The 72,089-nt window shown below is 40.3% G+C and overlaps 3 protein-coding genes across 5 annotated transcripts; 2 read left to right on the plus strand and 1 right to left on the minus strand.

The window, feature by feature from the left end:
* Positions 1–298: 298 nt before the first annotated feature.
* lgi3 (leucine-rich repeat LGI family, member 3) lies at positions 299–8,791 on the plus strand. The gene is made up of 9 exons (XM_068704134.1): positions 299–904; positions 1,733–1,804; positions 2,459–2,530; positions 5,436–5,507; positions 5,675–5,746; positions 6,219–6,388; positions 6,480–6,644; positions 6,738–6,828; positions 7,118–8,791. The coding sequence occupies exons 1-9, from the start codon at positions 702–704 to the stop codon at positions 7,845–7,847; spliced, it is 1,647 nt and encodes a 548-aa protein (XP_068560235.1). The 5' UTR covers positions 299–701; the 3' UTR covers positions 7,848–8,791.
* A 507-nt stretch (positions 8,792–9,298) lies between these two features.
* chmp7 (charged multivesicular body protein 7) lies at positions 9,299–12,914 on the plus strand. The gene is made up of 10 exons (XM_068704143.1): positions 9,299–9,841; positions 9,929–10,100; positions 10,457–10,642; positions 10,775–10,908; positions 11,187–11,235; positions 11,344–11,463; positions 11,561–11,659; positions 11,757–11,814; positions 11,907–12,140; positions 12,225–12,914. The coding sequence occupies exons 1-10, from the start codon at positions 9,579–9,581 to the stop codon at positions 12,278–12,280; spliced, it is 1,371 nt and encodes a 456-aa protein (XP_068560244.1). The 5' UTR covers positions 9,299–9,578; the 3' UTR covers positions 12,281–12,914.
* A 4,306-nt stretch (positions 12,915–17,220) lies between these two features.
* On the minus strand, positions 17,221–24,205 carry ccdc92 (coiled-coil domain containing 92). Of its 3 annotated transcripts, none has more exons than XM_068704299.1 (4): positions 24,025–24,205; positions 21,030–21,201; positions 20,397–20,438; positions 17,221–19,116 (listed from the first exon to the last, which is right to left on the minus strand). In XM_068704299.1, exons 1-4 carry the CDS (start codon positions 24,058–24,060, stop codon positions 18,308–18,310), a joined length of 1,059 nt encoding a protein of 352 aa, XP_068560400.1. In that variant the 5' UTR covers positions 24,061–24,205; the 3' UTR covers positions 17,221–18,307. The 3 variants fall into 3 exon arrangements, with proteins under 3 accessions (XP_068560400.1, XP_068560399.1, XP_068560401.1); XM_068704298.1 differs by lacking the exon at positions 24,025–24,205 and adding an exon at positions 23,297–23,379; XM_068704300.1 differs by lacking the exon at positions 24,025–24,205 and adding an exon at positions 23,071–23,154.
* Positions 24,206–72,089: the final 47,884 nt, after the last annotated feature.

Consider the following 72,089-nt stretch of genomic DNA (forward strand, 5'->3'; position numbering starts at 1 on the left):
ATTAGATAATACTTCATCACAGGAGCAACCCTGTGAGGCCCACAGTTGCAAAAATACATACGTCACTTTAAGCTTAAAGTGTAAACAATATGTAAAAGTTTTTCTTTTGAAAAAGAAACAGTTCCCCCTGCATCCTTGATGCCTCCTTGTCTGCTCTCATGACTGCAGCAACTCCACACGACTTCACACCTGATAAGAGCTTCACAGTACATGGCAGTCTAATGTGCCATCAGCACTGACCCAACCTCCTCACCCTTCTCTCTCCCTCCCAAACTCACCCTCTCTGTCCCTCCCTGCTGCTGTTGTTCTAAGGTTTTCTGAGTGTGCAGTAGTAAATAATTCATTGTCAGCGACGCTTCTTACAGGTCCTAGTGCGGAGAAAGCAGCCTTGCTCGTCATTCCTGCAGTGTGCACTCTGGCAGCAGCTCCTGAGAGAGAAAGATTACATAGATCCAAGGAAGCTGCAGCACACACGCCGCCACCCCCCCTCCCACTGAGGATACACAGGACTACGCTTACTTTCCCTCCTCCCTCCCTTCCTTTCTCTCTTACCCATCCTCTTACTCTCATGCTCAACTCTGTGCTGAGCATTATTATAGTGGCTGGGGTTGTAGGCAGGCTGACCATCGCCTCTCAACAAGCCACTGAGGAGAAACTTCAAGAAGCTCATCCACACAGCTTCCCTTTCTTCCTGCCCAAGGATGCTGGAGCTCGGACAGAGATGGACGAGGCTGATCTGCTTGTCGCTTCTGTGTCTGTGTCTCTGTCTGCCGAGGGAATCAAACGCCAGGAGAGCCCCAAAGATTCCCAGATGTCCTGCGACCTGCTCCTGCACCAAAGACAGTGCCTTCTGCGTGGATACCAAGGCCATCCCCAAGAGCTTCCCACCTGGAATCATCTCTCTGTGAGTCCAACATCTGTGTGTGTCTGTGATTTTCACTCTTCAAAAGCATATTTTGTATAACTGTATGAAGTGTGAACATTATGCAGGCTGGTAGAGATGGGTACATCACTGATGTCACCCTCCATTATGTAATGATGCGGGAACCCCTACTTGTCTTTTAATAAACTAAAAGTGAATACAGCTGCTGTTTTCTTTATGCAATGTGTCTTTGCATTAACAGAGAGATATATACCAGACAGCATTAAATAATAATAATGTCCCTTTACTGTACCTTATTTCTGAACTTAGCTGGGGCAGCACAGCTGTAAAATGCGGGCGAGCTCCAGAGAGTAATACTAACAATAGATTCCCTATTTCTCTGCAGGACACCTGCTTCTCCTCTGAGAGATCTAATCTTGAAGAGAGTTCAGAGATATGCTCAATGAATGGAGCACATGTAATGATTTGGAAAGCTTAACACTTGATGTGGGAATTTGATGTTAGAAGGTTACAAGTTGCCCCTTTTAATGGGACACTGACTCCCATCGCCAGAAGATTGAATACTGAGTCAAGGGAATTCCAGAGCACAGGCTGGTGGAGGTGTCCTCCTTTTACAATAGAGAAGATGTGAACAAGGAACTTATGTGTCCTAGTTTTAAAAATATATATATTTAGCCCTTCTTCATATTTAAACTGCAAGGAAGGCCATGTCCCGAGAGAAGAAACAAATAAATACAATCTATGTTGGAATAAGATGAAACACATGAAGTGACTCTTCTACACATCTGATGATGAGGATGATGATGATGATGATGATGATGATGATGATAATGTTGTTTGTCTGAACAGGACGATGGTAAACGCAGCCTTTACTACAGTCCCAGAGGGAGCTTTCTCGCACCTTCATCTACTGCAGTTCCTGTAAGTGTTCCGACTCACAACAGAGCACTTTCACAACCTTTAAACACCATAAACTCTTAATTCATATCTCTTCCACTATACCAGGGAGCTTCACATTTGTCCCTGTTTCAAAATAAAGTCACTACAATTAATGTCACACACATGTTTTAACACAGTCGATATTGTAGCACTCGCAGACAGCTTTTGTTTTGCAGTAACAATGGGAGTGACTTCAGCTACTAGAAATGAATGCTTATTGAAAACAGTGGTGACATAGCAGTAATAAGAGTAAAGTGGCTCTGTATCAGTGTCATTGCTAATCACTGACTCCCTTCAGTTCTGCTCTGCCGGACAAAGGGACATTTATCTACTCAGATGCAATCATGAGTGTGTGGTCACGTCCGTGTTTGTCTTGGTCTGTGTGTGTTTGTGTGACTATTTATGTGTTTATATTATATTAGCTTTATATGCTGTGAATGTTTGATGTGATAGAGAACTGTTTTGTGTATGCATTGTACTCTCTTCTTTAAAAAGTATCTCTGAATTAGCCCGAAGACAAATAGAAATATTTTTTTTGGATATAAATGTGTCAGTTGGTTGTTTTGCCCTCTCACTTCAGTTAAACATGTACCACACTATCTACATGACTTGATCATTATTGTCTCCTTTTTGCAGGCTCTTGAACTCCAACACATTCACCATGATTGCTGATGATGCCTTTGCTGGCCTGTCTCACCTGCAGTACCTGTAAGTGTCTCACTTACATGGTTCTTTGCTGTGTTTTGGTGCATCAATCTTTTTTTATATATTGATAAAATGTACTTATATTACTGTGTGTACAGACAAAAATGTTTGCTAAAGAAACAGTTTTAAGGTGAAACCATGTAACATTTGAAAAAATAAATACTTTAGGACATATTTTCTATCATAAATGAAAAAATACAAAATTCATAAGCTGTAAAACAGACTGTTGATCAGTTCAATACTCGATACACACACTTTAAATAGATACTGCTGTGTAACTGTTACTGAGTCAGCTTGCTGACTTTGACTTCCACATTACTTCTACTAGTTTTACATTATGTGTTGCATTTACCATTATGCTGTAAATGTCTAACAAAAGCTACGCAGTTTTCAACGGATTTTTAGTATTGCACTCCTTGCTTTCTGTCATGCATTGTTTACTTTTGTGAATGATTAATTACAATAGGTCTAGGTAACTTTATTTCCCTCCAAAGTGAATAGAATTGACCTCAATGCAGCACTGTAAGATTTCAGGATTCGACTGCAGTATTGCAAAGGATGCCAAAAGTAAAACTGAAAATAAATCCTCCTACGAAAGGGAGCACACTGCCTCTATAGTGTGATAAAGCTGAATATGCCATTCTGTGAATTGATGGGCTTTAGAAAGTAGTTAGCTGATGGCTTGGAGCATGCAGCTCTCAGTGATGGCCCTGCCTCCGGCTGTTTGCTGTGTGTGACTTTGGCTGCAGCCCAGCCATCAGGCCTCTCTGCATCACTGCCAATACCGTCACTACCTGCTATGAATACTAATAAAGTCACACTTTCATATCCAGCCACCTCTGCACATGCTGTACGTCCTCGTCTAACAATAGAAAAAACGTAGACAGGATGGGATCAAATGATGCTGACACACAGACCTTTTTAACACTGGCTGCACTTATTTTTATCACATTAATCAAAGGCATGAAATTAGCTTTTGCCATCAACAGTCTTTTTTTTCAAGTTTTTTTCTTTGCAGTTTATACACTGATTGCATTAGTCAGTGGAATAAAAAAATAATAAAATATCTATATTGTCACATCTTCATTTGTTTTCAACCCAGTCTTACTCCTTAGGCCATTATCTTTTGATAGTAAATCAATCATATGATGACATACAGGTGAAACTCAAAAAATTTGAATATCGTGCAAAAGTTCATTTATTTCAATAACTCAACTTTAAAGGTGAAACTAATATATTACATAGACAAATTACATGCAAAGCAAGATATTTCAAGCCTTTATTTGTTATAATTTTGATGATTATGGCTTACAGCTTATGAAAACCTCAAATTCAAAATCTCAGAAAATTAGAATATTACATGAAATCAATCAAAAAAGGATTTTAAATACAGAAATGTCGGCCCTCTGAAAAGTATAATCATGCATATGTACTCAGTACTTGGTTTGGGCCCCTTTTGCATGAATTACTGCCTCAATGCGGCGTGGCATGGATGCGATCAGCCTGTGGCACTGCTAAGGTGTTATGGAAGGCCAGGATGCTTAAATAGCAGCCTTCAGCTCTTCTGCATTGTTCGGTCTCATGTCTCTCATCTTTCTCTTGGCGATGCCCCTTAGATTCTCTATGGGTTTCAGGTCAGGTGAGTTTGCTGGCCAATCAAGCACAGTAATCCCATGGTCATTGAACCAGGTTTTGGTACTTTTGGCAGTGTGGGCAGGTGCTAAGTCCTGCTGGAAAATAAAGTCAGCGTCTCCATAAAGCTTGTCTGCTGAAGGAACCATGAAGTGCTCTAAAATTTCCTGGTAGACGGTTGCGTTGACCCTGGACTTAATAAAGCACAGTGGACCAACACCAGCAGATGACATGGCTCCCCAAATCAACACTGACTGTGGAAACTTCACACTGGACTTTAAGCATCTTGGATTGTGTGCCTCTCCATTCTTCCTCCAGACTCTGGGACCTTGGTTTCCAAATGAGATGCAAAATTTGCTCTCATCAGAGAAGAGGACTTTGGACCACTGAGCAACAGACCAGTTCTTTTTTTCTTTAGCCCAGGTAAGACGCTTCTGGCGTTGTTTGTTATTCAGGAGCGGCTTCACAAGAGGAATACGACATGTGAAGCCCATGTCCAGGATCCGTCTGTGTGTGGTGGCTCTTGATGCAGCAACTCCAGCCCCAGTCCACTCCTTGTGAAGCTCTCCCACACTTTTGAATGGCCTTTTCCTGACAATCCAAAAAAAGTGCACAAGCAGCAGGGATGACCGCATCATCCCTGCTGCTTGTGCACCTTTTTCTTCCACACTTTTTCCTTCCACTTAACTTTCTATTAATGTGCTTTGATATAGCACTTTGAGAACATCCAACTTCTCTTGCAATTACCTTTTGAGGCTTTCCCTCCTTGAGGAGGGTGTCGGTTTTCTGCACAACAGTCAGGTCAGCAGTCTTCCCCATGATTGTGAATTCTACTGAATCATACTGAGAGACAATTTAAAGGCTCAGGAACCCTTTGCAGGTGTTTTGGATTAATTAGCTGATTAGAGTGTGACACTTTGAGCCTACAATATTGAACCTTTCCACAATATTCTAATTTTTTGAGATTTTGAATTTGGGGTTTTCATAAGCTTTAAGCCATAATCATCAAAAATATAAGAAATAAAGGCTTGGAATATCTCACTTTGCATGTAATGAGTCTATATGATATATTAGTTTCACCTTTTTAGTTGAATTACTGAAATAAATGAACTTTTGCATGATATTCTAATAATTGCTGGTTACAGTCAAATTCCTATTGTATGCTGCACTGACAACACAACTTTGTTTCCAAACAAGCATGACATCCTATGATATAGGCTGAATTTCAGAGTTTGTCATCACTGTGTGACATGTGAGTGGTTTGTTCTCTCCTCAGGTTCATTGAGAATAACGACATCCAGGCTCTCTCAAAGTACACCCTCAGAGGACTCAAGTCCCTGACTCATCTGTAAGTATTGTGTTGAGCTAAAATGATACGAAAACCAATAGACTATCGGATGAAGCTAAAATACATTTAGAAACCAGAACATTTGAAAAGAAACTTGAAAAGCAGGTACACCGTTTCATTAGCAATTATATACAATGAGGACAGCTATGTTTTCTCTTATTTTTCAGATCGCTCTCAAACAACAACCTGCAGCAGCTGCCAAGAGATCTATTCAAACATCTAGACATCCTCACAGATTTGTAAGTGTGCCTACACTGAAATAACAAGTGTCTTGACAACCCAAGAGCTTTGACCCTACAGTCTGTCTCTACAAAACACTGGTTTGCTGGGGTTCCCTGAGGGTTTAGTGGACTACCACAATTGGCTGTAAAACTGTCTGGCTCCAGTGTGTGGTATCTGTCTGAGTCAAACCATGCTTGTGCACTAAAATACCTTTGTCGGTTGTTTCCTTCCTGTTAGGTTAGGAAGATTTTTTTCTGTACATAACAGTCATGTCTATTCTTTACCTTTATTTGTCCAGCTTTGTTGTCTTTGTCCCTAGCTGTTATTAGCAGTTATTAACACTGTGTTAGTACATCGAGAGATGAAAAAGAAAAAAACAGATTTATATTCCTTGTATGTGCATACTTGGCCAATAAAGCTGATTCTGATTTACATTTGAGTATTTGAGATATAAACTGATATTGTCCCTCTTCCTTACCTTTTACTCAGAGACCTGCGGGGGAACTCTTTCCGCTGCGACTGTAAGATCAAATGGCTGGTCGACTGGATGGAGAAAACCAACACTTCTGTTCCTGCTATCTACTGTGCCAGCCCTTTTGAATTCCAGGGACGCCGAATCCACGACCTCACACCACGAGACTTCAACTGCATCAGTGCAGGTTTCACCTTATCTCTGTCAAACATTCTGGTGGTGTCATGGCATAACTTCTTGTTTTATAAGTATTGTAATTCCACATTATCTTCCCATAGATTTTGCTGTTTATGAAACCTTCCCTTTCCACTCTGTGTCAGTGGAGTCCTATGAGTTCAATGAGGATCAGTTTGTGGCCTTTGCTCAGCCTGACTCAGGGTTCTGCACCTTGTATGTATGGGATCACGTGGAGATGGTCTTCAGGATGTTTCATAACATTACCTGTAAGTTGCCAGCTATGAAAGCACAAATATTGTGCCATTCCATGTTTTAAAAAATCCTACCATCTTTTCTGCTCATGTGTATCTCTCATGCAGCTCGCTCTGCTGTGTACTGCAAACCAGTGGTGATAAACAACAGTCTTTACATGGTTGTCGCTCAACTCTTTGGTGGATCTCATATCTACAAGTAAGGGTTGCAATCTAATCTTGCCGGTCTAGTGCCCTGTTGAATTTCTCCAGCATATAAAAAAACATAACCTTAAGGGGGAAAATTCGCCACCTTTTATGCAGATGTCCAATCAGTGTTGATGGCAAATGTACTCAGTTGAGGCAATACATTCCTCAATGTGTGCTGAGAGTGGTATCAATCTTCTCATCTAACTCTCAGCAAGAAAGCAAATAAGTGTGTTTCCCAAAAGATTATTTTATCTGTGAAAAGCTGTAGGAATACTATGACAACCCCTTTGTTATCGCAGATGGGAAGAGGACCCGCAGCGCTTTGTAAAGATCCAAGACATTGACACCACTCGAGTGAGGAAGCCCAACTTTGTGGAGACCTTCCAGCTGGATGAAGAGTGGTACTTTGTAGTAGCAGACAGCTCCAAGGCAGGCTCCACCAGCATTTATCGCTGGAACAGCAATGGTTTCTATACCCACCAGTCCCTTCATCCCTGGCATCGGGACACACATGTGGAGTTCCTTGATGTTGGGGGAAAGCCTCACCTCATCCTCTCCAGCGCCTCTCAGGCGCCGGTGGTTTACCAGTGGAACCGAGGCCAGAAGCAGTTTGCTTTCTTCTCCCAAATCACAGAGCTAGCAGATGTACAGATGGTTAAGCACTTTTGGGTGAGGAAAGTTCTTTACCTTTGCCTCACACGCTTCATAGGTGACTCCAAGATCCTCCGCTGGGAAGGGCAGCGGTTCATAGAGATCCAGACTCTTCCCTCTCGAGGCTCAATGGCAGTGTATCCTTTCACAGTGGGCCTCCGCCAGTACCTAATTCTTGGAAGTGATTTCTCCTTCTCCAGAGTATACCTGTGGGATGACCTCACTCAACGGTTTCAGCCCTTCCAGGAGCTCAACATGAGAGCCCCGCGAGCGTTCAGCTTGGTATCTGTAGACAACAAGGACATAATGCTGGCTGCTAGCTTCAAAGGCAACACCCTGGCCTATCAGCACCTGGTGCTGGATCTAAGTGCCAAGTAGACATGTTACAGCCAGAGCGAAAGGAGGTGTTTCTCAGCATTTATCAACATGTGCCAAATAAAGGAAAGACTGCAAAATGTTAAAGCCATGTAACTTAAGGTCTGCTGTTTCACCTGATGTTTTAAGCAAGGCAACTGATTAAATGATTAATCTATTTTTATGCACTATCCCTTAACATCTGAATGCAATAATGTGATAATACACAGCATCTGTAACATGCCAACGTAAGTGTTGTGTCACTGCCGCATATTTGCTTCTGTTCTGCCAAAAATGAATCTAGGCAATGTTTGGCAGGACTAAACTATTATATTGTATGCTGCATTTTACCAATGTGAAAATGATATGCATGTGCATCGACAGAATTATTCACTGGATGAGACTGGATATTGTAAATAACTGTAAAACAATGAAGGTTTTGTAAATTACATAGTGTAGTTTATCTGTGTAGCATTTTGCATGACACAGTACAACAGATATTATAGAACTATGTAAAACAAGCAATACTTACTATTACAATACTTAAAATCCTTGATTATATCTTTATATATGAGATACAATTGAATTTGTTTTGGATTTAATGTTCATTCCGCAATAATAACATAGGATCAGAGCCAGTCTGAGGCATGAGCAAACTAATCATGGGGCGCAAAAATTAACTGAAAATGGGAACCTTCTATTGCTCTATAGAATGTAATGTTTTTAAAGCTATTATCAAAATGTCTCGCCAGTTCATAACAGTGGGATTTTTTGGGGACGTGGGAAATGAGAGAACATTTGGGGGCACTATTGCAAACTTGGGGATTATAACAAATAAACAATATGAGAGGCATTATACATCATGTTGGAGAATGTATATTAAAGTTCTAAAAAAGTTCAAATAATTTCCTGTTTTTATTGTGCAGTTACAAACTGGATTTAATTGTTGCGGTGTACGTTTACACATGGAAGGGGTTACATGATTAAATTCAGTTTAAAGCCCATACAAGATTTTCTGTCATGTCTTATGTGGTTAGAATTTGCTTCTCGAAACCCTTGATAACCCCAAAACACAACTCCTGCAGCCATCAGTAGTTTATTTTGTATTGCAGTACAAATGAGTCCTGAAGAATTGTTACCATAAATATAAGTGTTAGCTGTTAAATCTGGATAATGGCGTATGAGGCCCTTTGAGTTGTAGACTACAGGCTATAACCAATAAAAGGAATAATGAAAATACGCCATTCAGTAGTCTGTACTCACTGCAAACTTAAATTAAAAATACTTAAACCACGCATGTATCCTGGGAGTTAGATATATCATGTGTCGCAGGGATATGCGCGTACAATGCGCAAAATGAATGTTCGCGAGCAGAGTTATGGGTGCGCTTGCTTTGTTGCTCCGGCTGTCTGCGTGGGTGGAGTAATAGCATGTCTTACTTGCACACGTTATCACCGCCTTTTCGCATGGTTCTGAATTTTAAAACGCGAGCGAGCATATGTTGTTGACATGTGAAACGTTGTTTCGATAGCTGGCAGCTGTATGCGAGCTAATGCTCTAAGTTTACCTTTAACAGAGGAAACTGTAACTCAGATAACGTTAAAGTGTTTGTTTCTGCTAAGAAAGAGAGCCGTTAGTGGCTGTTGTTAGCTAACCTAACGTTAACTTGTCTCTAAGATAAATATTAGCTAACGCGTTAGCTGTCTGCTTGACAACATAAGCAAGTCGATAAAGGTTAAAGTTTAGGTAATTCAAATGCCTAACGCCACAGAAATTAACTTGGGAGCTGAATGGGACGACGACGAGCGGATGAATTTTATGTTCTCGGACTTCAATGAGAACCGAGATGTCAACACGACGGACTGGGACAGTAAGATGGACTTCTGGACGGCTCTGGTCATTAAAAGCTGCAGGGACCGAGGCACAGTGTGCGTCAGTCTGCAGGAGCTGAACAAGACCTTCAGAAGGAAAGAGAGATCCCCACTGGGCTTAGCGACTGTCATCGAGTCCATGGCCAGGTAACTGTTACTGCGTCAGTCAGTGCTGACTGTTACTGTCTCTGTGGGTCAGTGTGGTTACATCGTCTGTTTTTTAACTTCTGCCAGATGTGGCAAGATCCAGAGGGAGTCCGAGTTTGCTGCCAATGTGGACTGTGGCTGGCTGTCCTGGGGTGTTGGCCTGCTGCTGGTAAAACCTCTGAAATGGACCTTCTCAACTCTTCTGGGAAGCAACCAGGTGCCTTTGGAGGAGTCCTTTGTTGTCATTGAACTAGTGAAGGTTTGTGTTTCCTGATGAGGCTCTACAATACAATATTGTCACGTAAAACACCATGTTTTTTTTGGTGGTTTTTTTGCAGGAATATGTTGTGCATTACCTTTATTAGCCCCCCTTCAGTTTTTTTTTTTTTACAACATATTAGACACTTTGACACAAATAATTATCTTAATTAAATATAGTATGCATCTGAATAAAAATGGAAACATGCAAACAAGTGTATGGAGTACTGTACCGCCAAAGATAACGTTTCTTTGAAGACGGATCAACTTGCAACCATGCTGAATGGTTTCTCTTTCCAAATCTCTGATATTCAGGCCTGACAATAAACATTAGTGTGGTTTTCTTTTGTTTTCCAGGAGAAAGCAGCAGAATTACTCAAGGTGTACAGGAGCAGTGGATCTGCAAGCCGCTCCATCCTGTCATTTCCAGAGCTCTGTACTCTCTCTTCTGATGTCTGTGCCGATGAGAGCACCCTGTGCATGGCGCTTCTGCAGCTGCAGAGGGACAAGCAAGTGACGGTTTCATTGCACGAGGGTGAGAAGGTAAACACATTGTCATTCAAAAGACGCACCGTTTGCCAGTTATCTTTTGCGACAAAGCCTGATAAGAGATATACTCTGATTGCTGATTAAATGTTTTAATTTTCAACTGTCTTCAATGTGTCTTCTTTACAGATTGTCAAGTTTTGTCAGGCTGGGCAAGATAATGTTTCCCCAGTCAGCGATGTGGATATGGGCATCTACCAGCTGCAGCGCAGTGAGAAGCTGCTGGGAGAGCGGGTGGAGAAACTGGGCCTTGAGGCTGACAAGTACATCAACTCAAATATGAACTTAAAGCAGAAACAGAATGAGTATTGATAGTGATCGGTTGTACTTTATTTTAGAAATAAACATTTACCGTCTGTGATGTAGTCATTAACTTGTTCCAGTTGTGAAATAACCAGCACTAAATGTGCGACTTGATGCTTCAGCCATATTTTTTTCTCCAGGTATTGGACTAATTAGTCAGAAGGACTGCATTACATTTAAATGGTTCTGAAAGTCATGCATTCTTGTGATTATTGCTTCCTCTTTGCATTATCTGCAGGTGCAAAGAGGAAGCAAGGACACTTCTCCGGGAAGGGAAGAAATCCCAGGTACATAATAACATTGAACTAAAACAAAAAAAACATCATACATCTTATGATACAAACCAAACATCATAGCACTGGTTTCAGTGGTAATATTCACTGTCTATCCCACAGGCGCTGAGGTGTTTAAGGGGCTGCAAGAGGGTGGAAAAGAGAGCAGACAGCTTGTTTGCCAAACTGGAGTCCATCAGAGGAATCCTGGACAGAATAGCCCAGTCGCAGACTGATAAGATGGTAAGAGGGCAGAGAGAACATCAGCGCTCTTTCTGTGTATTTATCTATAACCGAGTGTGTTGTCATTATTGTAAGTGTGTGCTGATCATGTTTGTAGGTTATGCAAGCATATCAGGCCGGAGTGTCCGCCCTGAGACTCTCTCTGAAGGATGTGACTGTGGAACGTGCTGAGAGTCTTGTGGATCAAATACAGGAGGTACAGTAGATGTACATTTACAGATTGTAAATTTTATAATTTTAATTAAATCTTGCACTTAAAACATCTTAATGTATCTTTCCTATGATTCAACCAGTTATGTGACACTCAAGATGAGGTGAACCAAACTATATCCAGTGGCATGACCAGCGCAGGTATGACAATACTGTTGGATCTTAAATTCATTGTGTATTTGAATATCAAGGAGGGTCTAAGTTTGTCTTGTGATTTATTTATTTTTTTGTAGATGAAGACATGGATGAGTTGGAGGAGGAACTGAAATCTTTGTTGGACGAGTCAAAGCCGGATTCCATCTCAAGTTATCCTGAAGTTCCAACAAACGGTCTGCGAATCCCTGGGGAGCCGAGCCTCCCAGGTACTGACCTGCTCAGTTCTCTGCCTGCGGTACCTTACAGACATTTGGATATTACCGATGAGCAGCTGGAGGAAGAGTTAAATCAGTTAACCCTTACAGATTCAGGTTTGCACTTTTTAGATTGTCACTTTTTCACTATTGGACTGTAATATAAATGTTTTGGTAACAAATGATCACCTCTCTGTCCAGGCTTTCAACGGAAGAAAATTACATCACCAGCCAAGAGATTAGAGCCTGCACAGTGACGGCACAGGTTTAAAGCTCTACATCAACATATCAGACCGTATCTCTTAAACATCCAAACGAGCCAGAATTCATAGAAGTACGATAAAGTACTGAAGAACTACATTAGCAATTGCTAATTTATTATTGTAAGAGATGTAAAATCAATGTTATAATAAAAACAAGGCACTTTCTTTCATTAATAAGAAATAAGCATGGAGGCATGCCAAAAATGATTTTTTTAAATATATTTTTTTTCTTTTCTAAATTAAAATGCTTTTCAACTTGAAAGTCTTTAGATCTGCTCTGCCATCAGGATCTGAAGGATCTCAAGTGAAAAGTGAACATATTTACGGTTTAAATTATGCTCTTAAACTACGAGACTAGTAATGCATTTATTTTTTCTTGTATTTTTGACAAGTGTGAGAACAAGTATATTTGTGTGTTTGATATCTTTAAATGTCCTTTACTGACTGTCCTGTGAAGTGCATTAAGTGGCCTTTTGAACTGTAAATTTGAAAGTAAAGAGAATATTATGCCAAATGATTTAACAATAAGTTTATTTAGTCTCACTGCAACATACCTGTGAGGACTGAGACGCCTACCTTAAGTGAGTTTAACCCAATATGTTTCCCAAAATAAAATGTATTTTAATCACTTGTCTGTCGTGGTATTTATTCCAGGAGTGGCACTACACCTAGTGAGGATTCACAAGGAGACTTGTGGATCTATGCAATTTTCAACTTGCAGTGAAGATTCACATCGATGTACAAGCACTAGAGACTGTAGTGAGAAGGCACTTATTATCGTGAGATATTATACTATTAACGGAGATACAACAAAACACAAGGTCTTTAATTTTCTCTAAGGAAAAGAGAAATGTTCTCCCACATATGAAATGGATTCTTCTATAAAACATTTTACTGCAAAAGTGGTTAAACTGACAGATATTATGACACACCTCATAAATAGGACAAAAAAAGCCAGGCCAACTGGGAGATGATGCACCCTGAATTCCATAATGCACACTCTGATTGATTCAGATTTGTGCCCTGATCTTCGCCCATCATCCAAACCTATTTGGATCCAATCCAATCCTATTCAGGGTCACAGGGTGCTGAAGCCGATCCCAGCTGACATTGGGCGAAGGCAGGGTACACACCCTGGACAGGTCGCCAGTTTATCGCACATATAGATACAGACAAACATTCACCACTCTCACAAACTCCACACAGCGCTAGCCACTACACCACCGTGCAGCAGTCATACAGTCATAGTATAGTACATCATAAATAATCATATTGTAGTATGTCAAAAATTGTATTTAAAAAAAAAGGAATAGTATAGTTTGTCCAAAAAAAGTAATTTCATGAAAAAAGTCCCATACAGCATGACAAGAAAATGTAAAGAAATATATTAGAAGTACATTAAAAAATCTTATTATAGTATGTTTGAAAATTCCATGTAAAAAGTCATTGTATAATATGTCGAAAAAGTTCATGAAATAAGTCATAGTATAGAATGTCAAAGAAGTCATAGTATGTCAACAATGATCATTTAAAAAGTGAAAAAGTCAAATTATAACATCTAATGAAAAATGTCATGTTATAGTATATTGAGAAATTTCATTAAAAGTCATAGTATAGTATGTCAAAAGATTTCATGAGTAAAAGATATAGTGTAGTATGTCCATAAAAAGTAATAGTATGTCCAAAAATTTAATTGAAAAAAGTCATACTATATAGTATGTCATGAATAGTCATATTATGGTATGTCCAGAATTTTATGAAAAAAGTCATAGTATACGTAGTATGTTGAATTGAAGAAAGCATAGAATAGTTTGTCCAAAAAAAGTAATTTCATGTAAAAAAGTCACATTATATTATGTCAAAAAAATCATAGTATAGTACGTCAAAACAATTCTTGAAAAAAGTAATAGAATAGTATGTCAAATAAAGTCATAGTATAATAAAAAAAAATTATTATACAGATGTCAAACAATTTCACGTGTTAAAATGTTTAAAAAAAAGTGATAGTATAGTATGGCAAAAAAATGTATGAAAAGATTGTATTATGTATAAAAAGTTTTTTAAAAGTTTAGTTTATAATGTTGAAACAAGTCATACAATGTAACATAGTGTAGTATTTCAAAATAAAAGTCTTAAATTATTCATAGAATAGCATGTAAAAAAATATCTCAAAAAGTCACAGTATAGCATATTGAAAAAGTCATAGTACAGTATGTCGAAAAAGAGTCACAAAAAATCATGGTAGAGAATATCGAAAAAAATGTCACCTCTTTACAAAGAACTGGATTCCTGCTGCACTTGAGAGGTGGATCGCAGTACTGAGCGTAGGACTCTGATGGGACGAGAGGAGGCGGACTCTGTGTTTGTATCAATAATTCATGTCTATTCATAGTTGGATGGACACTGTTTCCTTGAAGTTGGATTTTTAATGCTAAGATGTCGGCAATATTATCAGCCCAGAGAATAGTTTTGTTGGTGCCGTTTTAATTTCTCCCGATGCAAACTCAAAAATTAAATATTGGAATGCCCTACTATTATTGTTTTGTCTCCTCATGTTTGTCATGTGTATGATCAATGGACTAGGATACAACTGTATTTTGTTGTGCAACATTGTGTTGCAGAATGGCAATAAATTAACCTTGAACCATGACTCTTGTATGGTATGCCATAAATAACGTCATAACAAACTATAGTATGTTGAAAAAAAGGCATAGATTAGTATGTCTTAAAAACGTCAAAGAAAGTTTTGACTTTCTATAGTATAGTATATCGGGGAAAAAAACATAGTATAGAATGTCATAGAAAATGTTATTGAAGATCATAAAATAATATGTAAAAGTCAAAAAAACGTCTTACTTTATTATGTCGAAAAGAAATTTAAAAAAGGCATAAAAAGTCATAAAAGTACTAGTAATAGTACAGTATAATGAAAAAATAATAGTGTAGTATGTCGAAAAAAGTTATAAAATGTCATAGTATGTCAATAAAATTCATAATATAGTATGTCGAAAAAAGTGATTAAAATATGTCATAGTATAGCATGTTGAAAAAAAGAAAAAACAACTCATAGTATATTAGGTGCAAAAAAGTCATAAAAATAAATAGCAGGTCAGAAAAAGTCAGTGTAGCATGTCGGAAAATGTGTTAACGTATAAAAAGTTACGGTATAGTATGTAGAAAAATCATAAAAAGCAATAGTATAGTAAGTAAAACTCATAATAAGCATGTCGCAAAAAAAGTCATAGTATGGTATGTTGACAAAAAAAGTCATAAAAAAGTCATAGTATAGTTTGTCATCTCTCTAGCCTATAGTCAGTTATACTTATGAAAATAATTGTAAACATTGTTTTAATTCTAACATGAAACCTGGACCAACCTTTTTGAGTATCGTAGCATTATGATACAAAAACTTGCTTATCAAACCTCACAAATGATTCAGATAATCTCATAGGCACACACACACATCTTTTCATAACCAGTCACCATCCATGGTTTATAAAAGTAATATTTGGTAACATTGTGAACTGTTTAACCGTTTTGGAGATATATCTGACAAAATAACCATTTCTTTATTCAAAATAACTGAAAATATAGCTGTGCAAATGCATGTTTTACTTAAGTATGTACAGCAATTTGGCCACCAGGGTTCACTGTCATTCACACTGATAATTTTGACTGGCCCAGATAATTAACTGCATGCTGTCGAAGCTCGAGACTGGTCGTTTTAAGCACCGCCTCTTTAGCATTTAACCTGCAACGTCTGGTCCCACATATAATAAAGCCAGTAGGGAAAAATAATCAGCTCTGTGTCGATTGTGTCAATCTTTGAGCAAAATATCTTTGACTTAAGACTGTTGATTAGAACAAAATGAACACAAACATAAAAAAGCTAAGTTCTATATTACTTGGAGTAATATAAAAGTGTATTTGGATACATACTTAGAGCAGTGGCAGAACAGAAGAGTGGATTTAAACATAGAGGCCAGATTCTTGTTAAGTGAAAACATGTAGGATGGTTGAGAGGCAGAGGCCACTGAGGATTACTCGAATCAAAACGTGCTTTGGAATAATGAAGGTAAGTCATTCTGATTTATTGATGCATGAAGAAGGGGAGCCCTCCTCAGTTTCTCTCCTTGAGGTTTCCTCCTTTATTCCGTTAAAGGTTTTTTTGGGGGTATTTTCCTAACCAGATGCGGGGGTCCAAGGACAGAGGATGTCGTATGTTATGAGACCAAATTATTCCAAAATAAATGTATTATCAATGGATATTTCAGCAGCTTCTAGTTTATCTTCAGTTCAGGAAAAGATATTCAAAGGTTTTAATAGTGTAGCACTCTAAAATAAGTGTTGTAGTGTTGGTATGTCCACCGATAGCGTGTCCTATTTTCCACTAAGCTTTTACTGTAAATAAAGGACACCTAGTGGCCAAATGGTTGAAGTACATACACATTTGTAGAAACAGACTTCTGTTTTTTCAGTAACAGCAGACTCTTCAGCGCCAGAGTGACATTAAGTTGATGTTGCTGTGGCAGACAGTCATGTTTAATGTGATACTGAATGTTTTTTTGTTTTATACAGATACTTTTCCCTTTGTTGACTTTCTCAAGACATCTTACTTTAAACTCATCAGCTCAGTGATTTGGCTTGTACACATATCGTTCCTGTTCTTACACCCTGGTACCAGCAACTAATTACAGTTTCATGGCACATTGAATGGTTCACTGAGTATGAACATGATGTGAATCATATGCTATGACATTTACCACAACTTGATTTTGAACAAACATGTTAGAAAGTGCTCTCCGCAACCACCATCAAAACATAAAATGGAAGAATTGTGTTCATTTGTAGTTGTTCTGGAGGCTCTTAATGGCCCCAACACCTTACTAAGACACAAGTATTATTCTTAAATATCTGTACAAACGGAAACCAAGTAACCAAAGAAAAAAAAGCATTGCTTTATTGTATAGATTCATTCGTATACTTCAAGGACAAGTGATATTAATGTGAAAAGCAGGTTTTTAAGTGATTATAATTACCGCCATGTTGGTGGTGCAGTGACTAATGTCAACATCTGAGGTGTTTTTGTCTTCTCTATTAAACAATAAATAAAAAAAGAATTCATTACAAATGTATAGCCTTTATAAAGTACAGTTAATAATATCACAAAATTCTATTACAGCAGTGTTGCAAAAAAATGCCCTCGTATCACAAATAGCATCAGTGGATATTGTTTAAGCCAAAACGTATTCTCACAATGGCCTTCATTGTCTCTCTCAGAGACACACTCTCTCGCTCACACACACAAATATACGTTCACCATCCGTTCATACTGCATTTACACATGTGCACCACTGCTGATTTTGCAAGTCAACAGAGGAAAGGTGAAATTACAGCTCGTTCACCCTTCACCAGTAAATCTCAATTGCACATTATGCAGCTCGTACATACAGTAATGTTATTATACTGATATCACAAGAAGATAAAAGACATTCGGGGAGTATTAGTTTAATAATTTCAGTTCTATCCTATGCAGCAGTTTGTTGATATGTCCAGACTGTTGTTGAGAAGACGGAGCAGATAGAGAGATATGTAAAGGTAACTATGAGCCATGAATACACGACACAGCTTGTGTATGGTTGATCCGGTCGAGCAGGCACTGATGCAGATATTTGGCTGAGAATTCGTTGTGTGCATCACATGAGACAGAATGAAGAGAAAGTCTAAGCAAAAGTCAAGATGTGTATTATACAAGATCTCATTGGTTGCAAAATAAGAAACATTTGGCATGCTTTATAGTAGTCATTTTCTAATGTATATTAAGAAAAACAAAAGTCTTTATGGAATACCATGAACAAAATTATAATCTTTTACTTTTTTCATATTGCAGTGTTGCGTAAAAAGCAGGCTACACAGTGGATCAGGCTCCTTCCTGCTCTTGCAGTGTGTTTAGAGTAGATGTGTGTGTGTGTGTGTGTGTGTGTGTGTGTGTGTGTGTGTGTGCATGTTAGCATTGCAGTGTTAAACTGTTCTGTCGGCTCCCGAGCGCTTCCGCACAACCTTCTCCTCCTTGACCTGGTCCACTGCCAGTGTCTCCAGGTCTGCCTGCGGTGGGGCCAGAGGAGGGGTGCCATGTGGGATGCGGTGCGCCACGCCCACATGAGCCCTGTACTGACGGTCCCGAGCAGGGCTGTGTCGGGGGCTGGCCGTAGCACCCAGGGGAGCGATAGGGGAACGCTCTGAGGCAATAGGAGGGATGACGGCAGGCCGTTCTCGAACTACCTGCGGTTCGGGAGACTCTCTCCCGGCCTGCAGGAAGGGCGTGGGGTCGGGCATGGCGTCTACCGTCTCCCGCAGAACTAACCGCCGGCCGTCTGGGCCAAGCCGATACACCTCAGTCAACTCTGGGTGAAGAGGTTGGGAGAGACTCTTCTTCATGCGTCGCCGCGGGGTTTCAGGTTGCCTGTCCTTGGCCGGTGGAGGCGTGGGCTTGTATGAAGTGACTGGACTGACGTTGGGACTGGCCTCAGACGAACTACCGGCTAACAGCTTCTTCTTGGTGGCGTGAAGCTGTGAGGTTAGGTAAGCAATAGTGCTCGCTCTCTGCTCCAGCTCCCCGGACAAAACAGCCAGCTTGTGGCTCTTCATCTTGAGCTCCTCTAGGTACTTCTTCTCTCTCTCCTTAATGGTGTTTTCTAGGACAGAGATCATGGCGTTCTTCTGCTCAAGGTCCCTGAGCAGCTCTGTGTTCTCCTCCTCCTTCTTCTTCAGCTGGGCCTCAAGCTCCTCACACCTCCTTTGCAGCTCCCTGCAGCGGACTTCACTGCTGTCTGAACACACACAACAAAAAAACACAGATGCATACATGTAGTAAACAGCAAACATAAGTACACATATGTGCACACAAGAAATACAGAAACAGAGACCAGAGATATTCATCTCCCCAGACCGCACCAATGATTAGTATATTAAGAGCAGACACTGCCTATGCACAGTCTGCCAGCTGACAAAGACAGTTTGATCCTATGGAGACTAATCTGCAGTGGGCAGAGAGCTCCAGTCTCACGTTACAACTCTGATGTACAGTAAGGGCAGTGCTCTTCTCTGACCTTCATCCCACTCTGCCCCGGCCCACCCAGTTACAGCTTATACAGCCATGTTTGTACACGGGCAAAAAACGTGGAATAAAATACAAATGTGCATTATGTGTGTACAGTATATCGCAATGTGCAAGTATTCGATGTCTAGTTTAATTTTCCTAAATCCATTCTCCTATCAAATAGAGGGATGGATGGAAAGATGCTATCCATCCCTCTAAGGGAGGGGGGTTGGGGTGGTCATTTTTCATCCCAGTTGGAGCAGCTGAGGCCTGCTGCACTAAGCAGGTTGCAGGCTGTGCATTAGCACAGTGACAGATAATCTCATTTCCTGCACTCCAATCTCTGAGATGCCCCACGCTAACATGATAGTGCCTCTAACCGGAGGCCATGTTAAAAAGCAAGCAACATATAGTGATCCAGGTGAGACGCAACATGCTCCCTGTTCAGTTACACACACCGGTGGGGTCATCAGTAGCATGTGAATAAATTAAGCTGCTTGCAGCCTAACAGGGGCCTCCCTGACTGTACTCTGCTGTCAGTATAAAGACAGAGGAGCTGGGGCTGAATCACACCAGTGTTGTGACTCCATGACACGGCCATGGTAACGTGTGTGTGGGGGGGTCACTGGGCAGTGGGAGCTCTAATGAACAGCAGGGAGTCCCACACTGCAATGCTTCCTGGGAGGGACTTTGTTACCAGGAAACCTGTCCACTGACACAGACCTCTATGTCAGCAGAAAACACAGATTTATAGCCTTGACTGTCTTGTCTGCTGCTGCTGCTGCTGCTGTGCACTTTTACAATTTAAATAACTTGTTAAGAAACAAAAACTAGATTTAATATAAATAATCCAGGAAGAAACGACTTGTTACAAGTACTTTCTAAGGCCTCTAAGTGAATTTAATGTGACACAGTGCAACAGCAAATTAATACTGATTGTAACTAATTACACTAGACATTGTCCGTAGCAAAACAGATGTGTGTGTACTTTACAGTACAATAGAGGCTTACCTGAGGGATCAGAGCTTCTCACAGTGAGCTCATATGTCAGATCTGTGAAAAAAGAAGAGGGTCACATGAGGTTGCAAAAGGACAGCTATCAAACAGCATTCACCTTACACACACTAACTAGCACCCATGCATGTTTGGGGAAGACGTGTCAGTGGTTTCCATATGGTAAAGTATTCATTTAACAAGATTAGTGAGAGTTCAACGTCAGCTTTAGTGACAGATTAGCCAAGGATATGGGAAGTCAGGGCCAAAGCATACAGTGTGTGTATACCTGGGTGTCCATCTTTATATCCTTCCTTTGTGGAAGAGTATATTTATTACTGGTATAATGCTCAATACAGATTTTGCATTGCTACAGTGCAAAGTGTACTCACTGGTGTTTGAGTGCATTTCCCATAAGTCATCATATTCTCTCTAAAAGGTTTAATAGTGGCCCCACAGCGTCTCAACTATCCATTTAGGTGTTCCATTTGATCTGCCCCAGCTATGAATTCAAGGTTCCGTTATTATGTAATTAGCTGTTTTCAAGTGTTCCATCTGATCTCATCAGATATCCCCTCTAAGACGTTCTTTAATGCGCTGGTTTTACACAGCATGAAGAGAAGAGAGGTGGCTACGTGTGGCCGCGCTCACCTGTGCATTGCTGTTGTAATCTGCGAATCTCTGCGTGTAGCCCCTTCAACGTGTTGGCATGGTCCTGCTGGAGGAAGAGCAGGTTTTTCTGTGCACTGTGCAGCTGATTTTCCAGTGTAACATTTGCTGATGCCATGGCTGATAATGTTCGGACACAGACCAGACTTGCGACCTCCAGACACACAGGTGACAGAAAACAAGGAGAGACAGAGAACAAGAGAGAGAAGGAGAAGACGATAAACGTAAAGTCAGTCCATCTGGCAAACAGGCCGGTAACTCTCACCCTTTCACCTTTAAACATCTGGGTTTAGGGATCACACTTTGCTCTGTCAGCCAAGATCTGCTTTAGATGACATATCGAGTTCATTACCATTGGATAAAACCATCAAACACATCACAATCGCACTTCAACTAACCAAGCAAGTGTAACAATTGTAAAATTGTAAAAAAAAACAATAAAAAAAACCCAATAAAAAAACAGCAGCAATTAGCAAACATGCTGAAGAAAAGGTGAGGACGCACATTTGTTAATTTGTAGAAAAAGTGTGTACGCTATCATCATTAATAAAGCTGGGTTGATGCTACGTTCAGACTGTAGCAGAGAAAGGCTAACGATCCATAAATAGGAGCACTCCATTTTTGCTTGCTGTAATTATCAACCAATCACTGACATGAAGCTATTGATCTGAGAGTGAGCAGTGTAAAATTAAACATCTGAAAGGAAACACTAATCTAATTTATTCTAATCTAATCTACACTGTATATTGTAATTTTAGGACATTCAGTGAAAATACTCTTCCTCAGCCCAGCAAATAGGTGAGAATATTAAGTTCAAGTGGCAAATTAGAAACGTCTAAAATCTTGTAACTAAATGTAATAGATGGCAGGTGTCCATACCATGGTCAATAACAAAGACCAAAAACCAAAACAAAGTGGAACACAATGGCACTGGGTGTGGCATGAAGGCTTGCAGTCTCAAGGAGGCCCAACCTTCCACGCCCCCCCCCCCCCCCCCCCCCCTTTTTTCACTGGATGTCCTTGTCTCTAGAGGCAAGTCAGAGTGAGAGAAACAATCACTCAGTGACATCTTCATCATCTGCCAGACAACTGTACCGGGCTGAGGGTTGAGAGCACATTGATCCTTGCAACAACCGTTCTGAGTGTGGAGAAAGCCTTTTCTCTTTCTCTGTGCATATGTAAGTGTGCTTCAATAAAACATCCCAGAGCTTCTCACTCTTACATCATCAGCTCTCACAACATAAATAATACATCCCATGACACCTCGCTGGACACACTTCACAGTCTTCTGTGTGGCTTCTTCTTTTTTTCATGGCTTACAGAGGAAAAGGAAAGCATGTGATAACCAAAACACAAACTGGTAATCACAAATAGAACCAGTGATGCATCCTAAAAGCTGAAGAGATAATCTATTATTGATGAGCAATGTGGCGTCCTTCCGATAAACCCTGCACTGCAAGCACTTCTCTCATCCCAGCTCTTTCCTAGAATAGCTTGGATAGCTTTCCATTTGCACAGACATGACCTCACCTCAAATGGCTCATGCCATAGCGTGGAGGTGACACGCGTACAAAGGAGTATACAACTTTAGTGAATTAGAGACAGACAATAATGCTGATTGCTCTTTGTTCAGAAACAATGTAGGGGGTAAATGCAAATCTAACAGATTAATGTCAAACCAGTGTGACCCATGTCTTTCTTTTCCTAATACACAAACCACTTATTTCCTTATACATAGAACATAAATAATCAATGAACTGCAGCAGCATGAAACATTAGCTAGTAGCTTCCATCTTTAGCCTAAACAAGGGCTTAGCAGTCACTAGTCTTCCTGTCATGAAGCTATTCCTTTTCTTAGCATATCTTCTATATTTTTCTTGCAAGTAAATGCATTTAAGACTAACATCAACCTACTCCTAGCACACGTTTATGTTAAAGAAACCGTTCACATCTAAACGTCTGCCACGTCAATAATATAAAACATGGCAAAACAGATAAACAACTAAAATTGAACCAGTACAACCATTAAAAACAAAGCCTATGCGACGTGTTATCCGGCAGGGATTACGATCCACGGCACTCTCAATTTCAGCACCTGCATTGCGGACAGCACCCCAAACCCACGTCTCACAGCAAAGCGGTGCTCGTCCTGGCAGTAGCTGCCAGAGGATCATTACTTCACACACACATACACACACACACGTTATTGTTAAGCTTCTGACAGCGGTGTCAGTCAGGATATTCTTTACCATTATCAAACAAAACGTTGGTGGTCGTAAAACCGGAAACTGGCAAAAACATTTCACTTTCCTTGTTGTGTTATGAAGTGATGTACTGTAGGATGCCATCACTGCATCTCCTACGTCCATCACAAAGACTTGTCTTTGCAGCTATAATGTTATGTACTGCAGCTGTCCAGGGAGGAGCTGTCCAGTCTCCAGAACCAACAACAAGCTAGTCTTAATATGTGCTATTCTCTATTGAACGCAACATACTCCCCTTTACAATCCGTCACCCAAATAACACCCTGCTAGGCACGTTAGGAAATGATCCAATCGAAGGATATAAACACTGGTTATGGCATTGTGGTGGAGTTCTGGAAAATTCGGCATACGTTGAATCCACTAAACAGGACTTAATTCCAATAAAAGTCCGTAATTTAGTAACAGTGAGCACATATTAGTAATTGCCATCCTATTCTTCCAACGATATTTCTGATGGATAACAACAGACTTGACTAACCCTCTATATGGGTAACAATATCAATGATGTCAACCTACTTTGAGGAATGCCAATTTGATGCTACATGCTACTGGGTTACGTTACATTAAATATAGGAAATCTAATAAAATGTCTTTGAATTAAACAATTTCTCCGCACAGAGGAAGCAACGTTGCGTGGGGCTTTAATTACGCTAGCCAAGCTGGACAGCTAACGAGGCTACAACAACACAATATATATTAAAGAGAGCTTATACCTTATGGCTGGAAAATACGCGGCCGTCGAATATCATGTAAAAGGTTGTAATTAGTCGTTGAACGGACCAGCCTTCACTGGCTAAGAGCGTCCTGCCTTGTGGGGCATGTCGATGATGCTTTCAGGGGCTCGCCTTTGGTCGCGAGAATAGGGAGGAGGTGTCAATCATCTCCCTGAGCTACGAGACAAAATAAAGCGATGCATCATGGGAAAACAAAACCAGGGCCCAAAGGCGTTCATTCGCGGTTATTTCTAATCACGTCATTCAATATTAGCCGTTAGAATTAATACTTTAATTATTTATTTTGTAAGTACAACATAAGCCGTAATACAGACGTTACTAACCTTGTATGACGTGAAATGTTGTCAGGGACGTGCTGAAGTCACCAGCGTCATCACCATAGCAACAGAATATGTCACCTGTTTGTTAGCAGTGATGCGTTCCCGCCACCTAGTGGCAGCACAGGAGTATAGCATTACTGCAATTAGTCAGATATGTGATGATGTCTTAACACTAACTATGCTGTACTTAGGTGTCAGATTTAATGTCCGACATGTGTCAAACTTGCCAGAATTAAGTAAATTAATGAAAATAAATGAAGCAGTTGGACAGAGCACAGCTGGTGGACAGCAGAGGGGAGTGTTGCCCTTCAATGGCGGATCAGGGATACTACAACACACTGTGACCACTCACTCTCATGCTACTCCTTTTTTCATCTATTTAATTTTTAGCAAATCTCACAGTGATTGGTCTTATTGTATTCATTACTTTAATTCTTCATGAATGTATTCGTATCTATTCTTTAAAGGTCTCTTGTCATTAGAGATTGTTAAGGAATGTCAAACATGGGACTGATCTTAACATAATTCTTTGCTATTATGGTAAAAACAATTAGACATTAAGCAAAACATACAAATAAATGTCTGTATTTAAATAATAGCCATCAGTGCAGTTTGCTATTCAGGCCTTTTTGCCTACACATTTGTTTGACTCCTTCGGGTATTCTTCTGTTGCAGTTTGGGGTTAGGTGGCAGGTAAATAATGCACACTCAAAGTGACTATTCAAGTTGATATGCGTCTATTAGAATGGCAACGGCATTGTTTATGTTAGATGCCAGACTGCAAACAAGTGTTTGTGTGGGCTTATTGGCTGTAAAATGTATTAAAAAAAAAAATTAAAAAAAATGATGTTTCGTAATAATATTTTTGAGAATGATTTAGCTTTTTTTGTTTTTTAGAAATTATTTATAAGTCTGTCAGTGAGGAATAGTATTGGATGCGGTTAGTGAATAAACCAGAGGGTGATAAATTAGGAACCTTATCAAACAGAACCTTGTGGCCAGCATGTTTTGTCAGGCATCAAAGTGCATTGGCAAGATTTAGGAGTTGCTTTCTTAGCAAAAGAAACATGAAGACATAAGAATTGTTTTTAAATAAGCAAAATTTCACAGTTTTTTTACACTGTATTGTATTCTGATGTTACTCTAGCAAGTGTTGCAATGTTCTTTGTGTGAATGTATGTTATCACAACTCTTCTTTTGAATGTTTTTCGGCACTACTATTCAAATACAACATCAATCACACAAAGTTTTTCTATACTCAATATATATTAGTATTTCAATGGTATGTAAGCTTATTACAGTATACACACTTCATTTGATTTGTTAGAATTTATTCAGAATATATTGTACCATTTACTGCTCACCATGGGCTTTTCCGGAGGAATAATTTAACTTTAACTAATCTGAAGTGATATCAGCAGTCTTGACTCTGAGTTCCCAGTCTGAGGTATGAACATTTGGGAAACAGTAGCCTTTTCATACTGACTCATAATATCCTCTTAAATTATTTCTGGCAAGAGAAATTCCACAGTGACCTAGCTATTGAGTAAAATGATACAAACCAAAAACAAAAGCATCAGTTTTCATTCTCAACCTAAGTAAGAGGCTCATGTGTAAAAAGAAAATATCTCATGGAATAAATGGAATTATTGTCCACCTCTAGAAATGTTATTTTTTGGAAGCAGCCTTTAATCTCTCCCTGGTTTGGGCATGTTTGTGATAGGGATTAAATTCTTCTCATTTCTTTATTTTTAGTGTTTCTGGCACGCTTCCCAGCTGCCGGCAGAAAGCCACTGGTTGAGGAGAAGGTAAGTTATCCTCGCCCCAAGAAAAGTGAGGTGAAAAATAATTCTCCAACAGAGACCCTTACCTTCTTGGTGATTTGTTTTACTTATACACTGCTAGAGATCTCCATATATCATAACAGGTAGTAAAGTAGCTCAACAAGAGAAACCTAGAAACCAACCGAGTAAAACAAGCAGAATTGACTTTGGACTCCTGCTGTGTTTTTTTGGCCTTTGCCTATAGGTGATCCGGTGCTGGGAAAGATCCAGCTGAGAAATGTCCTTCATACAAACTGGCCAAATCCTCCCTCCCACCTGTGGTGTCCATTTCTTTTAACAAGGCTCAAGGTTTAGCTTTACTGTCATTATATAATACAGGATTGCTCCCTGCTACACACACTGGAAATGTATAAAGAAATATTAAAATATTTTAACATCTATTTATATATATAGATATACAAAAAAGTGAGGTGGGAATGAGGGTAGTGCAAGGGTTCTATAGTAATGTGCATAAGAAGTAAAGACTCATTAATGTGTCTGAGATTTACAGCCAAGTGCAAATGTATTTCCTGTCTTTCTTCATAAAAACCTACATATCAATCAACAGTTTAGTATGTCTGTAGCTTCATATTCTGTCTTTTATAAAGAAAGTGAGGAAATGCATTCTTTTGAAACACAGCCATGCGCTCAAATTTTTTCCAAGTAATGCCATACAGACGGGGGCGAGGGTGCTGGACATGGGCCCAAAACGTCATATGTTATAGTGCTGGAAAAGTAATAAGAGTGGACTATTATGCTTTTGATACAACCTCTGGCCATCAGTCATACATGAGTAAGAGTAAAAGTAATTTATACCTTTCTTGAATGTGTCTCATTGGTATAGTTTTTGGATTGTGAACAGATAGTGCAGGTCCTTGTCAAATTCATGGAATTACAAATGTAAGCACATGGCAGCCAGTCTCAAATGGCACTGTTTAACTGCCCCTGCTCTGACAAGCTGCCAATATCAACACTTCTCAGGTTGTAATAGTTTTATGGTTATTATATTGAGGTTGGCAATGCATAATGCCCCTAAAACTCTGAAAAGCTAATTTAATTTTCCAAGACCTTTTTTATTTGTCTGTCCAAAGAAAGTCATAATCGCCCGACTGTTGAACTGGCTGTCATTTATGGGAAGACTTCAAAGTAAGCTGCTGACAGTGCGATGGCATTAGCTTATTTCAACTTTCTGATTATGATTTAATACTGGATATACAGTTTCAGCATGTGAAATGCAATTGGGCGACATTTTAAACTTGGCTGAATTATTTCTTTAGATAATTTGCCATCACATGTGTCCTTATAATCTCTAGATAGTACAGGCAGTAAGTGCACGTGCATGCACATACTTACCCTCATCACCACCACTTACAATCATAAGGGTCCTTTCTCGTAAAGCTGCTCATCATGTTTTAGAAAGATGTTGAGTCTTTAATAGACATTTGAATCGTCTCTTTGTCAAATGGTAATTGGACCCAGAGACTTTTCCATTTTGATTTGCTCTGTGCTTGTGAGGTATGGAAAGTATTTGTACTTTCAAATCCTGACTCCCTATCTGTAGTATGGACTTTATATGAGGCCATTTGAAAATAAGGGGGCCAGAATATGTGAAATGAGCACATACAGTAAAGGTTATTTCAACAGCAATCAGCTTCTCTGACACAGTTTTGTACCTTCCAATTAATTCATGACAAATTTACGAGCTGACAAAACATAGGTGAACACAAGGTGGAAAATATAGCCAACATGTTACATATGGAAAGCCCAATCATTACAATGCCACTGCCAAAATATCTCTGCCTTCATTCTGGTAATGAGACTGGACTGCAGGAAACCGTGCTTTCTATGCAACTTGTTTTTTCTTTTACAGTTTTTTTTTTTTACAGTCGAGAGAGAGCAGTGAGCTACTTGCCATTTAAAGTGACACCTTAATTACTAGAGGTTAATGGACCACTAACACCAGACTTTGAAGTGGCTGTAACTCAAGGTGCCTGCACAGTCAGCCACAGAAGAAAATGTGTATCATGGTGTAATCATTCCACGCGTACTGGTACAAGACATGCTGTGATAAATAGTGAAAGACACATAGCTTAGTTCAAATGAGCTGATGAAATAGAAAACATGAAGGTTCAGAGCACAAATTTAGAGGATAGCAATTATGGGAATAAGCTTTAAGTATTCTCTCTGAAAGGTGGGCTATTTTGCCATCCAAAATAACAGTTTAGAGAATGCAGGAACATTTAAGGTAAAGCAAATGCAAATGTCAAATAAAACTCTATATAATTTAGAAGGTAATGAATGTAATGTTTGTGAGGTGATTGTTTAAAGGGGAATGAAAAACACAAGAATAAAGAAATAGTATCAACTAGTGTTTAATGTCAGTTACTAGTAAGTGTAGTAATAAATGTTTCCATTAGATGTATTGTACCACAATCACAATTGTACAATGCCAGAACAACAATAAACCAACAGGATAAAACAAGTGCATCACACAGCATGTCAGCAGAAATTAAAAGCAAGAATTGTGATACAAATCAAATCATATTTTTTAGTAATTTGGTTGTGTTACATTTTGCTACAAGTTTCTAATCTGTGTGTATACAGCAGTGTCATTGTCATACATTTGTAACTCTATCCCTTGACACTGTTGTGAGAGGCCTAATTGTAGGGGACCTAACACAGATCATTGAAGAGACATCCACTGTTTCCTTTATATTATTGGAAAGTGCCTCATTAACCTTTAAAATACTTGGTACTGTTAGATAAATATTAAAACATCTATGCAAATGCTTTAGGTGTGAAATTAATGTTAGAAGGCTTTGAAATCAGTGTCATGATTGACTGTAAATGCTTTTTGCAAATGTAAAAATACAGCACCAACTGCTTATCTTTTGTCAAGTTTTGATTTTGTTTGCACTCTTAGGCAAGGTAGCTGTTTCAGTGGATGTTCAGGTACCTCGAGTAGAAGCAGAAGTATACCTCTGTATAACCTCAAGTACAGTGTAAGTCTGAACAAACTAATGCTTCGGGCTAACTTGGGTGGTAAGGTTAGGTGTAAAGCCTTTTTGTGGTTTGTGGTGGACAGTCTCTTCTTGGATTATCACAATTTGGTCGACAACCAAGAGAAGCAGAAGCAGAAGCAGACATGCTTTTCCTGGATTCAGAGCAGTCATAAAATCCCCAGGCTCCTATTTCGACCACCTCAGCCATCCCCAGTGCGCGACCATAATCGCTGCTCTGAGATACAGCTCAAACAATCTCTGTTTTTCCAGAGAAATAAGAGACTAGTTGTAGATTTTCCGTTTTATCCTGGTGTCTAGTCACAATAAGGATGATAATTCTGCTGACTTATACATTTCATGTGCCCATGTGTATCCATCTTCCAACCACTGGTTGAGTATTCAAAGAATGAATAGTTGAGCACTGGATGTTCAAAAGCAGAGAGAGCATGTTCCTGAAATATAATCCATAAAAGTTTCGCCACCAGCAGTGTCAAAAAATGTCTTTGCAGACTACCTAACTTTCACATAAACGTGTTCAATAAAAAGTTACAGAAGCTCTCAAACACTTGCTAATGTTTGGTCAGCTTGAAATGTCCTTGTGGCTGCTTGTGTCCTTACAAAGATTAATCAATACATATACATGACATCTGTGCAATATGGCTGTGACTCCTGTGAAACACGATGCTTTAACTTTCGCAGAGTAATGTATTGAATCTCGTTGTCTGTGTGTGAATATGCTGCGTAACTCTTTGAAAGTGAACTGAGAGTCATGGAATTTGGCAGTGTTTTCTGCTGGGGGTTGGAGCAGCCGCAGTATAACCCTGTGAGTGAGGGAGGCCTCTAAACCAGAGCCTAACGCAACCCTAAAACACTCATGATTAAACTCGCCCACTCCAAATTCTCACCGGGGACCCACTAAACACCCACAACACCTCAAGAGTAATTTGGCATACACTTATTCACTTTCTTGCAGGAAGTTAGATGAGAAGAGTGATACCAGTCTCATATCTGTCCAGTAAATATAAAGCTACAACTATGGGTTTGCTTAAGCCTTACCTTAGACATGACTGTGGTATCAAACTTCTTACCAAACTCTTGGGAAGAAAGTGAATGCGCACATTTCCCAAAATGTCGAAGTATTCCTTTAATCTACATGGACTCTTGGAGTTTCTACAATCTCCAAATCTGCAGCAAGATAAGAAAATATTGCTGAATTACATTTTTTACCAGGATACCAAAATGAAGTTGCATTTCAGTTTGTGTTTGTTGTATGTGCTTAATGCCCTTACCAAACACAGGTGTGTAAGACTTCAGCTCTTCTTTCCAGAGTGTGGAGCTAGCAAGAATTGGGTACATGCTGAAGGTTCAAATGCTGTAAATAAACACTGGCTGCTGTTTATACATCTCGCATATGGATTTTAGTGCCTGTGTGATCTCCAAAGGCCTTGGGCCCGCTCCAGTCAAACTGGGCGACTCATCCTTTAGTGCAGGACTCCAAATAAAACAGAGCTGCCTGGCCAAGCAAAACCCACTACAGAGCTATTTTCCACCAACTGTGTGGCCAGGCAAAATACAAGGAAACCATTTAAACCCTGAGGCTTTCTTGAATTAAGAAACACTGGATCAGTCAGATTGACGAAAAGGCCAATCAATACACTGTCAAGGCCTTTCCTAAAGTTGTCCATTTCCTCTGTGGGGGTAAGTGAAAAGCTTCACTTATCTTTGCGTCTCTCCCAGCAGGAGAGCTGTTACACAAGCTCCGCACACCCCGCCCTGTCTGAACCTTCCTGAACTGAAAACATTTGCTTTTTTGTGTTATTTCTTCCCACCAATTAAGTAAAACACATTTCACCCATATTGACAACACCCTGAGTTCCCACATTGCTTCAAGACCTTAAAATTCTCTTGCCAGATATTCTCCTTCACACTGGTGCTGTGTTCACCTGTTGCCAATGTCTCCCAGAGTCTTCCAGCTGCTCATGCCGTCTGCAACAGGGACGTCTCTCTTCAGTGTGGCTGCAGTGGCCGGGTCCTCGGGGCCTCACGGAGGGACTCTACTTGACTATCCTCTTTCAAAGAGGACTGAAGAGGACCACAAAACACCCTCGCCCAGCTGCTTGGATAGAAACCCAACACCGGCTGGGCTCTGAGAGACCAGTCAGCACAGGAAAGCCACGGATTATGGCCTCCACTGCCACACCATCTTCAGTAACGCCACTGTCGCCCTTGGCTGCCACTCAGTCCTTCTCTGAGAAAAGACTCCTCCGACAAAGTCAGAACATTTCAAGGTCTCTGATGGAAGGAATTGAATTGTAAAGAGGAAAACCAATATTCATTGAATTTTTGAATTACACATAATGTTGTTTTTGTTCCATCCACTGAACTTTCTCTTTCATGGAGCTGCAGCTGTGTTGTTTTTTTTCCTAACTTTGATTGTTGGGCTACTATTCTATAATTTTCAAGGACTACTTTAACAAGCCAAGACTTTGCTGATGATTCCTCCAGTGCATATTCGGCTGTTTAGTGGCAAATGTGATTGAGTTTCATTTCAGGAAATTCTTTCCATGCTGTATTTTCATTCAGGCAGGGGCACAGCTCTGCCTTGAAACTCTATGACAGGCCTGCTCCAGGGCCCCAGAGAACGCAATGAAAAGAGTCTTTATCTGCCACTCATTCAAACGAATTTCCTTGAATGGAACCTTGCCAGAAACACTTAGAGTTTACATTACTCAAAAAACGATCAACAATTTGAATGGGGTGTGTATCCACCTGCTGGATTGCCTTTCCTTGTATTAAACATAACCTTTTCATTCAGAATTGTCTCTGCATTTTCAACAATCAAACCATTGTGATTTTAAATCTGGTGACAAATGCATTATTGTTTTTCTAGACTGTAATTTTGAAATACCATTTAATGTTCCTGGAGCAATATCTCTGATAAACAAACCTAGCCATAAATCTCTTTTGACAGTTTTTTTTTTTGAACGAAGCTCTGAATCAAGTCCTTGGCAGCGTCCACAGTCACATTGATAACAGCAACATCAGATGATCAGACAGTGTTCAGACTTGCACCTCTAAATACCCTGCTGTACTTTAACAAATGCAACACAAGAATTTACCTGGGTGACATTGGTGCAGTATCATATTGAAATTCCATAAAGGTCAGGCAGACACATGGTGCAAAGACAACAGGGCATATGGTGTGAAGCTGCAGTGTGAGACCAACTGTGGACTATGCAGAGGGCTGTATATCACTCCACAAACGTCTAAATCTGTCATTAACTGTGACCAAAAGTCTACTGTTGTGGCATGTGATGAAGAAAATTATACTGACAAGAGTGGCATGCTTGAAATAAATTACACAAACTTGATGGAGGGAAAAATTGGAATTGGGGGTTGTGTAAACAAGCTGCTGTCTGTGCTGTTGACTCATTGCTGAGCGAGCAGCTGGTGAGCTGTCAAGGTGAAGTGAACAAGGCAGGAACAACAACATACTGCCATCACACTTCTGCCCCAAAATGGTAAGTACTTAATAAAATGGTCAAGGGGAGCAAGGCTAGACCAAAAGTTTGATTTGCACATTTTGTACTTTTATGATATATATTATATTTATTAAAGGAGAATCTATAATGAATTTAATTTGTACGTTGTTTATTTGAGAGTTGCATTATCTCCTGTAGATCAAAATGTTATGTCAGAGACCCCTCTATACAATTCTAGAGGAACTGAATGCTTGCAATAATTTTTTTTTTTACAGAATAGCTCAACATTTTGGTAAAGACACACACTCAAATTATTCACTTTCTTGTTGAGAGTTAGATGAGATGCCACACTCATGTCTGACCAGTGTATATAAGGCTACAGTCAGCAGTGAGTTAGCTTATTTCCCATTGGCGTTCCTTATGTATTGAAATCTGAACATTAAAATTTTGGTCTAAGTAATGTTTTTTCCCAAGCCTTTCTAAAAACCTTGACCTGAGGTAGGTAACTGCATGATGAATTTCAACTACATACAGTAATTTAGATGGCCGTCAGCATGTCCCGCTTCGAAAAGCAGACAGGAGTAACGTTATCTGGTGATGCCTAAAATCACGAGTTTTCATCTTTTTTTGTGTGGATTAATCAAACGCGATGTAACACAAATCAGTGAGCTTTAGTGGTGCCTGGCTGTTTCCCCCTGGTTCGCATCGTTATGCTAAGCTATGCTAATCAGCAGCTGGCTCTAGCTTTATTTTTAACACACAGATAGTGGAGTGTGGTATCAATCTTCTCATTTTACTCTTGTTAAGAAAGTAAATAAGAATATTTCACAAGATGTTGAACTATTACTTTAAGACTTTTTGGGCAAGAAATGTGGCGAAGAATAACCGAAGCAAATTTTGGCACAAAATATTTGCATTCAGCAGTTTATAGCTTCTAAAATATCAGTTTCCACTTTTAAACGTCTTCAAGTTGCAGGTGAGACAGACAGAAAGAGAAAATAGATGATACCCGGCACTGAGGGCAACAGAGAGGCGGTGTGTTTGTGCACATTCCTGGAAGCCACAGCTCCCGTTGGCAGGTTGTCCTCTTGAGCCTGTTAGCTCTCCCAGCTCCACATGTTTATGTCTTGGGTTTCTCTCCTCCCTCCCTCTCCAAATATTTTCTAATGCCACTGAAGAATGTTCGAATGTTGTTGAAGTAGTGGAGCGGTCATATCCAATGAGCAGGATCGTTGTTTCTTTTCTTTCAGCTGATACTTTATGAAGAGGCTGTGCTCTCCCTCTCCTCCTAATCCCACTGATGATGAGCAAATGTTTGTGTGAGGATTCACTATCTTCATCAAATGTTAGATTGTTGCATAAATGTAAATAAATGCCATGATTTATTTCTATAACTCATGATGAAATGTTTGCCTCTGGATTAACTTGAATGACTTCTTTGTTGAGTTGAAGAATGTTGGCTAGAAATAAAGCTGTGGTGTAATGGAGGGTTTCTGTGGACCCCGTTGGTTCTCTTGCCGGTGGGCTCAGAGTGGGTCTGCAGGGCCTCCTCCTCTCTAATTCAGCCCACATATATTTCTGTGTTTTTCATACATAAATAAACAGAAACCACACAGTCTGGCCATGACGTGACAGGGAAGGTGTAAACTACACACCCACAATGTAGAGACCAAACCTCACAGGGCTCTGGTATGGCACTCAAGTTAGATGAAGACTTAATTAGCTGAAGTAACAGCCAATAGTGTGAAATCAGTGTTAAAGGAATAATTTGACATTTTGGCAAATATACTTCTCGCTTTCCACTCTCATGTCTCTGTGTTAAGTATGGAGCTGATGCCAATAACTGAAGGCAAATAGCTTAGCTTAGCATAAAGACTGGAAGAATGAGAAACAGCTAACCTGGCTTTGTCCAAACCTCTGCTGATACATGCAATTTGCCAACAAAAAATAATCAGCATGAAACGCATGTACGGGTTAAACAAATTGCATATTATGTGTTAATTAGCTGTTGTCCCTTGCAGTTACGCTAAGCTAATAGTCTCCCAGCTTTTGGTTTCATATTTAACAAGCAGAAACATACATGAGAGTCTCCTCATTTAAGCCTCAGCAAGAAGGCAAATAAGTGTATTTCTAAAAAATATCAAACTTTTCCTTCACTTTCTTCCCACTGGTTACCTTTAACCAATATCTAATAGGCCTACTTCAATCATCTATGAGGTTGGAGCCAGCAGATGGTTAGCTTGGCTTAGCAAAAGGACTGGAAGCATGGAGAATATTTAGTCTGGCTCAGCCTAAACATAACAAGACCAGGCTACCAGCACTTCAAAAGCTTAATAATTAATGTTAGTTTAATTCATCTTCATGGAGGCTCCTCTCATAAAACTGTTCCTTTAACTGACAAGACACCTGTCCAAAGCCTCAAGTTTGACTATAAAACAAACAACTTTGTCCGGAACATCTACCTACTACTTTGTCCTTTGTGTGTTTGTGTGTGTGTGTGTGTGTGTGTGTGTGTGTGTGTGTGTGTGTGTGTGTGTGACAGGTCAGACCATGCCAGACTTTCGAACTGTAGCACAAAAGCTGATCTGAATTGATAATAACAAAAATGTTACGGTACTTTTATTTCTTTTTATTTGTTCCTCTCATGATAATGCACAATTCCAAAAATGTTTTGGAATATTCACATTCAAAACACACCTCTATTTACAAACCCTATGACCAGGGAGGAGAAGACTCTCTTTTTGCCTGCCTCTCGCTAAAAAAAGTATCTAAACAGTAGAAATAGATGGTCTGTCAATTACAGTTACTTAACAACAAATACTTACAGTAACATGAGACAAGAAGAATCAAGAGCCATAGACAATAATTCACTGTCAATTGAGGAAATAGGTTACCTGACACTAATTATTCTGTCTTTATACATTTTCTTGAACTGAAAAATATTTCTAGAGCTCTTTATAAATCATTCAGTAGAGAATTCCACACATTGATGCCAACCACTGTAATACACATCTGCTTTAAAGCAATCCGTGCACATTGATGCTTAAAATTTAATTTTCTTCTATGGTCTTCATCCTCTGAACTTAAAACAAACAACTTTTATACATTTTCTACATGGTAATACTCTGCATTTTGCCCTGTGCATAACTTATAGTATATGCAACTCAACTAAATCAAAAAATGTCATGTATTGCTTTAAATAGCTAAAATATGGCAAAATAAGTGAACAGTACAGCAATTTAATTGGCTTGTAATCTAACACAAACTTTGCTTTGTTTAAAACAGAAGTATTCTGTGACACCTTTGTTTTTACATGTGCTGTATGAAAATCTAAATTCAGTCACTCTTTTAATATAAACTCCATTTATAGACTGTGAAACTTTTTCATCCTTATTTTTCATAAACAAAATCCATAAACAAAAAAGTCTAATATAATAATCAATCTAATAAAAATCATAAATATGTTGTACTTTTTCACAGCCAAGCAGTAATAGATTTCAAATAGTGGATATACGTATGTTGGAGTTATTATGTTGAATGTATCTCTTCTCAAGTCTCTGAATAGGAGCGGCTTTATTTTCTTCTCTTCAGACAAGTTTCCCTCTTTCCCACAGTAAGTCTGTCTCCTCTGAAACACCATGGGCGGAGAGGACACATCTGCTGCAGCCGTGCAGACGCAGTGCTGATGAATACTGCAGGTAAACTCGCTTATTACTTCACTGAAAATTAAGGGCTACGGCTGCCAACAAAGACAAGTGTACAAACACACACACACTCTGATAAACAAGGCATAAATGCTTCAACATGACAACATATTTAAGATCTATATAAACTGTAGATTTGAGGGTGATGTGATTTGTGTGCACAGCTGGCACTTTCAGTATATTTTGATGTATACATTTGGTAAATTTCTCATTGCAGTGAACAGATCTAGGACTGAAGGGTGCCTGCTCTGGACTGTTTCAGGTGCTGCCAACATCTCAGAGTGGAATATTTACCTTTCACTCTAAAACTGGGGAACCGGGGAAGGAGAAGCCAATATCCAACACCAACCTGTGTATTCAGCAGCTGTTTGATCAGGTGAATAAGCCCTAATTTAGACTATTTCTGCTTATTCAGGAGTAAACTGGTAATATAATAAAACTTTCATCCTTTAAAAGCTGTGATTCAGAGTTAAAAACTCCTGCAAAGAATATCACACTCACACTCAGCTTGAGCTGTAGATGTAAATGTATTTGATTGCTCCAGCCCTAGTCTCTAGTTAATGCCTAATTAGCATGCAAAGTGGACTAGTGATGTGCTGTATTAATAGGTGCACCCCATGTATTATTTGTTGATGCAACATAATGATCTCTATTTTTTAAAATAAAAGCTCCTTAATCAACAAGCAGTTATAAACTACTTTTACTGCACCGCTTTACAGGAATTTGTCTTTACAAGTTTCCCTCAATGAGAAGAAATGTCGAGACTGACCTATACGTTCAAGCACTGGAAAAAAAAACATTTTATAGGAACATGTAGATTCATAACAGGCAAGCTGTCAGGGACATTTTCCTCTAAACATGAGCCACACAGGAAAGTGCAAATGAGCAACCAAACAGCTGTTAAAGTTTACAGGCCTGCAGCAATTTAGTCATGCATTAAAAGAGCAAAACTTTGAAGAAGTTGTTTATTTGAGGTCATACATGACAGCCCATGCTGTGAGAATAAGACAGACATGAGGGAGAGACAGTGAGGCAGCCACCTTTTCATATTTGGGTTCACAAACCTTCAGACAGTGTGAGTGAACTTGTAAAAACATTTATGCACTGAGGTAAAGTTGTTAAATTCCCAACAAAATAGTGCCAATCAAGACACTAGCATACAATCTTAGACTTACCAAAGAGTGACTTTGGTTTCCTCCCACGTTGGCTCTTTAAAAACAGGATACAGACGAAGACTTGAACCCCTAATTTATAGACAAGTGCTTATTTGCCAAAGAAAAATAAGGTCCACATTGACATGAAAACCTGTCTGTGCCACCAGCAGATCAAAGTAATGCCACAAAAGTTTGTTCAGACATTCACAATCCCCCTAAGATGAAGCCATTGACTTTGGTGATCCCCTTTCTTTTCCTCTTCTGCCTCCAGCAAGTTGACATTTGTGGTTTTGAGTAAAATGCATCAACAGCTATTGGATGGATTGCCATGAAACTTGGTTCAGACATTCATGTTCCCCTCAGGATGAATTGTAATAACTATTCATCTAGAGCCATCTTCTGGACAAATCTTTAATTTGTCCAATATTTTATGATCAAACACTTGCAAAAGTAATTAAAAGTAAGCAAATGTTAGTATAGTAAGTACGTTAGCATTTAGCTTGAAGCTCCACTGTACCAGAACAAAGCCTCACAGAGGCTCTAGCATGGTTGTTGGCTCTTATTCTTATGTAATAATTTGGGACACAAGATTTTGAAAAGTGGATATCACTTCAAAGCAAGTTAGTGGTACTTGTTTCTTTTTAGTGAACTTGTATTTAATTGCCATAATTAGTTTTCCTCCACTCTTTCTCTGGCTAGAATAAAATTGAAGTAGAGCTTTCCATCTCTTATTAGCTGTAATAGAAGCCTCCTGTTCTAAGAAATGTTCTGCATCCGAGAAAGCAGAGACCTTTGACATAAAATAACACGCTGCTCCTTCCAGACATGCCTAAACATACACTCACAAAACCACACAGGCGTTTGGCATCGGCTTGTCTGCATTCATCTGTACGAGTCGTTAAAATGCTGAGTCACAGAAAGCTATAGGCTCTGAACTATAAAAAGCTATAGCTGAGAACATAAACTGTTGGATGCAAAATAAGACTGTAAAATATATTGCCTCTGCGGTCTTGGCTTTGGTGCAGGCGACGGTCCTTGTTCTGAAGCAGACAAACAGGACAGCAGTTACCGCAGTTCAACAAATTACAAAATGTACACGCTTTACTCATATAGCAGTCATATCCTGTCATGTATTTCATAAGTAGGTCAGCCTGTAGTGGCTTGACTTGTAGTGTATGGCATCAGTCTTTGTGTAATTTGCATCCATAGCTAACTCACAAAAGACAGATCCTTTTTCGTGCATAAAAAGCGGCCCACTATTTGAGTTAAAATTCAAGTTTGGAAGCTGACGCCATTCAAGCTCTCCTCTGCTTTCCCGCCGTCTGTATGTTTGTACAGGTGCACACGTGATGTATGTGTTGCAGCCACTGTGTGACTGAGCACTGCTGCCTCTGTCCTGAGCTGAGAGACCGTGAGGCTGAGCAACAAACCGCCCTCTGTAACTCGAAAGAAGCCATACTTAGATTTAAGGGCGTTAAGAGCTCTTTGATTAACTAAATCACACAACTACCCTTAGGTTTCTAAAGCCCACATCACAGTAAATATATACATGCCCACATGGATGTACCATTAGACATTTGCACACAAACTTCAGAAAGACCTGTACTGTAAGCATCCTATGCTATTATAATTAACACCTTGGCTCTGCTGCTGACCCACCTCCACCTTTAACCATGCATTTAACTGCAAGGAGTTTGTCAAAACACAGCCAGAGTAATGGATGGCAGAAACAATCCGCATGGTAACCATCAATGTGAGGGGGCCTGATGAGAAAAGGAGAGTGGGGCCCATAGTCTGGCAAGGGCTTAATTAATCCTGAACTTCGGGGTTAGCTTACATTGACTCGTGTGCCAATTCAAGCACATTAAAAGCTGGAGCGTCAACAGTCGAGTGTGTCCCCATGTGGTCCCCACGCTGACTCCCATTCTTCAAAGCAGTATTCCCATAACAGAACACTTTTCTGTTCCAAGCTTGACAGTTACGGTTGGAGTTATCAAACATCAAATAGGCTCAAGATATTGGCACATTTTGAAACAGTAACATTATCATTCACGTATTATAATGTCAACACTCCAAGTAGGGCAGGGACGTGGATTTTGATTGGCAAGAAGGTAATATCATGGCAGGGTGCTGGAGAGAAGAAACCTTCTGCTGTGAGGTGTATACTAAACCTCCTGCCTACTGGATCTTTGTCTTATTCAAGAAGAGAATAGAAAGAAAACTCATTTCAAATATTGCACATTTTATTTGCAGCTTTAATATGTTTGTTTCAACATTATACAGTAATCTTAATTTATCTGTGCCAAAATCCAAACAGGCCACTAGATGTCTCCTGCCACTGCTCACAAACACATTCAGGCTCTAGCTCACCATTACAGCAGACTTGCATTAGCATCACTGCATGCCAAGCATTGCACCATACGGCCAAAGACAGCAGATATGACTCCATGTGCAGCAAATATATTTAAGTAGATGAGGTGGGGAATGGATATGACAGATGTAGTCAACTCTGAAACAGGTTGTCATCACCATAACAATAAGTGTGTGTCACAGTGCAACAGGCGTTCTGCACCCCATAAAGAAGAGTGGAAGTTGGATGAACAAGCATCGAACACAAAAAAGAAAGAAATATAAACCCCTGAGCTTCTTTAAAATATTCTGGCTGTTCTTTCTTTTCTTTTTTTATATACGTTTTTTTTTTTTGTCCATATCTCACTGCTGTTTGCTGCAGAGAGACAACTTTAGCTCATGGGTCAACTTTATGAGCCTTGTGCAGAACATTCAGTAACATAGAGCCACTTCTGGCAGTAAAAAGACACTCAAAGACTGACACTGCTAATATTGGCTAACATGGGCACAGAGCATCCAAAAATATAAAAGTACATATACTTTGCAAACAAAAGCATTCAAAGCATGTGATCTGACCCCCTGAGGTACTGATAACTGAATCAAGTTCAGTTGGCTAGTCCAGCCCACCAGTCCTCCTCACTGCCATTTCCTCTCTCCATCTTGGCCATTTAAAGCTGGGAGTGGTGTGTGAATCTGTTTCCCTGCCAGCTTCCTGTACAGCAGCTCTCAGACCTCCGTAATGCATCTTAATGGTCTAAATTTCTGCACTGCATTTGATGGCTGCCTGGCAGAGAAGGGCTTCCCACACCTGAAAGCTGACAGGGCAGGGAGGCGGATTGCTGCTGGCAGAAGTTAAACATGCGGCTGCTGGACAGGGAACAGTCATTTTGGCTATAGTTGTGAAGCGATTCTCTATATTCTGGGATGACGCCAACCATTTTGGGTGCACGCCTGTTTTCACGGCACTGAAAGGGAATATTCTCACAAGCTGACATGCCTGTTCAAAAAAACAGTGACATGAGCGTCAGAGAAGGTTTGATGGGGCCTTAGGTCTCGGGCTAAGTCCATTTGACCTCGAACTGCAGGCGGATGGGAAAGCAGGCACAGTTCCACATTGGGGACTAAATAGACAACTTCCCCGAGTGCCTGCGACACTGGGCGGTGGTGAAGGGTGAGGCTGCAGTATATCAAATTTAGCAGTAAAATCTAAATACATGTCAACATTAAAAATAAAGTCTCCCTTGAATAAAAGCTTGAGCTTGACACAACCCAGGTCCTTTTTTTGACTTACAGCAGACGTTGCATTTCGTGGGACATGAGTCAACCTACTGGGAGGTCAGTGGTGGGAGGGAAAACAACACTCTTCCCTCCTTTAACAGCCACCTTTGAGGTGTACTAAATACACTATAATGCATTTTTGTCAAAAGTCCAACAGCTGGAATGGAGCACCGTCACTCGCTATTAGCACATTTGAACAGCCAGATGCTCCTCATCCCAGCTGATCCTTTGACAAACCCTGACTGTGCATTTGTATGAGTCGAAGAAAGCTCTCAAAATACTGGTGACCAAATTCCTGATCTGTATGCGGTTTATCAGTGCAGCAACTAAAACCACTACTAGGTCTGCATCAGATGGAGGTCTGGCCAATGATCACTGAAGCATGGGCGTGCTCGTTCAAAAGAGGCTCAGGCAAATTGGTGTCAGCTGTTGAGATCCTCACAGATTTTAAGTGCACCTCCAAGAACTTTTTTTTTTGTTTCTTTTAACGTTTCTGTGGATGAAGCAGTTTTGCCTCAGTTTGGTAAGAATGTGTTCACTGGTGTTTCTATTTGCACAAGCTAGAGTAACATTTTGTTGCAAGTCTGTGAGCAAAGTAAAGGGGTTGCTTGGGACTGCTGGAGCACAGATTGTGTGTCTGGGACTAGGAGCAGGGCTCCTTCCTGTCTCTCACAGGATGTGGGGTATCCTGTCTGGCAGCAGCAAAGAAGGGCGCCCCGGCTTCAAAGACAGGAGGAAGTGGTCAGGGGATGGAGAGAGGTAGGCAGGACAGGGGGAGGAGGCAAACAAGGCCAGAGACTAAGCCCTGCAGCGGTGAATGGTCTTACTTCAATTCAGCACATTTCCACATGAACTTGATGAGCACACTGTGTTAACATCGTAAAAAGCCAGTACAAGTAAGGGTGATCATTCATTTATGAAAGAAATGTTGTGCTTTTGTCTTACTGCATTTAAAGGAAGACACAAGGATACTTATAAAGTACAATACTCTATTCAATGGTGTTAATAGCTCTACAATGCTCATAAGTGGAGTTCAGTTTCCTTCCTACAGACCCTTGTTCTGTTTACAAGTGAGGGGGCTCTCTGAAAGACTCTTGCAAATCTTGACTTCGAAAATATGTGCAGTTGGCACTGTGAGACGCACCCTGTTCCAGTGGCATCTGAGTCATGCCGTAGTCAGTGGCAAATGTGTCAAAAGGCATGTATGCATGCACACACAAACACGCAGCAAACAAATGGGAGCGAAATAACAAGTGTCAAAGGGGCAGATAATAGGAGGAAAGAAGGAGGACTAAAGCAGGGAACAAGGGAGGGGGAGAGTACTCCTAATTACACATGTAACAGTAAAGTATGGGGCTTTTAAACTCATTACTCTCTCCTGTAATTTTATGCTTGTCTTGCAGGCTGACTTGCAGGAGATCAAAGGCTAAGGCTGAAAGAAGCAGAGTAGGAATCAAGTAATTATCACTTAAAAGATGAAGTATCTTTGCTTGCCTTCGCTGTAAACCCTTTTCCTCTCCACATGTGTTTGACATTAGCTGTCCTGTGCCCCACATTGGTAAAGACATTCTAAGACCACTAAGAGGGCCTGACTAAAAGGAGGCTCGAGGCACAAGGAATCCTATTTATAGACCTGGGTCACAACAAGCTGCCACTAATTAGTCAGGTTCATCACGTAGCGGGAAATGTAGTGAAACACAAGAAAAGAGAAGGAACACGGACTGTAAAGGAGTCAAACTGGGTTGCTGGCAACATGAGTTTAAAGTTTAAAGGCACAAAAGTCATTCATGATAGAGGTTGTGAAATTGCATATCTGTTATTTATTTACTAATATAGTATCTTCGTAGAATAGATATAAATCTGTGAGAAACAAGATCAGTTGTGTTTATATGCTGACATTGTGTAAAGTTAATAAGGTAAATTATATATGTTTTGGTTTTCACCAACTCCTGAGGGAAATATCTGAGTTTTTAGTTGCTCCACTATATTCACCAGCATCACAAACTTTGTCTGTCTGCCATTTGGTGCTGAGCAGTTAGTGTAGAGCCTGTTTATCAGAGCTTTTTTGCTGCTGCAGTCGACCAAAATGCTAAGTTGAGGGTAGAAAACCAAAACATTGTAAGTAATGCAGGCACCAGGTTTTAAAAAACTCTTTCTTTTAGACGTTCCTACAGTTCTTGCAAAACTATCCTTTAATATTTGACTTAAAACATTGTATCAAGCAGGTATGACTGTAAGTGTGAATGTGCTTGTCTTTGTAATTGTTCAGAGTATTTTACTTTTTGCCCAGTACATGCTGGGAATTCAACATCTTCAGTAGTCTGCACTGCAGTTAAACCTATAAGAATAAATATATGAAAATACATTGGGCAGTAAACTCGACTGAGCCAGAAAAATAATAATATACATCCATTCAAGAACAGTTCCAAAATCCACTAATGTTGCATGTGGTGTGACTGAAATACTTGGCTTCTTTATTATTTGGTCTGTGGCTTGAAGATGGGGGAGTTACTCTTCTCAAGAGCAGAAACGTTGGAATAACAAAATGCTCCTGATGCCAGAACCTCCTCATAGATCCTGCCAGGGTGTCAACATGCCCCACAAGAATGTGCTGAGCTTCACGCCAAAGTCGAGAGTCAAGTATATGTGTGTCTGTGTGTGTGTGTGTGTGTGTGTGTGTGTGTGTGTGTGTGTGTGTGTGTTCCCGCGTGTGCAGTATCCGTGTGTGTGAATATGATCTATATCTGTGGGATTGTCTCTCTGTGTGTAGGTGAGTATGAGTGGGGTTTAAGGTGAGACAGCTGGAGACGTGGGACAAAGAGCTCAGGTTAAGAAGGACGTTTGTTTTTACATTTTAATAAAACAATATAACTTCTACTGTAACTACATAGCAGTATGAGTAATAAGACCAGGTTCAAGCCATTATGTCAGCATGTAGCCATCCTGCTGAGGTGTCTTTGAGAAAAATACGTTGTGTCCAGCCTTGACCTCTGACCTGCTTACGTGGAGGAAAACTCAAACTGAAATCTTTTAGGTATGGGAAGATATTAAAATTCCATGATAGATTATCCTAGTGAAAATAACTACGGTTCTCAATATTATCTAGATTTAATCATCAAAATATGTTTAAAACTCTTATTAAAACATACTGGAATCACTTTACCTTAACAAATCACAGAAAGGACACACATCTGTTTTTAGTGAAAATCCTTTTTAGTGAAAAACAAAAAATCTTAAATAAGGTATTCATTAACCACAAGGTCCCTCTGCATAAATAAAGGATAATTAAAAACAAATAGCAACATTGTGTGTCTGTTCTTTCTTACATGATAATTCCTGTACTTTTTGAATTATTCTCTATTTTTCACTTCTTTAATTACCATCATAGCAAGCTAGACAGCTTTTCACAGTCACTTATGTGACGATATTTATGATTATACCGATAATGAAATGTCATAAAGAGTTTTTTTTATTGCAATCCGTGATATATCAGTCCTATATCATCCCATCTCTGGAATTCCGAATTTTTCAAGTTATTTGTCTCATTACGTTTACTGACTACCAACATGCACACTCATGAATTTTTTACGGCATGAATTATGCGTTAATTAAAGTTAAATCATGAAGGTAAAGGCATTCTGTATGTACATATAGAAAACACAAGGTGCATTTTTTTCTCACAATATGTAAATAATATCGCAGTCCTGTTTATGGGAACTGGGAGTGGAATTTTCAACTCCATCTTGTCCGGCAGCTGTTGCCCATAGCAGCAATCGTCCCTGCCTGCCTGCGGTGCCTCTGCAGCCCAACTTGGCCCACATACTGTGGGGATGAGAAGTGGCACTGCGAGCTCACAGGACTATCCGGTAATCCCTGTTGCTAACAGGAATCAGTCACAGTGGTTTGAGAAAAGGTAGAGGATAACCTCTGTTCTCTGTGTCAATGCCTGAACTTTCATTATTTTCATGTATGCATGTGGGCATTTCTCCACAATGTGTATGTGCGTAGGTCCCTATGGGTATGTGCACCCGCTTTGTCCAGCATATTGGGGAGAAGATCCTTTCCCTCGCGGTCCAGGTCAGTGTTTATAATGAGGGGAAATACAGTAACTGCTGTGAAGGATGCTGCTCTGCACAAAGACTGATTCACAGGGCTGATGAGAACATGTGCGCAACACATGGTGAGGCTTGAACAGATTGAGAGCCACGGGCTGGAGAGGCCCATGGAGACCTGGCTACAAACAACCACCACACATCACTCTCGCACACACACATGTGCACAAATACCCATGTTCTCGTACATTCTCCACTTTTACAGGGGGTTGAAGCTTCGCACTATTACTTTTTGTTTACAGGTAGAACTCAGTGTGTGTGCTTGAGCATGTGTGTGTGTGTGTGTGATTGGGATGTGGTGATGAGGGATATCCGGTGGAGTGCCAGCGTGTGAAAGCGTCTTAGAACACCCAGAGAGCTCAGAGAGTTGATTACAGCTAATTGCCTAGATGAAGCACAACAGCTGGAACTGCCTAGCTGCCATTCAAAGACACAAAACACACAGACACAACCTCTCCCACACAGCAATGACCCCCTGTTTTTAATACTAGGACATAAATGAGCTCCCTCTTGCACCTCACCCCTCATTCCTCTGGCTTCCCTACTCTTGGCAAGGCCAGATCTATAGCTCAGACAGCTCTGTAAAATGACTGAGAGGTTGTTGGAGTTGATATGAGCTGGCCCAGGCTCAAACTGCTGAGCCTGCTTTTTTCAGCTGTGGGGTTTCCCCCCTTGCTGTGGCATTGATGGAATCCTAAAGATGCTTGCAGCCAGATGTCTCAAAGACAGTGAGAAAGACAGAGGGAGAGTAAAGAGGCAGCTTGCAGCCTGCAACATGCTTGAGCGTTCCTCAAGCTCACAAAGCCTTAAAAACCAAGTTAACTGCATCCATCCAAAAATAAATATTAATTAATTCAAAATATTTAAAGATATAGATAAAAGTCTCATGCGCGGGAATTTGTGTAAGAATTCCTGGCAGAAATAGGATTTAGCTGTGTACTCTGAATTAGAGCAACAACAAATTCATCAGTAGCCAAATCTGCCCCAGTTTGACCAATAACAAAGGCTGAAAATGACCTGGGCTTTGTTCAAGGCAAAAGGATGGAAACAGTTGTTGTTTCTAGGAAGTCCAGCAGACTGAAAAAGATGAAAAGGGAAAGTTTGTTTATAGCAACTTCACCAGACGGTTCCGGTCCAAATAAGAACGCCTTACAAAGGTGCTCGCCGACAACAGACATACACAGTTAGGCACCGCATTCCTCTCCTCACACACACACACACACACACACACACACACACACACACACACATATATTCTCTTTCCACATATTTTTCTGCCTCATCTACCTTCTCTTTCTGTCTCCCTGACCTTCTTTCCTGTCAATCCTCTGGTCTTTCTCCCAGAGACCAACTCGTGCAGACAGGAAGTGTGGCCTCCTCTGGGTTTGGGCCCATCAGTGTGGTGTTTATTGTCCTAACCTCACAGAATTAGCATTGAAGACATCGGGAACAAAGTCAAGGGCATCCGAGCCGGTGGAGGTTGCAGGGGAGGGAGAGGAAGCAAAACAGGACCAGACGGGGATGTATATTTGTTTAATGTGGAGTGTGGGGCTGCCAACAGGCAAGGGGATGACCATTAGGGTGAGGAGAGGGTTAGTCCGCATCATGTGATTGGTGCAGAGCTACACCCGTTCCTCCAATTGTGCCCTGGCTTCCTCATTGTGCTTCTTCATCACTTACTTCCTCAACTACAGAATGTAGAAATGACCTGATTAGAGAAAGTAGGTGACAGTGTGAGCATTGCTCCATCTCCATGACTCATAAAAAAACGACTCAAATTCTTAGTTATAAGATCAGCCCTGAATTCTCCCAAGCACGTTACCAAATGTGTAAAATAGTCAGCGGACACGGACAGTGAAAAAGCCTGCATATGGCACCTTTCTCTCCTGGCTACTTTAGTGCAATAAAAGGAGAAGTTAACGACTAAAAGTGTGTGTTCCTCCTTTGTAAAATGCCATGCAGACCATTTAAAGTGCCTCACCTCCACAGCAGCAGGGAACAGGAGGCTGGAGGAATGTGCTGCTTCGTCCACACAGAGGAGAGCAAGAAATACTTATTACAGCTATAGAGAAAGCAGTGAAAAGCTGCCAGCTCCCACCGGCATGGAGGGCAGAGTCAACATATCTAAGCTTAATTTAAATCCCTTCTCATTAGCAAAATAGTTTTATTCATCTTTAGAATCAAACAGGCAGATTACATTTTAGGTGATATTTCAGATTATTCCCTGAGGCAGCTTTTCCGGAATCACTTCAGGTTCAAAAGGTCCTAAAGAATCAACAAATCACTGGAGAAGGATTATAGACCAGCAACTAGCACTAAGGATGAGATATAAGAAGGAAATTCGCAAACATGGGCATTGTAGATAGTACTAGGGCTGGCCTCGACCAAAGAAAGTCTAAAATTAAAACTAGCACTCGTACGATTTTTTTAATCAACATATCTGAGTTTCTCCACAAAGAATCAAACCACTTTAAATCTTGGTGTTTAAATAAATGATGTTTACCAGAGATGTTACTCATAAGTGTCTCGGAAATAAGTCATTCAGTATAAAAAAAAGCATTAAAATTGGTTAATCAACAGAAAAATATAATAATCAACTAAGTGATGTACCTCTGTCAGACAAGGATGGCCAACCAACTGTCATATATATGCAAAAGTGAGTGTCATAATTAACACTAGTAATGAACCTGAGGACAGAATGTTAAATGTAGTTTAGGGTCCTCAGAGCGGAAGCAGCTGCATGTCAGTAAATTAAATCCAATCACAGGAAAGCTGGTTCTGTTTCTTAACAACAGGAGCAGGTTCTCTTCATGAAGCCGGCCGTGATGTTTATACAGTAGCACAGAACAGTCAAATCAAACACTGTCTCTAGGGCCATTCAAGTTTTTAGCGTTTTTGCTTCGGCCCCCGTAGTTCTCCTACATGCTTGGCAAGAAGTTTCAGTTGGTTTTAATACCTCACCGCTAGAAGCTGCCAAATCCTACACACTGCACCTTTAAACAGTATCGTCTGCATAAAGATACATTTTACAATCAGAGAGTATCTTGGTTGTATCTAACCTGTGTGTTTTCTGTTACCACAAGGCCACTCTGCCAATGGAAGCTTAAACAGGCACAGGCCATACCAATGGAATCCACCAAAAACATTGAAGCCATCAGCAACAACTGGTGTAATTGCACTGCAGAGGAGGTAATATCTAAGATAAACCTTTAATTAGTATTAAATACACTACTTTCCCCTCAATTACATCAATCAGGAACATGTGGAGGCTCCTTTTTGTGGAGAGACTGTCAATTTACACAGAACAGAGAAGTTAAGAGAAACGTATTATGCTTTGTAAGCCAAGTCAAATATCAATGGCATATGCAGTTGGTTCTTGTATTATAAATTGCCAAAAGCATGAAGCCAAAGGTGGCCAGTAAGAAAGAGTACCCACATTCAGTGTGAGCCAAGAAATGATCTGTCTCATTAGGAGAAGAAAACCGTTGGTGTTGTTAGTGACCAAGAGGAATAAAGATTTGTGGTGAAACACTCGGAGGACCAAGATCCCCTGGTTTCTCTGAAATTAAGGTACTTTTTCTTCTTAAAAAAATGCAAAAGGAGAGAAAGCGACATAGTGCAGAAGCAGATCACCAGCCATGCTCAGATTAGTTACACTGTGAGCAGCCAAAAAGAGAGTTGGTACAATTTTACCTTCTAAAATCAAGTGGATTGCAAATAAAATAAATGGGGTAATGACTCAGTAGTTGCAGTAATAGATTTGTCATTAATGTCAAGAATAAGGTGGGAAAGGAGAAAGGAATACATTGATTTATGAGGTGGTTTGAAAATACACAACAGTGGTTTGCAGGTCAGCGTCTTTCGAGAACTAATTTGTGTTTATTTGTCTTTCTTTGGCATTAAAGGGGAAATCTATGCACATAAATCCTTCAGTGGTGATTGGGCCGTCGTCCAACTCAGATGTTATACAGAGTTTCACGCTTGTGCCACTGAATTTGCCAAAAGAGAGAAAAAAAATCACGGGAGGCCACACAACTCCAGTTTAATGAAGGTTTAAGAAAGTGAGCAAACACACAGTGGGACATTGGGGGAGACTGGTTTAAGGAGGATTAGAGTTGCAGTTGTTTAGCTCCTGGTTAGGACCAGAGTTGGGAAAGCCATGCATGACAAATCCTATAGATGTAAATGATGGAGGACCGTAAGGATATGGCTGTACGGTGGCTGAAGGCCTGGAACTCTTTGCCATTTCATCCACTGAGTTCTGTGACACTAATCAGGAAAATCTCCCTGAAGTGGAGAACTTGAGATGAAACCACATAATGTCTGGAAGGAGTTGACTCCAGGGGAAACTGGGGTAAGGTAAGATATGGCAACTCAGCCTGCTTGGCTTAATCTTGAGTGCTGAAAGGGTTATGAGGAACTGCCCTAGATAGAGGCACTGATTATTGTAAATAGAGGCTGCAGTGTCTGATGAATCAGGCTGCCTGGCTATCAAAACAAGGGACTGCGCCTGGGAAAAACTAAAAGATGGAGAGCTGTGGTGGCCCAAAGGATAACTCGGGACCTGTGTGTGTATGTGTGTGTGTGTGTGTGTGTGCGTGTGTGTGTGTGTGTGTGTGTGTGTGTGTGTGTGTGTGTGTGTGTGTGCGTGTCCACAGCTTCTACCCCAGCTGTCCTGTCACTCTCAAATCTCTGTGAATTCTGGCCGTTGGGTTGAACTGGCAGAGGAATGCTTTCATGTTGCTGCTAAGGAACTGGAATGAAAGTATTAAAGCAATTCAAAACATGACCCTAATTTATTAAAAGTCATCTGTTTCCTATAAGCGAGTGCTAATTAATGGCCATGGCCCAGGAGGAAAATGAGAGGCTGCACAGATGAGAGGCAGAGAGAGAAAGAGGGAAATAGAGAAAAAGAAAGGTTTTTGTGGGATGGGGAATTAAAGGACACAGAGATTCTATACATTATTCTGTCACATGTTTCAAATGAAACGACTTCTCAAGTTAGACAAGAAGTCTGCATTCAAAAATCATTTGCACTTTCACAATGTTTTGATTAAGACCACATTTTTTGTATTTGTTTGGCGATTGGAAAAGCAGGGTAAACAAAAAGAGGGTGAGTTTCCTCTGTTTACTTTAACATGGGGGGAACAGCATATGTCTGTGTACCACTTATGACAGCAATTTTCTCAATCCCTGCAAGATGCATGGAAATTATTAAAGGAAAAACGTGCACTATGGTGGTCACAGTTATTCTGGCAATTAGAGTGAGTAAAAAGATGCCGTCAAAAGCCTTGAGGTTCTTAAGATTCTTACTGCACCTGGACTCATCCTGATCAATATAGAAACATTTCAGATAGTTTTCATAAATCAAAACGCAGTGCAAACTTTTCCCATCTCCTAACTTCATACTGCAATAATCAGATCCAACTGGGTCACTGGATATGACCAACCATTCTTTAAGAAATGAGACAGGAAACTGCAGCTATATGGGACAACATGCAAAACCTGGAGATTTCCCATCCAGACAATCATCAACCAGGTCTCAGACCATGGCAAGAGGAAGTCTACTTTCCGCCGTAACATATAGTCAAGATTAAATCCGGATCTGCAGTCTGGAGCAACACATCGTAAGACCAGGGAGCGTCAGATAGCAAAGAGAAAGCCTGTTTCCCTGTTCCACAGAACCTCCAACACTCACAACCCATCTGCTCCAGACAAGCTGGAATCCATGTTTGCACAGCTGCTGCTTTCTCAATCTTTCTCTGTATTGCAGACCATTACTTACTCTCCCACTACAAGAGAATAACATTACAGAAGCCCCCAGGTACCGCAGCTTCTGCTCGAAGTGGAAGACGAGTAACCGAGCCCCTGGATGACCACGGCCTGACCGGCCCACCGGACGTCCGCCCTCACAGTCAAACCAGACAAGCTGGTGTTGACAGAGAAATATGAGGACGTCTTTACTGGAAGCACAGTTGCTTTTCTCACAATTCAATAAAGGGTTCAGATTCCCAGAAAAGCGTCAACTCTTGGTTGGCTACATGACTGTCATCAGCACTTTCATAGCGCCCACCAACTCAGGCAATATATCTTTGAGTAAAACTTTGTTGACAGACTGTTGCCCACTTCTGACAGCAATGTAGCTGTTTTATGCACCTCATAGTAGAGTGGTACATGTGAAGAACAACGTTTATGTATGACCAAGTATCTGCACAAATAATGAAAGCCTCAGCTGCCCTTTGTTTAATGCTAACTAGCATATATGCCTGCTTAACATCTATATTAGCATTGTCATCGTAACAATAAAAGCATGCTGATGTTAGCATTTAGCTAAAAGCACAGATCTGTCCAAGAACAGCTTCACAGCCACCAGGATGGCTGTAGACTCTTGTTCTCTTGATGAAGCTGGAGTTTCTGTAGGTTGTGCTTTTCCTTTTATCTTCTTATTGTTCTACTTATTGCAAACATACTGCTGCCAGAAATGTAAGACGCACCAGTTCCTGCATGAAAGAGGATCTATATACGTATCTTAACTTAAAGTAAACTCATACAAACTCCCTCTAATCAAGTCATATAACTACAACATCTTGATCCTTGTTTTTAAGACAACAGCAATTTGATGCAAAGTGCATTGAAATCTATTTAGATTTAGATTTCAATCTATTTTGAAATCTAAATGTTGAATTATTTCAAAAAAGGAAAGGAGAAGATCCATTTGTGCATCCGTACAAGTGAAATAGTCACCTGGACCAATCAGGAATGATTTGATACGTTTGGTGAACAAACAGACCTTCGGAGTATTGGAATATCCTCCATTTTTTCTTATCTTTAACGATAAAACATGTTTACATTCAATGTGCCAAATCTACTTTGAGGGAGGTTGGTGTGTGTGTGTTTTAACAGGGCTGTCCCACGCAGGTTCAAGGTCAAGGTGAGATTACGTTTCCCTCTCAGTCGACACTGTTGATAAGAACTCTGGGATATGTAAACACACTTTTACTCCCACTCTCGCCTTTGTCTTTTTAACACGCACACACACACACTGAAAGACAGGGACGGATAATCACACAGTGTTTTATATTTCAAGAAATTTCATCCACCGTGATTTATCTGCTCTGTAAGCCGCAGGTTTCCCTGTTTTCTCAGGGCAAACAGTTTGGTAGTCAGGTGGCTCTACTGAACTTGTTTTCACAGATTAGAAGAAACCACGTACTGTATCCCCACTCGCACCCGCCCAAACACTCACCCACACTCAGCAGCCTGCTGTCTCCTCCCGTAACAATAACATGTATTTTTGGACGGGGCCACTGGTCCTATAGTTGGTGCAGTTCCAGGATATTTTTAGATGGACTCCCTCTTAGCATTATGTTTGTGTTGTACATTCAACGGACATGTTCCATTCCTATTTTCTGTACTTCTCGTACCTTCCAGCAGGCTCTCTGCTGACTGCTGCTTTGGTTTGGTGGCATGCACAGACACACAGAAGAAGGCGGCGGCACTGGCAAGGAAGGGTGTGGTAATAAATGTCCAAAATTCATGGTAGGCTGGGAGTTAAGTTTAGCCCACTTGGGCTGGCAACTACCGGGGAGGCCCAGCAACAAACATATAGAAGGGAATGAAGGGAGGAGTGTGACAGGGCGAGCCAGGATTGCCCCTATGTGAGACATAGAGACATTGGCTTGTCGTATAATCTGTCATCAACAGCCCAACAGTGCTGTATCACGCTATCATGTCTCTGTCTCTTTGCTGTTTATAAATGGTACATGTGACTAACACATCTACTACTTTCCACTGTCTAGACACATTAGAGCAGAATGTTCTGTGTCTGCAAGTGGACACTGAAGCTGTGGTTAATTTCTGTTAAGCGCAAACACAATTCAAATAATATCTTAGTCTGAATGTGAGACAGAGCGTGCAGAATACAAATGATTCAGATGCCACACGCATATACCAGTCTGTCGATTCACCACTTTGGTATCTAAACAACTGTTGACTGATGGATTGACATGAAATTTTGCACAGACATTCCTAGTCCCCTGATGATGAATTGTACTGACTTTGGCTGACTAGTGTTACCATGAGTTTGACTATTTGGACTTTCCATCTAGAGCTCCAAGCAGGTCAGAGTTTTTCCATATTTAGTGAATATCTGGTACAATCCAAATGTTTATGGTTCCTAGACAATGAATCCTGATGACTGATTGTCTGACATTTCTGTGAATGTGATTTTGAGAGAAATGTCTCAACAAATATCAGATGGTTTGCCATGAAATGTGGTACACACATTCATATCACCCTCAGGATGAACTGTAATAACTCTGGTGATCCTTTGGTTTATGACCAAATATCTGCCAAACTAAAGCCATTCCCATCAACCTCAGCTGTACTTTGTGTTTAGTGCAAATTAGCGAATGTTAGCATGGTAACACACTGAGATGGTGAACAAGGTACACATTATACTTGCTAAACATCGGCATATTAGCATCGTCATTGTGAGCATGCTAGCATGCTAACATTAACATTTAGCTCAAAGGATCATTGCGCCAAAGTGCAGCCTCACAGAGCAGCTAGCACGACTGCAGACTTTAAGTCTTAGTTTACTATCACTTAATTATGCACAGCATTTAATAGTTAGTTTTCACACTATGTACTCTCCTGAACCCAGAAATAATTTATATGAATCATGTATATCCTCTATTGCTCTCCCTAAGGTTTCTTCCTTCTTTTCTCTGTTAAAAGTTTTTTTTTGGGAAGTTTTTCATGTTCCGATGTGAGGGTCCTGGGACAGAGGATGTTGTATGCTGTACAGATTGTAAAGCCTTCTGAGAAATAAACAGATAATACTCGACAAAACACTCATTTCAGCACACTTCATTCAACACAGGTTTTTATACAAAAATAGTTATTTGGATAAGTCTGTCACTTCAAGTTTTCCTTTCTCCCAAACAAATGGCTCTTGTGCCATCTTCCCAGCATGACAATAGAGAATGTGGGTGAGAAGTTCATTCCTATCATTCCTGCTTTGCGGCTGGGAGTGGATTCACCTCAAGTGTTTGAATCAACCTGTCAGGACTCAGATCTATTACCTATAGTATCTCTTATGATACAGAGCAGATCTGCCCGCTTTGCAGTAAAGTAGACAATAAATCTAGAACAACAGAAAAATTGTTTTCATCACTGTTCCCCCGACTATAGCAGAGTCTGTCCTCTATCAAAAGTTTTGTAATGAAATAACTTCATCCCACATAAGTAGCATGGTGTAATTGCTAGTGTTATAGGTGCCAGTTGTACAACCAAGTGCAGAGCATTAAGACTTTACGCCTACAGCAGCCTAACCCAAGCGTGTGCGGTAAACATGTTTGCTCAGAGCCAATATTTAATAACAAGTTATGTACCAAACTGAAATAAATAAAATCTCAAGCTTTAGTGCCAGAAACCACCATGGTCCCAAAAATGAATGTGTTTGGGTTTGTGGGCTGTCAGTAGTGGTGAGGACTCAAGCTCTCTGGTGAAACACATTCATGCCCAGCATGCATAGCAAGCGGCGGGGGTGTTTACGAAGCTTGCGTTTTTCAGTCTCTCTCTCTTCTCTTTCCAATCTCTCTCTGTCACTCTCATTTACTGTCTCTCTCGCCTCCTTTTTTTCCCCCCTATATCTCACTCACTGCCCTGACAGCGGCGGTTCATGGCCTCTGCTTCTCACTTTGTAGGTTGAGTTTGAAACCCAACACTGGCACCAGGAGTCACCTTCCAGGCATGGCTCAAATGCCCACCACCGTCCCCGTGCCCTGCAGTCACAAGACTGCGGTGGGACTGGAGGTCAAGATCGAAGGCGAAGCTTTCGCAACGGGCCCACCCCCCTCTTGCAATGCTTACGCACCTTCAGAACTTGTTGGAGGACATTGGATGAGGCAGCGCTTCAGGGCACAAGATCAAAGCACATCTCCATCTGTTTGATCAGTGTTGGGGCCAGATTGCTAGGTGGGCTTCAGCGTGACCTCCAATAAACCTAAGTGACCTCCCCCAAGCACTCTGCTTGCTCTCTCACTCCCATTCTGAGGATTCAGTTTCAGTGGAGCCATGGAGTGGATTCCCGTTATACACACAGGGGCAAATTAGAGGAGCAGTGATTGAGAGAAAAGGAATGGTTGCAATGGAGTCTGGAAAAGAAGAGGTACAAAGGCGTAAATAGAGGGATGAGGTGGCAGTGAGGACAGCACACAGGCCGACTGTTTTTTTTTTTTCCTGGTTGTCGGAGCCTCAGATGAGGAGATTGATGGTCATTGTGGGTGTGTGTAGGTAAAGTGGTGTTTGTGAGTGTGGGCAGAGGGTGTTTGCTGACTTTGCAAGATGCCAGTAGCAGTACAGAACCTGAGCCCTGCTCAGACCACCTACGCTGCCTTCTACCAGTCAAAATGGTGGTCCTTAATACCCAAGTTCTTTATGAGTTTCTAAGTCTATGATACAACAGATTATCGAAACCACTTTATTTTCAATCAAAAATTGTGTACATCTGAAATGTCAATGATAATCCCTTATTGCACAGGAAAACAGTGGGCCCACACAACTAAGGTAAATACGATAGGTCAAAGTGTAGTTTGGGTAATCAATTTACAATTTACATTATTTTAAACCTGTCCTGAATTAACTTTGTGAGTACAAAGTGATTATTACAAAAGATATAATGGCCAAAAGTATGAAAATAATAACAAAGTTATAGAAAACTGGAATTTTCATTTTATTATTGCGAGCATGCTGCCAGTAAAGGTGACACGCTGTCACATCAGGTTGCACTAAGTCATACACTTGCAGCCAGTGGCCGTTGATGTAAGCTTGCACACATTAAATTCTTCTTGGTAACCGAACGCTTTGGACAGTCACGCAGGAGCCAGCCTCTGTGAACATGCAGGGAGTTATAAAAAGAGCGGAGAGCAAGCAAAAGGGCACTCCCTCTCTGTTTCTCTCTTGGCCTCCATCAGCTCGTACTCATGTGCACCTTTTACTCAGGTTTCAGAAAAAACTGATAATACTTGATATTTGCTTTATCATATTGTGAATATGGTACAGCACACTGCTCCTAATCCTACTGATAGTGGAGGGAATGCAGTAAATGAATAACTAGTTAGTGGAGATAACAATTATAGTGGACTAGAATAAGAAGGTGCCAGACTTGAACAGGAGGCAGAAAAGGCTATTTGCAAATGCAAATGACCACACAAGACAAAGCTATGAACTGGTACCTTGGCTTTGAAAAATAATTACAAAATTAAATTAACACCAATAAGTTCAGTTTACAATTCAATTCCACAAAGCTACCTCAGTTTCAAGTCAACAACAATTTGTTTCCTTTGTCACTCTCTTTGGTTTTGAACCACTGAGTGTCTCTGTTCTTCAAAGGAGGCACCTTAATAGGTAATTCAAAATCTTATTTTTCAATATTTGGATCCAGACAATATTAAAAGAATAATAATTTCTATGATGATTATGGCCGCCCACCCAGAGCAAAGCTACACTGATAAGACTCATATAAACACTATATAAAAACGTTTTAATTGCTTGGTACTTATTCCATTGTCCTATTGTATGTTTGTGTGTATATGTATGTTTGTTGTATTATGGAAAACCCCTTGAATGATGCATTCATCCAAAATAAAACAAGCAATATTGAGGAAGTTTGATTAACGGCTGTGGCTGCCTTTCCTTTATGTATTCAGCACATAGTAATTAAAAAATGAAAATGGGAGTGAGTTAATGTTTTTTTATTATTATTATTATCACCTTGAAAGAAAAATGATAGACCAGGCAGCCCGGTATTCATGGAGACTCTCTCATTGATATACCGTTTTTACTGCACACTGTAAGACTTTCCTTAGCATTTTATAGTTGTTTTTGCTCCTTCTGTATTTTTCATGAACATGGTTGAAAATACTTATGGTCTCATGAATTGTGTTTATGAGGTCAGACCGGAATTGAACAAATATGAATTTTGTCAGACTTTTTGGCTGGCAGTAGTGCATCAAGCTGTAAATCAAAAACTGACATATTGCCATAAAAAATATATACTATAGTTGATATGGCAAACAGAGCAGATACATACTATTACCATTCATTTGGAGTCCTGTTCCTGACCACTAAAGACTGTAAGTCCAATAGTTACTCGGTTTTTTTAGCTCTTTTTAGGTCTCCACCAGCTCCTGCCACCTGCTCTTAAGCTTCAATGCTCCACTCTATTGACTGGATCTGCAGCTTGGTGATGGGCAGGTAGAGTAGAGTGGGTTTATCAGAGCTTTCAAAACAGCTTCCTGCTGCGTCTGTAAACTTCACTGATAAGAGCAGTAAGATTGAACCAAAACCAAAAAACTTAAGATCTAGGCTGAAAAACCAAGCTGAAAGACACTAAAGAGAAACTGCAAGCAGGTGGTAATCATCTGTGTGTTTGTCGCTATGATCAAACCCCTGTACATTAGTCATTTGATCCATCATTAAAGTAAAATTTATTATAGCAGCATAAATATTGATGCTTTTCTTGTCGATTGTTGTAATTGAACTGCTAATGAGAGCTTGTGGCAGTGTCGCTATGACTGCTTTGTTTAGTCAAGACTAACAAACCATTGGCTAATGAACCTGTTGCATATTGAGCTTGGACATGTTCTTGCAGAATTTACAATATTTCAAATACATGTACTATGCCTGTAATCTGAATTTATATAATACATATTAATTATCTTATATTTTCTTTGTCTTGATACCAGGTTTCCTTTAAAAACACATTAAAAAAAAACATTCATACTCATTGTGTCTCACTGGTTCACACAGTATATAACGGTTGGTATAAATATTGAATGTGAGACAAGAAATACTCCCTACCAAATAGAATAAAGGATAATCTAGCTGTTATTCAAAATACTGTATAATAGGAAGTGTATGAAAGAAATCAAATCTGTCTAGACAGAGATAAAGAGGTATAGAGAGATGGGAAGACAAAGAGGAGAGAGGTCTGCAGTTCTGTCTGCTGTCCCATGTGGATAGAGTGTCGAGGTGTTGAAATGGCCCATTGAGCCAGAATGTCAGTTATACACAGCAGATAGGACGGAGTACCGATCTTTCCACAGCTCACAGCCACACCACTGCTCTGGAACCGCCTCCCACCCACCACCAACACTTCAGGGCCAGTGGAAACCTTACCACTGCACACTCACAATGCATACACAAGCTTTAAAACTTCTGCGAGGAGAAGGAAGCAGCCAAGTGCATACATGTAAGACTACAAGTAAATTTGAAATGAAGTGAGTATGCTTTTTTTTCTTTTTCTGAAAGTGAACCCAAGTCCACTTTGCCCACATTTTGACACACAAAATCCATTGCCATTGTGAAGCATTCAAAGGAATCTGTTTCTCTGAAATGCCACATGCTTAACAGAAAACGCATGGAAAGCCTTCACAAGGCCAACATTGTTCCTCAGGCCTGTTAAAATGCACATGGAGACGTGGTTGAAGGAAGAAAAAAACCCACTGTAGCATTGTGAGTGAGAATTCAGGCAGCTGGCTAATAGGATCTTTAGAAGTGGGTGAACAAAAATCTCCCCTATTATTTATATTATTCATTATGTGAACCAAAAGTGATAAAAAACAAAACAATGCAGTGGGAGGTAAGTCAACAAGAAATGTAAATACTTGATACTACAAGAGCACAATGTGAGCAGCTCAATGACATTGACATATTACTCAACTTAACACACAGAGTTGCGCAAGAAGCAAAACAGCGTTGGGGAAAGAATGCAAAGCCAGATATCTGTCTGTTTAACATTAACTCCTCACAAATGTGTGACATATTTTCAGGGGGAACAGAGATGACTGACTAGTCTCATGCCACAGCAGTTTAAATGGCACTCTGTATGAAGGATGAAGACCTCGTATAAAGTGTCTGCAATTCTACACCATTGGGCCTGCCGAGTGGAAAACTGCACTGCAGGTCTAATGAGGAGAGCAACAGCGATGCGTTCGACACGCTCTGTTGATGATGGAGCTCCCACTAAAGCCCCAGCTAATTAAAAGCCACCACAGTGCTGCAGGAAAGAGCCAAAATAGCCTCCAGACCCGACTGTTTGATGGAGTCAAACATGGCTGCCTTCTGGGGTTTTCAAACAAGTAAGGAGACACATTGTGTGTGCTTAGCAACAGAAAGAAAAAAAACTTTTGTCTCTTAATATGAATGAATGTGTGAATGAAACCCATGGGAAGGTACTGCATGAAGAGAATGCTGACAGATGCTGAAAAGATGTTACCTGTATCAAATTAATGTTAAGTCAGTGAACAGGCCACCTAATGTATTGTTTTTCTTTATTCTAGTGCTGCTCAATAAACAGAGATATTGTGACAGTGAAATACATAATGTTATAAAGTATAATACATTGATATATGGACTTAACTTCCCATCAGTCTAAACGATAATTAGAATTAGCTCCACCTTGATCAATACATAGGTGATAATAGAAAAAGTAAACATTACCCTGTAAACAGAACCATTCCATATAATAGGTATTCCTTCTTTTGCTCAAGTGTATGTTCAGCAATAACACATTTAACTTTATTTTCAAGTAAACAATGTAAAAGGGAATACATGTAATGTGAAAAGTGTGTTGGTTGAACCCATAGAGAATAATTGCCTGCAGCTTTTTAGTGTCTTTCAGCTCAATGCTTTGGCAGACAGACAAAGTTATTTACTAGCATGTTTGTGAGCATGTGGCTAAAAGAGAGTCAATACTTGACTTACATTCATCAGGGTACCAGAAACACAATTCCAAATAACTGCTAATGTTGCTATATGCTCGCTGGCTGTGTAAGTAAGCAACTGTTTGCTTATATGTTCTCCATATCAACTTTATAAAGTGATAGTATGTCAGTGTTGTGTTTACAGCTTGTCCCTAAGTGGACAATAATTTAATGAATGCAGGTTGACTTTAGTAACAATACAAGTACTCAAGTATATTTCTGACTTTTAATGGACAGGTGAAGCTGGCAGCTGTTTGTATGTTTTGACTCCATCAATAGTCGGGTCATGTGAGCTCAACAGGAATATTATGTCCACTGGTTCAGTTGAGGCAACAGGGGGAGTCGACTGTCGAGAGTGATATGCGCTACTAAGACTATGGCTGAAGGCCAAGCTCCTCTGTGTAAGTAAATGTAGCCAATGTTTCAGAAAGGCGATAACAGTTCCTTCCACGCTGTGACGGGAGGCGGCGGACCCCCGGGGTGTGACGTGCCGCACAGCAGCTCCGGACATGTCAGCGGAGTTCACCTCCCATCCAGTGCATGGCAGCGTAAACACAGGAACCACATCAAAGCAGCTTAGCCAGGCCACAGTGCCCCTGTGTACCGGTTTGTTATTCTCCTCCAAAGGTTAATTACAGTGGGGCTTCAAAGGGCCTGCTGGCCATCTGCAAGGAATTTGAAAGTTGAAGTCTGAAATTCCTGTCAGGCCAAACGAAAAAATAAACACACCAATCAATCAGTACGCTGCTAAATTACACACCCCTCCATTGTGGTTTGTGGGGGGTAATGGCAAGTTAATGTCTTACTTAGAAAATAGCTTTTGACCATGAGGGAGAGACTTGACACTTTCATAATCCAATCTGCAGCATGGTTCACGTGACATGATTGTGTGAGGGCATATCATTTGTACAAACAGGCACAAGCAGAATTAATTGGATATACAAATTCCCTGCCAGAACATCATGAGTTTGCGGCACAGATGGACAGAGCAAAGTTTGGTCTAGGGTAGATTACAAAGTGAGGGGAGAACAGAAAGAGAGAAAGAAGACTGATCCTCATTGTAGAGGAAAATAGCTGAATTAGAGGAGGAAATAAAACACAAGGAAGAGGGGAAATTATACGGGAACACCTTCACACCTCCAGCCCTTCAGCCAGTCATCATTTCTACCCCAAGCCGTGCCATAACTCTATGAGTGGCGACAGTGCATTTCAAGGCATGCTGGTGTCCCTGGCAGCTCTTATTAGTGCTATGAATAGTCAGCTATTTGTGCTTTTGCAACTGAATCCTGGGTTTTTTATGACTGTTTACAATGGAGCGCTCTGCACTATTGGGTGTCACAAATGAATCATATACACTAGCAGAGCTGGGTGAAACAGTAGTTGAAATTAGCTTTTTTTGTTTTCCCCACATCGGCGGACCACATGTGTGGGGTTTATTATATCAGCACATTTAAAATAGAGTCTAGTCAATCATAGAAGAGCACCACATTACTTTAAATACATACCGCAGTTATTATCGAAACTTTCTCACGCTGATTGCACCACTCTGTATGGCAAAAAACTGAGGCTGCTGTAAGCTGAAACAAACCAGAAGAAATTTATGTGAATGCTGCTTGAACATGAGGTCTGTTTGCCACTCATCAACTTTCCCAAAACCTGCAAGCCACTTCTGTTTATTCTAATAAGGCACAGAGGGCTGAAAGAGAAGCATTAACTAGATATAGTGCTGCAGTACCCCTCGGTCTGTATTTATTATTCCAATGTGGAGAACAGGCGTGTCTAATTGCTTCAACAGGTATGTGTGTGTGTGTGTGTGTGTGTGTGTGTGTGTGTGTGTGTGTGTGTGTGTGTGTGTGTGTGTGTGTGTGTGTGTGTGTTAGTGTAGTGTGTTTGTGTCCCTGTCTTGGGCTGTGAGTACACAGGCTGAATTGAGAAGTGGGTCCCTTGCAGAGCTGCACAGCCAGCCTCACATGGTTTTAATGCTTCCTGCTTGTTGTTTTATGTGTCCACATTAAATGGAACCACATGCTATCAATGCACTTCTACACATGTTGAGGAAATATTCGGCCTTGAAAACTCTGGCCCCATTTAGCTCAACACGAAATCGATAAATGAATCAATGGAAATGTAGGCATCACAGCTGCAGCCATTAAATGCTCCTAAAAAGTCTTTCTGTGCCTCGAGGGGCAGACAGGCAGGACTCATTTGCAGTATTTACGTCAGAAGCAGAGTTTTTGCGCAAGCTGGGTGTGGTTCAGTGACATGTGACGGCCTGGACGGCACAGGTGTCACGTTCGTTGTGTGAGTCACAGTCTGCATGCCTACCCACACAGCCAGGGGTGTGTGTGTCGATCACCCACCAAAAACATTATAGACCTGCTCAGCCACCACACTCCCAGTTGCTGCATGCCTGTGCTAGCATGTGTAAGTGCGCACACGCACAAACATGCGTTTGCATACATTTTGCAAAATGTATGCAAAAATCAAACTACATACATGGAAGATGACATGTCCATACGATGCAACATGCTTGTCAGTGCAAAAGAAATTAAATGCTGCTCGAAAAATTAAAGTATGTTTTACAGCAATTGTTATCTACCTGAGCAGGGCTTTTAGCTAATCCGTGATACCTGCCAAACTACAATAAGGTTAAAGGAACTGTACAACATTTTGGGGGGAAAAAAAGTTTCCAGTTTGACATTTGGGAAGCACGCTTATTTGCTTTCATGATGAGAGTTTGATGAGAAGGTTGATACCACTCTTATGTCTGTATGCTAAATATGAAGCTACATCCGCCTGCTTCCAGTATTTATGCAAAGCTAAGCTAGCCATCTTCTGGCTCCAGCTTCACACTGTATTGAAGGAGCATATAAAATAGTGGTATAAATCTTCTCATCCAACTTTCAGCAAGAAAGCAATACGTTAGTGTTAATATTAATTAAGTTCCTGCATAATTAATTAGAGCTAAGGAGATAGGAGGGTGATTTATATCCTAGCTTAGCTCAAACGCTGAAACAAAGGAAACACAGCATGACGACTAAAAATGAAAGATTATTCAGTTAAGAAGTGATTTTTTTTCACTTTCAAGTGAACCATTAATAAAAGGATAGTTTCTCTTTCTCTTTTGATATAAAGTTGTCATTTTGTTGAGGGTCAAAAACTTTCATTGGATAAAACACCCAAATCACTAAACATTAATAATTCAGAGCATTAAGCCAGAGATCTGGTCTCAACGATGGGTTTCTCTCAGCCTGCCTGTTGCTTCACTGAATATAGCTTTGAACTGCCCACACTGGTAACACAGCCTAGGTTCTCAGTTTCTATACACTGCACTACAGTTACGCATCTAATCTGAATATGATAATTATGATTACAGTTTTGGCTTCAACAAAATAAAATCTGACTTGATCATGTCTGACTAACATTTAGTTTTGAGAGCCAGCTTAATATCAGTAATTTGATTTAGAGATGTAAACAGCGAGAAAATTCTCTGAAGGGACAGGACGATCCCTGTACTCTCTGCTAGGCTCCTTATCAATTATCACATTGTCAACTCAGTTCAGATAAATCACTGCAGACAGGATACACCTCACTCAACTGCACCTTAAGGAGGAGGTTTTTGTGACTTGGCAGTGGAAAAGTGGTGGTTTTAAATACATCCATCAGCAGCATCAGTCGTAAATCTTTATCATGTTTATCGCCTCCCGGTGATGAGGGAGCAGAGGGGCAAGAATGAGTCCATCAAAAATCTTTTGACTCATCAGATTCCTGCTATGGCTTTTTCAGTGTGCGGGTGCCGCCTAAAATGCAAAAGTCTCACCAGTCCATCCTTTGAATGCAAATACCAACAAATTAAAATGCAAAAAACTGTGAATTAGCTTTTAAATAATTCAGGGGAATATACATATGAAGCATTTGGCTCAATGATGGCTTTTGTGAATTTACCTCCAATTTACAGTTTTGACCAATATGCATCTCCACATCCGAGCTGTGCAGAAGTGATTTAACCTCTAAGGAAACACAACCTTGCCAGTCTCTGAAGCTTGGCAAAAAAAAAAAAGACTTTGTTTTTCCTTTTCTGGCAAGACTTAGATGAGAAGCTTGATAGCCCTGTTTTATCTGTCTGTTAAACGTGTGAAGCTGGAGCCAGGAGACGGTTAGCTTAGCCTAAAGACTGGAAAGAGCTAGCCTGGCTGAGTCTAAACCAGTCTCAAGGAAAATCACTTCTTTATAGCCCAGCACATAACACATAAAAGCACAATACATTAACAATATAAAAAATAATCTGTGGAATACTATGTCAGTTTTAGAAGCTGTAGTGACTCATTTCCATGAATAATAGTAATTTGACATAATATTTAGCATTGCAAATTCCTTTCTATTTCATTTTTCATTATTAGTACTATATGGGCAAGTTGCTTAGATAAGTTGTTTAAAACCTAACAACACATAAGGTTCTCTGAGGTGAGACCACCACTAGAGATAAGTGTCACCATTTCCCTTAATCCTGTCCGCAATAATGTTTATAAGGACTTCAAATTACACAGAGAATGCAAATGAAGTGCTCCAAAAAGTATTATGCACAAACACCAGGCAGCCTAAATACTGTGTAATATGCGCTAATATAACTGTCACGGCATACAACAGTTGCCTGAACTACTGATTTAGTGTGATTAAATGCAGCCTGCAGGTTCAGAATTTGAGAGTTGATTTACAGGGACCAAAAGTAAAGCTCAGACCATAGATGCAGAATAGGAGAAGAACTGACATTTAACTGATTTCCGTGGTCATTTGATTAGTACAAGATAAAATGGTGATTGTGGACGTCGCGCTGGAGATGGATGGCTGGCTTAGTGAGCTATAGGTAGCTTGTCCTTCTCCAGAGCTGAGGGGAGTGAGGCAGATGTACAGTTGGACCCAGCGCTGCTGCTGGCCTCCAGCCTGCTGTTCGGTTCATTTTCTGTAACCAGTGCAGCAATGAAGCATGGTGGAATTGGTTAACTTGCTAATTCTACCATGCTATAATGCTACACTGGATACAGAAAATTAGCCGAACAAAGTTATCAGTCATCTGGCAATAGCAATGTGCTTTTCTATGCTGTGACAAGAGAGTGTTGATGAAGCATTTGGTTGTCAAATTTTACTCATTTACACTGTGCTTTGTAACATTACTACTCCACTTTTTAGTCATTCCTGCAAAACCTCACGTCAGTGAATCCGTGACATGCCGTAATACGGTTTAGTCTATACAGAAGTTAGCTAGAATGGTTGCAATTGCACCAGTACACAGAAAAGAGGCAGCTGCTCTGACCATCCGTTGATTTGAATGGGAATGTCTGTTCTACTCCTATTCTATTCGAAAAATCGTGTGTCTGAATCAGTCTCCTAAACTTTATCTCTTTTTTCTGTCTTCATGATACTCTGCATAGTGCACAGAAATGCCTTCAAGATAGTATTTTCGAACAAAAAGATATTTCTCCAGAAGAATGCTGGATTGTCACACGAAAATGAAGAAGGGAATGTGCTGACTACATACATACTCATCTCAGACCTCAAGTGCCATGATAACTCTCAATCTGTCAGTCAGCAGCCTAGAGGGCTGGAGTTGAAGTATCTTCAAGACACAACTGAAATGCAATATTTCATCAGGAGCACAGTACATTTCAACTAGATGGTAAATGCAGTTTGATACAGTGATGACACAGATGAGGGGAGCTAAAATGATAATAAGACGCCCACATGACAAAACAACCCAGGCTTCCACTGCAGCCATAAATCACTTCAACTTTTTAATCAGTCAAAGAAGAAAAATGCCAACAACTGCACATTAAATTCATTAACCAAGTTCTTACAGTAGGGCAGTGCATAAAGAGTGGCATTTAAAAAGTAATTTATAATTCCACTAAACATAAAACTTGAGCTTCCTTTGAACTCCACCCTGTCCCATTTTCTTTGCGGTATTTTGGGCTTTGTGAGGGACAAAAGCAGTCTGTGAAAATGGATCGGGCAAAATGGATCAGTTGGCTCTCAGCAAATAGAAATACATCGCTCCAAATCCCTCCTCTTCAGCTCAAATAGCGCCCCGGTTTAACAGCGGAGCTGCACTTGCCACAACATATGAAGCTCTTCATGGTTTACATATGCACAAATCTCATTATGACTTTCCTCTTTGGATGCTCAAGGGCTAATGGTTACAGTCAATGTGAAAATATTACCATTGTGGTTGAAAATGCCCCGTGAAGGGCTGACTAGGAAACAGATTCCTAACTGCTGCCTGATCTGCTCTACCCGGTCATGTCAGACAGCATAAAGAGGCAGCTGCTGTATGTTCTGCTGCTGTTGGCTGCCTGTTAATGCCGCCCACAGGTCAGTCAGGGACAGTGGTTAGGACGTGATCTCCGTCCAGCCCGACACAGCTGATCAGACTCGCTGCCAAAACCAGGCTGAAGCTCAAGTTTTAACCCTCATAATCTGTGTAAAAAAAGGGCCACAGTAGCATCTCCTACTCTCTCAATCACAGCAGGATAAATTCAAGGAAACTAAATTGCAGCGGTTTGTCTAGACGAGACACAAGAGGATCAAGTTTCAGCGAGGGTTGACGAATATTTCTAGAATAATCTTGGCTTTTTTAAGTTTGTGTTTTGCTACTGTGTGTGTGTGTTCTGGAAATAAGTGGCAGAAAGGGGCCAATCTAGCATACTCGTCAATGACTTACATTTTTTCTGTATTGATACTTGCTGACGTAACTCCACCTATCTGGTATCACCAACAGATTAAAGACAACAAATACGTATGTAGTTTCCCCTGTGAGTCAGACTATGGGTTACTCAGTCAAAATCAGTAGCTGTGGCTGGCAGCACATGACTGACGTGCTTTTAAGAAATATCAACAACATATCATGACTTATCATGGATTATGGATTCCCACCTCAACTTTATGAACTCTAAATACATCTATCCATCTGTGCTTTCCACTCCCCTTTCTCTCAACTTGTATCCCTCCTTTACTGAAATCAAAGGAAACAGATACTTTTATTGATGATCTGTCTTAAGGCTGAAACATGCTTCACTGGGAATGTCGACACATTAAAATTTGTTATGCATGCCTCAGCGAGCTACGATTATTCATAACACCCTTCTCTGCATAGATCCACAGGTGCATTTACAGGTTCTTTGCAGAATTATACAGAATTATACATCCAGGCTGAGATCCAGACATCCAGACAAAACCACCGTAATGCAAGGACGATGATGATGAAGTTGTGGTAATTTAACAGTAAGCCTCACTGATGGAACTAAACAAAACTTTTTTTTGTAGTATCAACTGAAAATGTCAACACCGGTTGTAATTGTATTTGTGCAATATCTGTGTAGGTCAGAAATGGACATAATGTAATATCACTTTAATTCCAACAACACACAGCTGCACAATGATGGTGTTTGCATTGCTTTTCCTCATAATTGTTTTTTATTCTGATGTGTGTAATTATAATAATTTCCTATAGTTCCTTTTTCAAAGAACATGATATGAGACACTGACATGAGTAATGAGAAGTACTGTAGTTATGGGCGCTGACTGTGAAACACCCTGCAAATTCAAGCAAAGATTATTTTGGCAAATATCAAAAAGTTTAATATACAACATTCAGAGCATTTATATAGCAGTAAACAACAATTTGCTATGTAAAGATAGCCACCGGCAAGCTAATGGCCCCTGCTCTGCACTGAGCTAATGCAGCGGTTACAGCTGATAATGCTGTCCTGACCCATGGCTTCGTTTCAGATGCATAGCATCCCACCCCTCAGGTAAACACTTATAGCTCTGTCAGCACTTTCTGCTGTTGATCATTGCTGTTAGCCCCATTAGCTGAAAGTCCCCGGCTCAGCCGTCGCTACGTTGAGAGCCACTGAGAGCCGCTGAGAGCTGCAGAGAGCTGCTGAGAGGCACTATAAATACTCCCAATCTTTATATTCCACCTTTAATAAAGAATATTAAAAAATCTATATTCATCTTTTAGATTAGATTGTATGATACCAATTGCTTGCCATACTTCCACAGTACTGTACATCTCTGAGATCAGTGGAAAAGAGGTGCGTGTTATTATGTTGCGCAACAGTGCAATTTTATTCAGTCTAACAAGTTGTGGCAGGCACATTTGGTGTGGCACTGCAAATACGCCCACTCCATTTGTCTTTGTTCGTTGCCTTTCTAAATATGATCCCTAGTGTTAATGTGTGTGTGTGTGTGTGTGTGTGTGTGTGTGTGTGTGTGTGTGTGTGTGTGTACAAGTTGAAACACGGACATATAAACACAGCCTGTTTACCCACAGCTGTGTTGGGCAACAGCTCAGAGATGTGTGTGTGTGTGTGTGTGTGTGTGTGTGTGTGTGTGTGTGTGTGTGTGTGTGTGTGTGTGTGTGTGTGTGTGTGTGCTCATGAATGAGTGTATTGCGGAGAGGATCCTCCTTGAGGCCTGAGGCCAGACAGCGGCTTCAGAAAACAAAAACCTCTGTCAGCGTGTGTCACAGCAGACAAGTCTGATTCACAAGTCTACCAACAAGAGCTTTAAGGCACTTTCAACGCTGATCAATTCTCTAATCATGTTACACTCTGTCTCTTGACTTTTCAAAAGATTTCCATCAACGACATTAAGGGGTTCTCGATGAGATGGTAAGATGACCGTTTAGCTCTCCAGCAGAGTGAAGAGGTTTGTACTTTGGATCCCTGAGCTGAAATCGCAATGAGAAAAAATGTGAGGAATTTGCTTTCCTTTCATGTTGTTACTTGGCTTTTCCAGACACCTCTAGTGTTACGTGCAACTGTAAAGCTGGGCTTTGAAATCTGTGTCTGCACCCCACTGTCAGATGCCCATCAATGTTATCTCATGAGCCCATCACCTCATATAGCCCCCACCTCACATGTCATGACTGGGCGCTTCTGCCGGGCCCGGAGCTCTCCACCTCCCGCCGGAGCTCTGACTGAAGGGTGAAGGCAGCAGCGACGGCAGCTCTGTGTCTGTCAGCGGTGGGCTGGGTGAGTTTCTGGTGAACCTGCATGGTTTGTCTGATTTCGCACGGAATCCGACCCTTTGGTAGCAATGACAAGCATTAAGAATGAATACAAATAGTCAATCTTCTCGCTGATGGTCTGATTTACTTATGTCATAGGTCATATGGAGGAATCAGTATTGATACCGTTTCATAAACAGTTCAAAGTTCCTCACAGTAACTTTAAGTAAACATAAAAAGTAGGAAGGTTAAGATTTGAGTAAATGTTACTGTGTTACAAAAGTCAACTTATACACAAGAGGAACAACATCAGCAACAAGTTTGTAGTCTGCAGTATGTGCATACAACTGATTATTATGAATGCACAACTGCCTTCCAGTGTAGCCTCTCAAGAATGACCCAGAAAAGAGCAAAACATCAGACAATTAAACAATGAACTACAATAAATAAAATGAGCTATGGACACAATGGCGCCTGAAACTGTTGGGCAACACAGTCATTGTTGACGTTCTCATTTGGAGAGTTTAGCAGTGTGTGGTTTTCCTCTCCTTTTTGAACGGCATCATGAAGTCCTCCACAATCTGCTCCTGATTCAACTTAAAGGCATAATAAAACCAGTCGACCCAGCCTGTGTGTCCCCAGTACAACCAGTCCACTCACTCTGCCTCGCTGGTCCCACTGCGCTTCTTAAATTCAAAATGTTTGGAGCTGAATGAGGCTCTACTGTCACATCAAGGATTAACACTCTAAAACAGTAGACGGTCCTCAAACACCTCACTGAAGGTAAAAGTTCCTCAATGCAGAAGTCACCCACATGAGCATGTTAGCCAGACCCCGAACATGGTGGGTGTGTCACTGAGCGTGCTAGGCCGATGATTCATTAAATCAGTCATTAATTAAGATATATGCAACATTTTTTAAATTATGCTTAGGTACAATAATACTAATTATAACTACACCCCCGATGTGATCTTTAATTTGATTTTGCTGGAAGTGAGCTCAGCGGCCCGCCGTGAACACAAACATTTATAAATGATCATTTCTGGAGTGCAGAGCATCTCTTCTCTGGAGCTCTGCCCTCCTGCGGTTGCAGACAAACTTGCAGCTTCTTCTCTTCTACAGCCGCTTGTTTATCTCCATTATTCTGTTCATTCACACAAAGTTTATCAGGACTTCTTTATTTGACTTTTGTTTTTTTTACTCTGTAACGAATGCCACTTGAAATATAGCAAAGTAGGTCATTATACCTGTGATAAATAGTAGGCTATTTAAGTGAAAGTAAAAAACGCTTATTTTTAAAAAATACTTCAAAGATAATATCAGACTGAAGGAAAAATATGTGTGGGGGCGTGGACCTGGCGTGGACAGAGACAGACAGAAAGTGTGTGAGTAAGTGAATGACAGGCTGACTGACTAATGACGATGAAGAAAGAATCTGAGACAGAAGTGTGAGAAAGTATGAAAATAGAGTGTTGTGACAACTCAACATTAAGATAGGCTGAAATTTGAATTTTTGTGGTGGGAAATATTCAAAAGTCCTATTGGCACCATGGATATTTACTCATGTCTTTCTCTGGTTGCATCGTCGATGCATGCTAGTGTTTTTTTATTTTTTTATTTAGACCACATTTCCCATAAATCCAGCCTCCTGAGTTTGTATGCAAGATCAAGAGTAAACCTTGCCGCACAAAAGTCTTTCTGAACGTTTCACCGAGGATGCTCAGCAAGTTGGAAACACATGTACGGCGTTGACACTGCAGAAAGAAACACATGGACAGCAGTTTGTATCTCTAGAAAACAGCCGAGCCACGAAGAGCTTCGTCGTCAGGGTGCAGACCGTCCTCCACAGCAGATCCTCTGACCTCTGGGGAATGGGAAGCTCCTGGAACCGCCTCTTGTTCACCCAGCACCTCCGCTGACTGGTGCTCAGTATTATCTTTCAAGACTCTGCAGAAAGAGAGAGAGAATGGAATGAGGGGGCATGATGAACGTTGATTGCTTTTGACAGAGGCACTGAGAGTGATTATAGATCTACGATACTGCATGAAACATTGTACCTAGTGAGAGAGAAGAATTTGGCAAGACTCTGAATACACAGATCATATTGTTTTAGTTATTCCATTTCAAGCGGCTTTCTTATAAACCTACTTTATTTAGCACTCATATGTAGTATATAAACAATCAATACATGGGTTTTAACACACTATAATGTATTATACAGTATGAGGGCATTTTAACTGTCTCTTAATGTCCATAACTATAATTCCTCCTGTGTATGTTTTCATAATTAAACAGTTAAAGAGAGACTATGCAACTTTTGCTGAACAGCATTCACTGTGGCTATAAGTGGTAATATAAGATAATTCAGTTCAGTTTTACAATTAAATTATATTTCTAGAGCCCAATATCACAAATCACAAATTTGCCTCAGATTGTAAAGCCCAAATGCTTAAGGTTAAAGGCTAAATGTGAAAAGGTTCTCAATGCATAATTCAGACATATCTATTGCCTCCACACAGCATTCAACATGGTCTCAATATTTTTAAATGCGTATTATCCCTTAATAAATGCTTTTATATACAGTCTAAAATTGAATCATGCAATTATATATTTTATTTATATACTCAAATTAATAAACAGGTTGAACTTTTAATAAAGCATGAGTGATGCATAGACATTTTAATTATTTCCAACACACTCTACTGTAATTAAATTATAGTACAGTCCCAGCTCATTTAATCAAATATTTTAAGAAGATTAAAAATACTTTTACAGAAGCCAAAAATACTGTTTGCCATCAACACTCCCAGTCAATGGATACGGAAGCAATAATATTAACAATAATTTTCACATCTTTTTGTGTAATGAAAAAGTAAATTAGCAGTCATCAGTTATTACTGTGTAATCACTTTAGGTCTTTATGTGAAGCTTTCAAAATAAGGGTTCATCACATTGGCTTAAGCATGCAAACTAGAGCTTGTGGGTTTTCACACACACACACACACACACACACACACACACACACACACACACACACACACA

Source organism: Cebidichthys violaceus, unplaced genomic scaffold (genome assembly GCF_023349555.1).
Source record: "Cebidichthys violaceus isolate CVI_PGR_0920_01 unplaced genomic scaffold, fCebVio1.0.p SCAF_9, whole genome shotgun sequence".
NCBI classification, from domain to species: Eukaryota; Metazoa; Chordata; class Actinopteri; order Perciformes; family Stichaeidae; genus Cebidichthys; species Cebidichthys violaceus.

Bases quoted from the DNA above. Each gene is read 5' to 3' on its own strand.
- lgi3 (XM_068704134.1), top strand. From the start codon at position 702: ATGCTGGAGCTCGGACAGAGATGGACGAGGCTGATCTGCTTGTCGCTT. The intron at 1,805-2,458 runs GTAAGTGTTCCG...TCCTTTTTGCAG, and splicing joins CTTCATCTACTGCAGTTCCT to GCTCTTGAACTCCAACACAT. The intron at 5,508-5,674 runs GTAAGTATTGTG...CTTATTTTTCAG, and splicing joins CTCAAGTCCCTGACTCATCT to ATCGCTCTCAAACAACAACC.
- chmp7 (XM_068704143.1), top strand. From the start codon at position 9,579: ATGCCTAACGCCACAGAAATTAACTTGGGAGCTGAATGGGACGACGAC. The intron at 11,660-11,756 runs GTACAGTAGATG...TGATTCAACCAG, and splicing joins TTGTGGATCAAATACAGGAG to TTATGTGACACTCAAGATGA. The intron at 11,815-11,906 runs GTATGACAATAC...ATTTTTTTGTAG, and splicing joins CAGTGGCATGACCAGCGCAG to ATGAAGACATGGATGAGTTG.
- ccdc92 (XM_068704299.1), bottom strand. From the start codon at position 24,060: ATGATATTCGACGGCCGCGTATTTTCCAGCCATAAG. The intron at 20,439-21,029 runs GTGAGCGCGGCC...CTTTTTTCACAG, and splicing joins ATTACAACAGCAATGCACAG to ATCTGACATATGAGCTCACT. The intron at 19,117-20,396 runs GTAAGCCTCTAT...GTGTGTGTTCAG, and splicing joins GAGAAGCTCTGATCCCTCAG to ACAGCAGTGAAGTCCGCTGC.